This window comes from Nyctereutes procyonoides, unplaced genomic scaffold (assembly GCF_905146905.1).
Source record: "Nyctereutes procyonoides isolate TBG_1078 unplaced genomic scaffold, NYPRO_anot_genome, whole genome shotgun sequence".
NCBI lineage: Eukaryota > Metazoa > Chordata > Mammalia > Carnivora > Canidae > Nyctereutes > Nyctereutes procyonoides.
The window spans coordinates 26,331,030-26,403,118 of NW_026575035.1; the positions used below are offsets into that span (position 1 = coordinate 26,331,030).

Genomic DNA, 72,089 nt, shown 5'->3' on the forward strand with positions numbered 1-72,089 from the left:
TTTGAGCTATCCCAGGACATTCAGCTGATATGTCCTACAGGTGATTTGAGAGTAAAAAGCTAAATATCTGTAGCTATAATCTGGCTAATCCCGCTTGAGGAAACCTCATCCATCGGAGAATTTGTATCATGTGAAAAAAGGGAACTGAGGATTGGCCTCTTTCCCTCTCTCTTTATGTGGCAACATGAGAAAGACTTCTTTTTTAGGAGCATGGAAAATAAGGAGAGCTAGGGTAAGTTTCACAAAAGAGTGATATTCATGAAGCTGGTAAGGCACACAGCTTCAAAGCAGTTTAACTCTGTGGAAGAAGAGTAGTGTAAGGGTTGAGAAATGACCCTTGAAGTCCATCACACTGGGTCCAGATCTCAGGTCGGTCGTGAATTGTTGTCATTATTGAAAAAGTTACTGGGTTTTGTGGGCATTATTTTATTAAAGATTTTATTTATTTATTTATTTGAGAGAGAGAGAGAGAGAGAATGAATGAGCAAGGTGGAAGGAACAGAGAAAGAGGGAGAGAGGGAGAAGCAGATTTCCTGCTGAGCTGGGATCCAGATGTGAACGATCCCAGGACCCTTCACCGACTGAGGCACCCAGACACCCTGGGCATTATTATTTTTTTTAAATATAAACTTTATTTTTAAAAGAACTTTTAGGTTGACAGCAAAACTGAAGGAAAAGTACAGAGATTTTCACATACTCTCTACCTCTATATATGCATGATCGCCCCCAGTATCAACATCCTTCACCAGAGTATACATTAGTTACAAGTGATGAAATCTACACAGACACATGATAATCATCCAAGTCCATAGTTTACATTACCCTTCACTCCTGGTGTTGTACATTCTATAGTTTTTGGATGAATTTATAATGACATGTACCTACCATCATATTATACAGAAACTCCCTGCCCTAAGAATTCTCTGTGAGCATTATTTCTTCATAAATAAAATGTTTAAGACCATGTATCTTATAGTGATGCTGTGAAAATCAAATAGTGTAACGAGTATGAAATATTTAACCTAGTATAGAATTCAAAATAGATATAGTAAACTGTGACAGTTATAAAAATAGTAACATCTCTGAATATTTCCATTGCATTTGATATTCATAGTATCATTGAACATTTTTGAAAGATATGTTTCAGGAGAGTGGTAGGTATACATGAAGGCTGATGGGCCTGTGGTGTGAAGGCATGAAGACACTGGATAGACTATACTTCTGAGAAGAAGAAATGCACTAGGAGAAGAGCAACTGGAAGTAGAGAAAAGTCAAAAATCAAGAAATGAGGTTATATCTTCTATTTGCTTCAGAGTAGACAGACTTGATTATAGGCTTCTAGGAAAATACTAAGACAGCAGAAGTTGATGACATAGGACAGAAGAGGTCAAGTGGGCTGGTTATACTAAGAAGAGTCCCTGACCAGCCTCTTGATGTGTGTTTTGGTGTTAATCAATGAATTGAATTTATTTTTTTTAAATATTTTTACGAGGCCAGGTAATGTTAAGTCATTTAGCTGGTCTTTATTTTACTTTATTTTTTATTCATGAGAGACACAGAGATTTAATGAATTAGGGCACCAGTAGAGTGTTGGCCCTGAGCTGGTTGCAGAACTTAATTTTGCTGAATGTTGTCTTTTATAAGTAATTTTTATTCGCTTCTTTAGAATACAAACAGAATTGATGCTGTGTTCAAATACCGTCTAAATGTAAAATACTGTAAAAAATGATATCAAACAAGGAAATTCATTTCTGGGGCTCCTGGGTGGCTCAGTCGTTGAGCATCTGCCTTTGGCTCGGGGCATGGTCCTGGGGTCCTGAGATCGAGTCCTGCATCAGCTCCCTACAGGGAGCTTGCTTCTCCCTCTGCCTATTTCTCTGCCTCTCTCTGTGTCTCTTGTGAATAAATAAATAAAATTTTAAAAAAGAAAACATTTCGCATGGTCCTCTTTGTAGTAGCCATTTCTGGAAGAAAACTTCCACATGAAAGATAATTGTAGCAAGCCTCAGTTAGCAAGAGAGCCCTTCTGTGAAAATATTCACTACCTGGTGTAATTCTGTTTAGAAATATGACATATTTATATAATATAAAATTAATGTTTCTGGTAGCCAAGAAATGTTTATAGTAAATTCAAGATTTCATATAAAAGGAAAACTGCTGGGCAGCCCAGGTGGCTCAGCGGTTTAGTGCTGCCTTCAGCCCAGGGCCTGACCCTGGAGACCCGGGATCGAATCCCACATCTGGCTCCCTACAAGGAGCCTGTTTCTCTCTCTGCTTGTGTCTCTGCCTCTCTTTCTCTCTGTGCCTCATTGAGTAAATAAAATCTTTAAAAAAAAGAAAAAAAGGAAAACTGCTTGTGATTGACTATAAAATTGATTGTCATGTGATATTTTAACTTAAATCACTCACAGATTAAATGTTACTTCAAACATTTTTTAATTTGTCTTAAAGTATTTCTCCTGATATTATAGTTGTGACAAGAAGTGAATACCAAGAGAAATAGTATATTGTATTTTATATACTTGCATAATCATTGTACACATCTTGGATCACCTCAGAATTTCTCTTTATATTTGCTATTCTCTTATTCCTTAGTGAATTACTGTTATCTTTTCTAGTTTGATTTCTATGAACCATACCCCATACCCCAGGCTCTTTCTTAAAAATAGTGAGTGAGATAAATGGTACCACTTTCTACCATAATCAAAACTGAAAGAGGCTATAGTGAAAACAAGCCTTTCCTTGTTCCCTGCTGTCCTGCACATTACCCAGTTGGTACCACAATAAGTAATTGTTTCTGTAATTGTCAACTGCAGCAGCTTTCACCTGGAATACATTACATTAAGAAATTACCATACTGTATCCTGCAGAGCTGGGAAATTTCTTTTGTCACCTCTACATCTGAAAAAGTAGTAGCTGCAGCCTTTTTATCTTTTACTTTCTTGGAGGATTTCAAATGAGGGGCTGCTTTATTATTTTCCCAGGGACTGTTAGCCAAGTTGGCTTTTAAACATTTTTAGGGCAAAGCAATGTCTTTTCATTCACAAATTTTGTGTTGGCACTGCACCTGGCTTCAAAGAGTTAGTCTGCTTGCTTAGTCCTGGCCACAGCAATTTCCATCTGAAGTGCTTGCAAACACACACACACACACACACACACACACACACACACACGAAGACATACACACACACAACAGGCAGAGATAGAGACAGAGAGAGCTGGAGCTAGGCAAATAGGCTTTAGAAAAAAAAAAACAAAACAAAACCTTGTTTTATTTTCTTTTCCATATTATTCCCTCCCTTATATTTGATCCAGATTGTTTTTGGTTTATTTTGCAGGCATGCTTTCTTATTTTGATGAACAATTTTGGATTTTGGATGAGGAACTATTTATGCTTTTTGTCTTTGATTTAATTAGAAGTAATTGAGATGTTTGTACAAGAGAGGTAGGAATTCGAGGTGTAGTACAGGGAAAATGACCTTTGTTTTGAAAAAATTTTGGAGTTAACTAAATCAAGATATAAAGCCGTAGTTATTTGGTTCACCTAATTGCCTGTGGGAGCATCTTTTATAGTTAACCATTTTTTAAGTAATGTCTTGGTGACATGGAAATCCAAACATTTGCCATTATGTTTGCCTACCCACATCACCTGTTTTGGCATCCTAGGAGGGTGTGCAGCTGGCCTTGAGCTCTTAGAACAAGAGGGATCCTGTTGGAGGTAGAGAAAGAGATACTTCTTACCACAGGACCTCACCATCCCAGACAAATATATCCTAACAACATTTATGAGAGATGTTTTCAAATATCAGGCTATACAAATTGTAAACCAAATTCAGCAACAGAAAGGGGGAAATTAGTCACTGAGGAGGAAAAAGGAAAGCTCTTGCTCAAAAATCTTACTTCTAGTTTCCCAGTGAACCAGAAAACACATTTCCCACTAAGATCACTAAAAGATTTTTTGAATTATGGAAATGTATTTTATAAGTTCCAAGGAAAACTATTTGTATTTTGCCATGCTTTCATCATTTTTTTCCCATTATTAGGATTTGTTTTTAAACAATTTAAAGCAAATCATATCTTGCTTTTTCCGTATAATCGAATCAAATATGTTTGAATCAGGTTTAAAAATGTCCTAATAAATAACTAATATTTGAAAAAAAATTAAATGTATCTTACTTTTCCTAATGTTTATACATATAAAAAGATTCGATTTTTTTACTATTATAATTTATCTTTATGAATTTTTTTAAGTTAAACTCTTTTCTCTAGCACAAATTCCTCATATTTGGGTTATTAGTTTTTAAGTATTATTACTAGTTAGTATATACTTATTTTTAATATATTTTTACATTTCTTGACAACTTTTGGAATGAAGAGAAAATGAATTTAGAATTTAATAATTCCATATATTTTACATTAACAATAATCCAAAATGTTGAATATTTATCATAGAAAATCATAGCACAATTAATAAAGAAAATTTAACATTGGCAAAATACTATTACTTAACTTTTAGTCTATATAAAATTTTAGTGACATCACAATATGTATTAGAAATCACCTCATATCAGTTCATAGAGGACTTCTACATCTTTTCTTATTTTTATGTTTTTTTCCATTTGTCAGTTTACACAAGCAATTTTTTATACATAGGTATTTGAAAAACTTGAAATAACAATTTCAGAATAAAAGTCATCATGTTAAATATATTTAGCTCTGTTATAAATTTACTTTAACCTTTTTAAATTAAGCTAAATTAAATAAAAATTTTCATTTTACTATGGGCTATAAATATCCTTTCAAATATGTGTTCTAACAGGTAGGTGGGCCAGCACTTGTAAATGAATATATCTGTATACTGTCTCTTTGCCTTTGAAATGTTTGTGTGATCAAAAGTGAATGTACCTATCATACACACACACGATGAAATATGCACATGACAAATCACTTAAATTAATATACTTAATGAAAATCATTATTCTTTTGTAAAGTTTTTAAATTTAATAAGTAACATTGACTAAGTAGGGCTTTTGCAAACATTTTGAATTGGGGCCCAGAATTAAGGTTATTTCAAGGTTAACAGCCTATTTGTTCAGCTTTTAAACAATGACAGTCTTCCAGGCTTGCTTTTTCTCTAAATTGAATATTAGGCGATGTATTTATTCTGGGCACATGTTTCTTTCAGTACAGTAACACAGAGGCTTCTTAACTCTTCTTAATAAATGAACAAATCATGTTCTTCCTTTCCATTGCATGTCATACAATGTCTGTAAGCTGAGCACCTAGAACCTCGTGAAATTCCTTCATTTCCTGTGTAAGGATTTAGATAGAATGGTTACATGGCAACACTGTGCATAGGCACCTGGGGTCAGCTCTCACTGACTTCTATACATACACATATTGCTTTTTTTTTAATTTTTACTTATTTATGATAGTCACACACACACAGAGAGAGAGGCAGAGACAGAGGCAGAGGGAGAAGCAGGCTCCATGCACCGGGAGCCCGACGTGGGATTCGATCCCGGGTCTCCAGGATCGCGCCCCGGGCCAATGGCAGGTGCCAAACCACTGCGCCACCCAGGGATCCCCATACACATATTTCTATCCCACTGGGAGTTCTCATGATCCACTCTTCTCCAAGCACACTACTTTCACCAGGGGATAGGTTATAAATAATATTTGATCATAATTTGCTCCTCTCCCATCACCCAACTTTTGCCTCAAAAAAACAAGTTGTCTGGCTTCATAAAAATTTGACAAGCAATCTTTTCCTTACAGTTACAGTTTCCACAGTTGACACAAGTGAAGTTTACTTTGCATTTTTTTTTAAATGGCCCTTGAAGGCTCTATAAAAGAGAGATATGGGTCTTTTGCCCTAGGGTTGTGTTATATATTTTTGGCTCCGACCTCATGCCACTGTGATCATGTAACTATAAATAAAATACCTTCATTGAACTCTGAATGTGAAGAGAGAACAGCTGTTCACCTGGCACAAACAGAAAACTATACTTACTTAAGTATTAAAAAAATTAAAAATAAAACTTCTGATTGCTACTATTTGTCCTCTTGTGAAAATAAAGAAAGTGATCCCATTTACAATAGCATGAAAAAAATGGTTAGGAGTAAGAAGGTGAAAGATCTCAACTCTGAAAAATACAAGACACTGAAAAAAGAAATCAAAGAAGATGCAAATAATTGGAAAGGTATCTTATTAATGGATTGTAAGAATTAATATTGTTAAAATGTCTAAAGAGTAAAAAAATCTATAGATTCAATATAATCCTTACCAAGATTGCAGTTGCATTTTTTACAGAAGGAGAAAAAACAGTCCTAAAATTTACATGGAATCACAGAAAAACTCAAAAAGCCAAAGAAATCTCAAGAAAGACTAACGCAGGAGGCATCAAACTTTCTGATTTCCAGCTATATTATAAAGCTGTAATCATTAACATCAACATATAGTATGATACTGACATATACAAAGACAAATAGGTCACAGAACAAAATTGAGAGGCCAGAAACAAATCCAAGCATATAGGGGCAACTAACATTTGATGAGAGAGCCAAGAATACTCAATGAAGAAAAGACAGTCTTTTCAATAAATGATGCTGAGATAATTTGGTATTCACATAAAAGAATAAAAGAAGACTCATATCTTATATGACTCACAAAATTAACTCAACATGGATTAAAGACTTAAATGTAAGACCTGAAACCATGAAACTCCTGGAAGAAAACATGAGAATGAAGCTCCTTGCTATGGGTCTTAGCAATGATTTTTCTGGATATGACATTTTTAACACAAACAACATAATAAAAAAAAAAGTGGGACAACAGATTGATGACATATTTATTTTTATTCTGAAGATAAGGCAGTAAGTAAGCTTTTCTATTATTTAATACAAAGATTGGCCTGGTATCTTCACATGTGAAAAGGAATGCACTGGCCATAAGAACAAGCAAGGTACCAGTGTTACATTAAGTTTAATTTAATGAAATTATCTACACTAAAATTTCATAATATGTTGAAGTGAGTATAAAAGTATTTTGCAAAGTAATCTTGAATTGACTATATATGAATAAAATAAGTACAAATGAACAAAAATTCTGACACCTCTTCTACTTGTACTAAGAGCTTTTTTTTTTTTTACTATCTGCATGGGAACAAAAATATTAATCTAATTATATCTTGCAAAATAAGAGAAAAAAGCATAATTATTAAAGTGAAAATCTGACAATATGAATGTATCTACTGTATAGTGAATGTTGAAATAGCTAATGGGCCCAGAGTTATTCTCTATTGGTGATTTGAAATCATACATATAGAGAAAGAATATTTAAAATTATTTTATTGATGCAATGTGCAATCAGAAAGTGTGGAGGTAGTGTAACATTTGCAGAAGTCTAATCTTTTGTTTATCATCTTCACCAGTTTTTGTTTGGGAGGAACCACATTCAATCCATATCTCCTCCTATGTAGCAGTAATAACTGATTTTACTTAACCGGTAATGGAGTAGTATTTTCCTTGGCATTAATGATTCTAAAACCTTCACTAAACTGCACGATTGTAGCCTGATCCTTTCCATCACTCTCTTGTAGAAATCAATGAAAAGTTTCTCTCAAGCAAAATAAGCTTTAAAGCAAATAATCGCACTATAACCACTGACTGGATTATAGCTCCCTGTTTTAAGTAGGTTTTTCCATTTTCATACTGTCAGACAAATTAATTAAATGTACACACAGGTCTGGTGCATTAGTCTGGGATTTTTATATGATTATTTCGTACTGTATCCTATTTTGGGGTTATGATTTAGAATGATTAGAAAATACATGGTTCTTGCTTAGCAGTGGAGGGAGACATACAAAAGCAGACATTTTTCATAGAGTAGAGTAGATTCTGTGACAAAGATAACTAAGGGGTTCTATAAAAACCTAAAAGATGTGGTAAGCTTTAATATGTATACTTCCTCATTTTTAAACTCTACACAGATCTATTTTTAAAGGTAATCTTGAGAATATTTTTAACCAAAACTGTGTATTTACCTGCCAAATGTCAGTAGGATGTCTATGGAGTAACCATCACCCTGAAAATAGCTATATAACATAAGCCAATTTCAAAATAGCTTCAGATCACCTCAAGCTTGGCAGCCCAAAAAGGCTCCCAAGAGAAATGTGAATCCTAGTGTTCCTTTTTATTCCCTTTCCCCCAGCAAAACAATGGTATTAACAGGATTTTTTGAGATTACCTTCTCTGGTTGTTTTCCTTCACATGTTTCTTTACACTGGTTTTCTACTTTACATATTTAGTAGATTTTGGTTACTATTTTCACTCAGGTCAGGAATGTTCCACTTACAAACCTCATATCTTAGAACCACACTGACTGAGCCACCTTTAGCAAAAGTCTCATAAAAGGAAAAGTATTGGGTATAAACACATTTGAATGACAACAATAAAACAATAAAATAGTATAAAGCACATTTGCAACTACAGAAAAAAAGAAAGAACATGGGAATTGAAGCAACAATTTAGATTAGTTGATTAGGTGTTTAAGGTTGAAGGCTATCTATGATCCAAACTACTCTTATTTTGCAAATAAAGCAAAAGGATTCTTTTGAGATGATAGCATGAATGGTGGTATAGCTTGGATGATAGCAGTAGTGGTGGTATAAACACTTTCTAAATTTCCCTGAATTTCTGGTTCAGGACTTCCATTATGTAAAAATTAGGTGACAAGATATCCTCACAAACCTTGAAGTATAAGTGGATGGAGAAAATCCACCAACAACACTGCATGCTGTCAGTGTCTGTGCAGAAAGAATCAAAAGGAATACATGAGGTAGCTGATAAACCTGAGAACAAAACAGACCACCAGTAACTAAATAAAAGAGGAATAGTATAGCAGCTAAAACTAGGATGACTTTTACTGTCTTAAAGCTCTTTTAGCATAATGGGTCCAACAGGATTGAAAAGCCCAAGCTCTGTAATTTCTGTGATCTCTGACAATTGATCACCCAGGACTAAGTTTTATGGCCCCACACTGAGGAGGAAGTACTCAAGGTGGAAACAAAAGTGAATAAGACAAGCACGTTAAAAGAAAGGAAAGCAAAATCACAGTTGAAACTATTGGAGGTCCAGGAAACCTCAAAAACAACTAAACAACAGAAGTTAAAAAAGTCTGAGAAGTTAAAAAAGTTACACTGAATATTCCCTCATGTTGACTCCAGGTAAATTAATTTTACATAGAATTTCAAGCCACAGAAAAGTGTCAATAACTAATTCCACACAGACTCATCCAGAATGACTGAAGTGCAGCACAACATCCCCACTGTTAATGAAAGAATACCAGAAGACTTATGCATAAAACAGATTAAAATGTCACCCTACTGTTTCGAATGTAGCAAAATGCACTTAGCAAATGATAGAAGAAATAATGCAAAGCAAAATTAGAAAAACTCAGGAGTAAAATGATATATTTCATACAGAGTTGGAAATTTAAAAACAACATTTCAGCATAAAGAAAAAAACTAAAAGGAACACACACACAAGAATAAATATAATGGATAATGGCTAAAAAGAAAAATAGGGCAGCCTCAGTGGCTCAGCAGTTTAGCGCTGCTGTTGGCCTGGGGTGTAATCCTGGAGACCTGGGATCGAGTCCCCTGTCAGGTTCCCTGCATGGAGCCTGCTTCTCCCTCTGCCTGTGTCTCTACCTCTCTCTCTCTCTCTCTCTCTCTCTCTCTCTCTCTCATCTCTCTCTGTCTGTCATAAATAAATAAATAAATAAATAAATAAATTTAAAAAAGAAAAAAGAAAAAGAAAATGAAGAAAACAACTATTGTAAATATTTCAGAAAGAAATTAAAGACCTTCAGTTCTGAACAATGTGTAATAATTCATTAAACAACTAGAAACTTGACAAAATATGTGGAATATAGTTTTCAGTACTAGACAAAAGATCATATAACTCTATATTCTGAAGAAAAGGAAGAAACAAAGTCAACCCAATGTTAGCTTCCAATTTATGGTAGAAACAATTTTTATTCTGCAGGGTAGGGAGGGAAAACCCTAACAGCTGCAGATCTCACTGAGTTAGAGATGAAGATCAGATTTCAGGAAAGACAAGGCAGCTAGAATGGTTTTTGGAGTTTCACAGGAAGACAGATCTTCAGAGATTGGCAAAGGCTTCCCTATGATTTTTCAACTGAGTACTCATCTGTTTATACATAAGAGAAAAATTATTGACTCTAGGCAAAGAGCTGCCATAAATCAATAGAAAATTTCTAGTGTCCTAATAGGACTGGAAATAGTTTGTTTCCACACAAGGAAGAGTGGATAAAACCTCTAAAGCTATGTTACCTATATGTACATTACCAAACATTGAAAGCAAACCTCAGAGAGATCCAATTGATTCAAAGCAACTTAACTATTTGTCAAAACAAAGTCAAACTTTATTTAAAAAAATACAAGATACAATCACCAACATCCAATTCTAATGTGTAGCATCCAATAAAAATGTTGACATTAAAAAAATGAGGAAAATAAGACTTATAAGCAGATGAAAAAGCAATCAATAGAAACTTATACAGAGATGATGAAGATAAAACTACCAAATAAGAATATCAAAAAATGAGTTATAAATACACTATATACATTTAAGAAGGTTGAAGAAACCATAACAATCATAAGATGACTAATGGAAGATTTAACTATTCAAAACTCTAAAGATGAAAAATATATGACACTAAAAATTAAAAAAATAAAACCCTGGGTGTGCAGATTAGTTGATGCAAAATCAAAGAGCAGCATACTTGAATTCACAGCAATAGAAATGATCCAAAAATTTTCCCAAAAAGAAAAAGAATTTAAAAATTGAATAGAGTATCAGTGACCCATGGGACAGTATTAGAAGTGTAATGGAAACATAATTGAAATTCTTGGAAAAGGTCTATATGCAAGAAACTCAGTATGAAAGTAGAATAAACAGAAGTATAACTATATTAAAATACGATGAAATTTCTGAAAGAGACAAACATAAAGGAAACCAGTGGAAAAAGTGCCCATTAAAATGGAAGAATAAGAATAGCAACTGATCTCTCCTATCAGAACAAAATGGAGATACATACTTTTTAAAGTACTGAAAGAAAAAATATACATATAAACTAAAATTCTTTACCTGCCGAAGATTTTTATTCAAAATTAAAGGGAAAATAAGAACTTTTTTTCAGGCTTAAAAAAAGCTGAGAGATTTCATTGTCAGGAAACTTACACTAAAAGAAATGTTAAGGAAGTCTTTCAGGGAAAAGAGAAAATATTAAAAGGGAAATTTAAATCTTCACAAGGTAATGGAATTGGTAAAAGTTTAAGTAAATTTAAAAACTTTTATCATTTATTAATCTCTTTAAAAGTGATTTTTTGAATAAAAAAATAGCACTCAGTGTAGTATGGAGCTTACAGTAAATAGAAGTAAAATATCTCAAAATAATTGCACAAAGAATGGTTGGCATAATTCAAGTATATTATAAGTTTCTTGTATAATAAATGGAGTAGTATGACATTAATACATTCATTAGAGATAGGTTTTATTTAGTTAACTTAGAGTAACCACTACATGAAAGGGAAGAACAATAGCAGAGATAAAATAAAAATATCAAAAAAATCTTACTCCAAGAGATGATTAAGATATAAGAAAAATGGGACAAAGTACTTATAAGGCAAATAGAAAAAAAATAAGATGACAGATTTAAGCTACCTATATATTCACATTAAATATAGATGGCTTAAACAGGCAAACAAAGACAGAGTTTTTGAGTTGGATAGACTAAACACTCAACTATGTGTAGTCTGAAAAAAAAACTAATTTAGATAACAATTCAAGTATAGATAAAAAGTGAAGGGCTAATGTGAAAAAAGATATACCACACAAACATTAAGCCAAAAATAAAAAAAAATAAAATAATTGAATGAATATACTACCACAAGGAGAATTAGACTTTAGAGAAATGATTATTACCATGGGTTAAAGGGTCATTCCATAATGAAGAAAGGACTAATTGGTCCAGAAAACATGACCATCCTAAAGCATATGGCCTTAAAACCCATCTTAAAACAGTTTAAACAAAATATGGAAATGAAAGGGATAAATCCTCAAATATATTTGGCGATTTCAACATTTTACTGTTGATAATTGATAGAACAAGTATATAGTAAATTAGTAGAAATACATGAGACTGGAACAACATTGTCAACCAACTTGACCTAATTGACAATTATAAAACATCTAACTAAAAGAGATGAATACATTCATCTAAGTGAACATGTAATAACCACCAAGAGAACATATGCTGAGCCATAAAACAAATCCTAATATCTTCCTGAAGATTTGAGTAATACTAAGTATCTTCTCAGATCAAAAATGCTATTAAACTGAACATGGATTGGAGAAAGAGAGACACCTGGGTGGCTCAGCAGTTGGGCATCTGCCTTCAGCTAAGGACATGATCCCGGAATCCTGGGATTGAGTCCCACATCAGGCCCCTGCAAGGAGTCTGCTTCTCCTCCCTCTTCCTGTGTTTCTGCCTATTTCTTGTCCCTCATGAATAAATGAATAAAATCTTTAAAACACAAAACACCAAAAAAAAAAAAATGAATTAGAGAAACATACTTGGAAAACCCCAATATGTGAAAACTTTGAATACACTTTTAAATATCTTCTGATGACATAAAAAAAAATCATAAGAAAAACTAGGAAATATTTTGAACTAAGCAAAAATTAAAACACACATACACCTACATACACACACACATATACAGCTAAAGACAATGTTTTAATAGAATTAGATACTTACATAAGAAGAAAATAGTAGAATCTAAATAAATAAATCAAATAACAATGATAACAACATAGACCATTGAGAAAAAACAGCAAATCAATGCAACTCAAATTTAATTAACTGAGATCAAATTTATAAGCTCATGGTGAAACTGTTCAGGAAACCAGGAAAAAAAATTTTTTTTTAAAGATTTATTTTTATTTATTGGATTGCCTGGGTGGCTCAGTTGGTTAAGTGTTTGACTTTTGATTTTGACTCAGGTGTGATCTTGGGGTCCTGGGATGGAGCCCTGCATCAAGCTCCATGCTCAGTGGGAAGTCTGCTTAAGGATTCTCTTTCTCTCCTTTTGCCCCTTCCCCTACTTGCAAACTCTCTCTTTCTCTCAAAATAAATAAATAAAATCTTAAAAAAAAAAGACACTATCATTATAAATTCTACAGAAAATAAAAGCATAATGTATACTGTGGGAATATTATAAACACATTTATATCAATACATTTGAAAACATAAGAAATAAATGAATTCCTTGAAAGACAAAAGTTATCACAGGTATTTAAAGAAAAAATAATCTGAATAATCCTATGTTTATAAAGTGATTTAATTTATAAATAAAAACTTTTCCACAAAATAAACTCCATGCCCCAAAAATTTCAGCAACGAATTCTACCAAACTTTAAGAATATTGATAATTCAAATTCTTTCAGAAAAGTAGAAGAGGAGAGACAGCCTCCCAAACAATTTAATGAGGCCTTTATAAATCCAATATTACCTGATATCACAACCAGTAAAGGCCATTGCAAGATGAAACTGAAGACTAATATCATAAAAAGCATTTTAAACCATTTTTTTTAGCGAATTAAATCAAACAACATATACAAAGAATAATGTACCATGATGAAGTTGAATTCATACCAGGAAGGCAAAGTTTATCATTTAGAAATCAGTCACAATAATCACTATAGTAATTCACTAATCACATATGTTTTGAGTAAATATAGTAAAATACATTTGACAAAACTCAGTTTCCATTCCTAGTAAATTTTCAGTAAACTAGTACATTGGCAGAAAACTCTTTTTTTTTTTTTTTGGCAGAAAACTTTCTTAACTTGATGAAGAGCATCTATAAAATGTCTATAACTTACTTCATACTATCCTTTATACTTTATATATTTCTTTATAATCATGACTATCCCGGTAAAATCAGAAAGAAGTAGCAATATGAATATTCATTACTTTTATTTAGTTTTGTATTAGTGGAAAAGCCCATACAACAGACTAAGAAAAGGAAGTAAAAGCTATCAGATTGGTAAGGAAAAAAATAAAAATGTATTTATTGGTGGACGACATGATCATCTCTGTAGAAATCTCTACAGAATTTAAAGAAAAAAACTACTAAACTACTAAACTAATAAACTAATAAAGTGAATTTAGCAGGATAGCAGCATGGAAAGTCAGTATACAACAATTAGTTGTATTTCTATATTTTACCAAATTAGTAATAGAGTGTTGATATGTATATAGCCAGCGTACCATGCACTTATAGTAATAATAAAATATAAAATGTTGAAATAAAGGAAAAAATGATAAATTGGGCTTGATTAAAATTTTAAAAAATTATATTCAAAATATAAGAATATGGCATGTTTTACTTAGCTATGCATTTTGAGTTCTTTTTAAATTATTTTCTAGAGAATATATCTTTTCCTATTTTCTCATCCCTAAAAATCATTCCTTCCCCATTAAATATACTCCCTTCACTTTTATATCTTCCAGTTATCTGTTGTTCATCTAGATCAGGGATCAGTAGACCTTTTCCATAAGGACCCAGATATGAATCTTTTAGGCTTCATAAATCTTTTAGGACTGTATAGCTTTTATCACTACTATTTGACTCTACTATTATAGTACAAAAATGTCCTTAGATTATAGATAATATAATGGGTCGATATAGATTCGACCCATAGTCGAATAGTTTGCCAATCCCTCCTCTAGACCAGTACAGTCCAGTAGGAAATAGCATATAAGCCATAAATGCAATCCACATATATAATTTTAAGTCTCCCACTTGCACAAAAAACTTTTTAAAGTCAGATTAATTTTGATTATTTTATTTTACCTAAATATACAATTGTATCATCTTAACATATAATCAACACAAAACATTACCAATAAGGTACTTTATATTCTTGGTTTCATTCTAAGACTTTCACCTTCCAGTGTATAACTTCCATTACAGTATATCTCAATTCCGACTAGCCACATTCAAGTGCTTAGTAGTCACATGCAGCTATTGGCTACTTTATCTGATAGCACAGCTCTCAACATTTGAGTTTGCTACTTGAATCTTTAGAGGCATCTGCAGGTGTTCCAAGGAGAGGTCAGGTACGATTATTTGAATTTTGGCTCATGCTTTTCTTTCCTGGAATTACTGTATTGCAGCATATCTGAGGAACACCATTATTTTATTGGTGTGTATTTGGTTGGTTGATTTTACAAAACTTTTTGGATTCAATGTCGATATTCTTGTTAAAGATTTCTTCTAGTCTGTTAGTCACTAGATGATAGTCTGTTTTTCCATCTACAGCTATTTTGATCAGAATAAGTTCTCTTCTTTCTTTTCTCTATACTTTGAAAATATCTACACATATAGTGTATGCTATATTTTGGGAAAATGAACAGAAATTTCAGTACTCAAAAAACTAAAAATGAGAAAGTAATGGAATGCTAATTTTTACAATACAAATATATTTGGATACAGTTTTATACAGATATATGTAGAGTAGCAACAGAATAAAAATAATTTAAAGTTATGCTTCTTCTATATAGGATTTGTGATGTCCATGACTTGTAGTTTGGGACACTTCATTCTCAGATTTATAAGGGTGACAAAAAGCTGTTAATAAGCTTTATGGAAAAAGGTTAATGAAACAGCTTATATGGAATAGAGGAGAATGAAGGTAAATTAAATTATATTCAAAGCCACTGCATTTGGGGGAAAATTGCCCTCTATTTTCACTAAGGATAGAACTGAAGAAAATTAGCTTCAACTGTAATAGAAGCAATTTAGCCTAGGTATTACAAAGAAATTTCTTTCAGCATGAGGGTTGCAAAAGAAAGTGTTGCCATGGGAGTCCTTGGCATTTCATTTTCTTTAATATGTATGTTTTAAAGGATAGGGTAAACAGATAATAATTTGAGGGTTCTCCTGGAGTATAACTTTTCCCTAACATACAGGGAGTAATAGAGAAATAATAGTGGTTCTTTTCATTCTGTAATCTTCTGTTCCTTTAGATATACAAACATTAGTCTCAAATAAAAGACAAGACAAAGAGATTTTCTCGAAAAGATGAAGACCCTATGTTGAGGTATGCAGACCAAAGGCTTATATTATTATCTTTAAGGCTCTTTTATTTTAATACCAAATAGTAAGAATTACCAAAAGACTCTGTCTACATTTCTTACCTTGAAAGAACACAAAACTTCTTTTCAACTCTAATGGGAATTTTATATTTTTCCTCTAAGCATTAGTTTCTAGTGTTTATTTAAAAATTTAATGAACAGGGATCCCTGGGTGGCGCAGCGGTTTGGCGCCTGCCTTTGGCCCAGGGCGCGATTCTGGAGACCCGGGATCGAATCCCACGTCGGGCTCTCGGTGCATGGAGCCTGCTTCTCCCTCTGCCTGTGTCTCTGCCTCTCTTTCTCTCTCTGTGTGACTATCATAAATAAATAAAAATTAAAAAAAATTAAAAAAAATTTAATGAACACATCTATTGATTAGTTCTTTTATTTTCCTATATATGTTTTCTCATTTTTCTACAAAAATGTCAGAGTAATCAATTTAAATTTTTTTTAAATTTTATTTATTTATTCATGAGAGACACATAGAGAGAGGCGGAGACATAAGCAGAGGGAGAGGCAGGCTTCCTTCATGGACTTGATCCTGGGACTTGATCCCGGGACCCCAGGATCACGCCCTGGGGTGAAGGCAGTCCAAAATTTAAATCTTAAGTGAGTTCAACATTATTTCTCTTATGTGGAAAGTTTTTTGGTATACACATGGTGACAGCCACATAGTGTGTTCATTGGTGGCTGTAATTGGGAGTGAGGCTGGATAGTATAAGAGTAAGGTGATGGTTTTAAGCCACACATATGTTATCATTGCTACACTCTTGGTTTTCTGTTCTCCCCTCAATTAATTATCCTTCTTAGTCCCAAAGTTTCTGTTTGAACGATGTGTTATGATATAGTAATGAGATTATACTTCATAATATGCACTTTGTGAAAACTTAAAAATAGTGAGAGCTACTGCTATATATTACCTTACTCTCAATCTCTCAGCATCTAATTATAGCAATTTTTTCCCACCACTAAAAATGCTCATTTGAACGTGTTACCCTCTACCATCCTATGGTCCTTCATGGTACCGCCCAGATTTACATATTATGTACAATTCATATATACATTTATAATGCTTTTAAGTTTGCAAAACAATAAGCAGAGGGTACAGAGAGTTCCCATATTTTACAACCCACCCTGTCTACCTACCAGTTTCTCCTATTACTAATATCTTGTATTAGTATGGTGCATTTGTTATAATTGATAAACCAATACTGACACATGACTATTAACTAATGTCCATAGTTGACATTAGGATTCACCTTTTGTGTTGTAACAAATGCATAATATCATGTATCTACCATTACAGTGTAATACTGAATAGCTTCGGTGCCCTACATACTCACTTCTTTTTCTACTTTTAGGATAGTCTTTTTGTTTTTGACTTTCAATAATTTGACTATGTTTCTCACTTATAGATTAATATATAAGGAAATTATGGCCATTACTTCTTCAAATACTCTTTTTACCTATTTCTTCAAAAATGCTTTTGCCCCTTTATTTCTCTCATCTTCTTTTGGGATTCCCATTGGGTGCATATTGATTGGTATGCTCAGCAGTGTCATATAAGTCTCCTAGAACCTTTACATTTTTTTCTTTCTGTTTCTCAGTATGGGTAATTTCAATTGTTTTGTTATAAAGTATTCTCATTCTTTCTTCTGCTTTTGACTCTCTCTAGTGCAATTTTCATTTCAATTATTATACTTTTCAATCTCAGAATTTGCATTTTGTTCCTTTTTGTGAATCCCGTCTCTTTATTCTTATTCTCAATTTGTTAAGACACCATTCTTAGTTTTCTTTGGTTCTTTGGTCATGCTTTGTTTTATTTTATAGTTTTATTTTTGGTCATCTATAAAACAGTTGCTTTAAAGTCTTTGTTAGTAAGCCTATGCTTGTGCCTCCTAAGAGATAATTTTGGTTGATATTTTTCCCTCTAAATGGGCTATACTTTTACATCTCCTTGAATTTCTCATATTTTTTTTGTCAAGCTTGACATTTTGAATATTACCAAGTGATATTACCAAATTATTCAACCTTCCTAAGTTTTGCTGTTGTTCTTTGTTATGTGTTGTATTTTCTTGTTGTTTAAAATCTTTTCCATACTATCTGTGACAGATTGTATTCTTTATCATGTGTGGTTTCTGAAGTCTGTTCCTTTAGCTTATGGTAAGTTACTAGCTTGACAGAATTCCTTAAATGTCTACAGTCATGGAAAGAAGAAAAAAAAAAGAAAGGAAAAGAAAGAAAAGAAGAGAGAAGGGAAGAGAAGAAAAAAGAAAAGAAAAGTAAAATACAATCTTTCAGTGTTTGTTCAAGGAATGTTGTGGCATTCCTTCAGAGTTTGGCCAGTCTGTTTATTTCTCTTCCTTAGCATCCATTCTATTTACATTGAGCCTACACATCAGCTGGAGATGAAAGTTTAGGACCATCTCCATTCCTTCCTGAGCATGACTTTAATTCCAAATATTTGGATAGCTTTCTAGATATCCTGTTATATTCAGGAGGCTTTTAAAATCCTTACATACCAGATTAACTCTGCCCATAGCTGTGGCCCCAAAACCCTTTGGCATGCTTATTATTTGTCACAACTGTAATCTTTTGTCCCAAGCAGCAGCAGTTTGTTAATCTCCTTTTCTATGTTGTCAAGCAATGCCATCCACTTAGATACTTTTATACACTGGACAAACTTGAATTAGGCTAAACAAAGGCAAAAGCCTTGCACAATCAATCAGGGCACTCCCAAACAGGTCAATAAAAACACAATGCTTTGAGAAAAAAGTCCTCTCTGTTCTTTTTATTACCAGATTACCAGTCTGGGAACATGTGCTACCACCCTCAAGCACCACCAAGCCAGGCAAGAGGAGCTGAAACACAACTAAGTGAAAATGTTGTTCCTACTAGGATTGAGAGGTAGTGTCAAAACTGTGAGGATCTGAGTCCCGCAGATTGGAGGCAATTTAGGGGTGTGTGTGTGTGTGTGTGTGTGTGTGTGTTGGGGTTGGGGGGTTGTTCTCTACCAGCGCCTGCATCCTGGTGCACTTGCTGGGCAAAGAAGATCCCTGGAATTCCATCACCAGCGGAGCATTACCTGGGGCTGTGCTGGCTGCCTGCACATCCCAGTTCCTGGAGGATTCCAGCCAGCTGCCCAATATTTTTTTTTTTTTTAAAGGAGGAAAAAAAAGTCTCTTTTAAATAGCAATTTAAGACTTTCTGTTCACCATCTTGAGGTGCTTGTAAAGACCACGGCCTTGTCGTCCCCCCATCCCCCCGCCGGTGGTGACTTGTAACCTGCCCTCCCGGGCCTCGCGCCACCTATGCACCTTCGGGAAATCCTGCATCATCGCTAAGAGCAGGGTTTCTCCAAGCAGCGTGGCTTTGGGTTAAAAGAACAAAATACACAAAGCAACAATCAAGGATTTCCATTGGGGAACTTGGGCGCTGAGCGGCGAGCCAACCCCATACTCAGGCCCGAGTAATGATGACTGATGACAGCGGGAACATGTGGCTGCGTGTCTCTGGCCCTAGGCACCCAGTACCCGGCACCCACGCGGGCCTCACACTCGCACGAGGAGTCCAGCGCCCTCGCCTCTACTCGGAGGCATCTCTGCACAAGCTGGTGAGACTGGCCGCCCTGCTGCCCACCCAGCGGGGTCTATCCCAGCCCCAGTCTATCTAGCCCCAGTCTATCCCAGCTATCAGCAGTATCATTAAGGCAGTGACTGTGTGTCATCACCGTTGGAGCTCCACCTCTGTTCCCTCCCTAATAATCTACCTCACAGAAAGGGCTGGCTCCCAGTTGGCCCTGGGACTCTCCAGAAAGGGCCTCTACACTGCTCCCTTGTCCCAGGGTGGGAGGTGGGGCACCCCAGCTGCCTTTACAGATGGGTCCCCTTCTCTATCACAGCACCTCAACCGCAAATTCACATGTGAAAAGTTCTCACTGCACCCCCCTTTCCTGGTGCCCTGATAAGTATTTAAAGCCAGTTAAAAAAACTTTTTTTTTCTGTTATTCACTTAGTTGTTATTAATAAATTTCATTTTTACAAATTTTGCTTGTTTTTTTTTTTTTTTTTCCTCTAATGTTGCTATAGAGAGACAGGCCCTTGAAGCTCCCTACTGGACCATTGTAACTGAAATGACAATTCTTGCCTAGTTCCTGACTTCAGTGGAACATTAAGTAAATAAGTATGATTTTGGCTTTTAAGCTGACAGATGCATATTAAAAAAGATGCATGAATATTTATTTCATATAGATTTTGGTTATTTGTTTAGGTTGTGTTGTATCAAATATTTTTGTGCAAGTATATACATTATCACATTATTTTCATCTTTTTAAATTTTTCAATTAAGATTTAGTAATATAATAATAATAATAATTTAGTAATATAAATAATGTTTATCTTATGTTCATTTCTAGGATCAATTTAATTTGGTTGTTATGTATTACTATTTTAATGTGCAATTTGCTTCTGTTTGTTTCTATTTTATTTGGTATTTGCATACTGATATTTCAAATGAGATTAGCTTAGAGTTGTCTATCATATGCAATTTCTATAAGGTTTAATTAAATCCCTATTTTTAGGAAGAAGTTGAAATTTTCTCTAACTTTTCAGTGCTGTGGGACAATTTATGATGCCCTGGCAGTATGTGTCACATTCAGTGTTTTAATCACTATTAAACTCAATATTATGGAGAAAATAGTAAAATTAGGTTAATATATTAAAATGTTTTCTTTTGAGGTTTACTTTTTTAGGCCACTGGAATAGAATGAGGCAGAGTGAATCAAACATGTTATTCAATACCTTAATGTCAAAGATAGATTAATCATCTATCAAAGTAAAATTAAAAATTATTACTAAAACTACTTGTACGTATCCTCATCTTAGCCTGCAACATGCCTGACATTTATAAATAGACATATATTATAAGCTAACCTTCCCCCTCCAGGATGAAAATGGATCAAATGTGTCAGGTGTGTAATTTCATTATTTGATTTAAAACTCTCTTCATTTTCAAAGTGTCAACATAAATGTTAATCTTCCTTTTAATCTTCAATAAAACTGTTAATTAAATATTTCACACATTTTTGGCTGCTTTTATCAAAACTTCATAGGATAAATTTCCTGAGGCAGTCTTCTAGGCAGTAAGCAAATTATTAGGGAAAATACTGTGTTTGTATCACAAAGTTGAGGAGAGAGCAGGCCAAAAATACATATTTGGGGAGTGGAAAATTCTTAATATTATTTAGTGGAAGAAGAGATATATGTGAATTATGAATTATTTAAAAAAATAAAGATTTATTTTTGATTATTTTTTATTTTTTAAGACAAAGCTTTGAAGTAGAAATGGTATGCACACTTTTAAAAGAAAGAATATCAGACAGACTAAAAGTAAGTCGCTTTAACAAGACTAAACATTTAAAATATTTAATTTTTCTAGTAAAATTTTCTTCCAGGTAATAATGGACAAATATTCTTTGAGTAACTGTATTTTATGCACTTTACTTAGAAACAAACTTCTTTTATTAGAAAAAGCCAGAAGCTCCTGATGTATTTACATCCCTGAAATAATCTTTTCCTGAGAATGTGATATCTTTAAAAAAGCACCTAGAAAATTTTTGATCCAACATCTTAAACAGGGCAAATCATCACCACAAAGTATGGAGACAAGTGAATACAGAGATAAAAATTTGTTTAATTGGAGCCACAGTCAAAGGAGATAAAACTGATAGGAACACTTGAATGGTAACTGTGATGAATAGCTGGAGGCTAAGTGTGAACTAGTTTAATAGTAACTCCCAGAGATCCCAATATTGGTGAGTGGCACACTTCCCTGGGCTTTATCTCCAGAACCACTTTAGACTTTTCATGGGAAGCTCTCCTCCTGGCTCTGGCACAGGAAAAGAAAAGTAAATATTTTGAAAAATGTCAAGTATTCTCCAATAAAATGTCTACATTATAGGGGAAAAGAAGCCAGAGCCTAACTCTAACTTCATCACAGATTGGAGAAGGGACTTTATCCACACTCCTGGCCCCCAGCCTTCTTGTATCACCTGGAAGAAGGGTAATTCTTAACCAACAAAAGTTAATGATTTAAGGAAATGCATTGGGAATGTGCCAGGCAGGGAAGGGAGTAGCAGCCAGGAGGCAGAAAAATAAATGATTCACTAGAGAAGCACTCAAGAAGATCAGGGACTGACACATAGGTTAAATAAAACGCTGAGATTTAGTTGGAACATTATAGAAAGTCACCTTCCACACTTTACCACCACACCAACAAAATTCCAGTACAGTATAAGGGGATTACAACTGAGTGTAAGATACAACTTCTGTCCAAAAAGAAGTACCTATGTATGATGTTTACTTTTGTGAGTCAACTTGGTTAGGCCATAGTGCCCAGATATTTTGTCAAATATTATTCTGGATGCTTCTGTGGGAATGATTTTGGATGAAATTCACATTTAAATCATAAGCAGATTGCATCTATAATGTGGGTGGGGGTCATTCAGTCAGCTGAAGTCAAATAAAACAAAAGAATGACTTCCCCTGAAGAGGTTCTGCTAGCAAACTGCCTTCTGACTTCATTGGCTCTCCCTGAGTCTTTAACTTGCTGGCCCTTTCTGCTGATTTTGCACTTGCCAGCCTCCATAATTGTGATAGATAGATAGATAGATGATAGATAGATAAATGACAGATAGATGATAGATAGATAGATAGATATATAGATAGATGATAGATAGATAGATAGATAGATAGATAGATAGATAGATAGATAGATAGATGATAGATAGATAGATGATACATGATAGATGGACAGACAGACATATTATTGGTTCTCTTTCTCTGGAGAACCCTGGCTAATACATGACTACCACCTAGAAGAAAGACAAAAAGAACATTAAAGAAATTTGAAAATTGTAGTACCACCAATACCTAAAACAAAAGTAAATATAGTCCAACTTGTAGCCACATTAATGTAAATACTGACACTTGAGTTCTGTTTTTCCTTAATCTTATTACCTGATACAAGATGTCCAATTTATAATAAAAAGTTATTAAAAGTGCTAATGGAAATGTGAACAACATAAAAGAATGGATGGATAATGTAAGAAGAGAGATGGAAATGATAAGGAAGAGTAAATTGGAAATGTTAGAAACTTAAAAGCACACTGTGCTTAATAAAGAATATCTTCAATGGGCTCGTTTATAGCCTACAGAAAGAACTAGAGTTCTTGAGGATATATTATTAGAAACTTCTGAAACTGAATGAAAGGGGCAAAAAGAATATAAAATAAAAAGGAATATCTGGGTACTATGAAATACTATCAAAATGTGTAACATTCAGGTTTATGGAATTTCTTATTTTTTTTCTTTTTAAATATTTTATTTTATTTATTCATGAGAGGCAGAGAGAGAGAGATAGAGGCAGAGACACAGGCAGAGGGAGAAGCAGGCTCCATGCAGGGAGCCCAACGTGGGATTCCATCCCGGGTCTCCAGGATCATGCCCTGGACTGAAGACAGTGCTAAGCTGCTGGGCCACCGAGGCTGCCCTGGAATTGCTTATTGAAACAAAAATCAGAGCAGAGCAGAAGAAATATTTGAAATCATGGCTGAGAAGTGTCCAAAATAAACGAAGAATATTCATATTCATGGATTTGAAGTTTTAATATTTTAAAGATGCCAATGCTTACTGATTAGACATAATGATTTTTTAAAAAATCACTGTAAAAATTCCAGCAAGTTATTGTGTAGATGTTGACAAACTGCTTCTAAAATTTTACACTATCATAAGTAAAGTAAAGGCCCTAGAATAGCCAAGAACAATTCTAAAAAAGAAAAGCTTGGAAGACTCACATTTCCTGAGTTCAATATTACTATTCAGTTACTAAAAATACCTTCTTATTGGTGCAAAAAATACACATAAATTAAGAGCACAGAATGGAGAGCCCAGAAAAGACTCACAAAAATATCTTTTGCAAAGAAATGATCTTTGACAGTGGAGCAAAGACAATACAATGTAGAAAGGGTTGAGAGGGAGTTATAAGAAATTCAGACAATGAGTAGCAAAATGCTAAATGCAAGTCCTTCTTTATCAGTAATTACATTACACATAAATGAATTAAACTTTCGAAGAATCCAGGATTCAGTTCAGATTTACAGATAGGAATAGGCTGGGAATTTCCCAAACAAAAACTAAAGGAACTTGTGATCCCTAAACCTGAACTGCAAGATATATTAAAGGGGATTCTTTGGGTGGGAAAGAAAGACTAAAAAGCAAAAAAACTAGAAAGGAACAGAGAAAATCTCCAAAAACATTGAGTTTTACAGGTAATAAAATGGCACTAAATTCATATCTATCAGTAATCACTCTGAATGTAAATAGACTAACTGCTCCAATCAAAAGACATGGGATATCAGAATGGATAAAAACAAGACACATCAATATGCTGCCTACAAGAGGCTCATTTTAGACCTAGACACCTACAGATTAAAAGTGAGGAGATAGAGGGATCCCTGGGTGGCGCAGCGGTTTGGTGCCTGCCTTTGGCCCAGGGCCCGGTCCTGGAGACCCGGGATCGAATCCCACGTCGGGCTCCTGGTGCATGGAGCCTGCTTCTCCCTCTGCCTGTGTCTCTGCCTCTCTCTCTCTCTCTCTGTGTGTGTGTGTGACTATCATAAATAAATAAAAAAAATTAAAAAAAATTAAAAAAAAGTCTAAAAAAAATAAAAAAATAAAAGTGAGGAGATAGATAACTATTTATTATGCAAATGAATGTCAAAGTAAGCCAGAGTAGCAATATTTATATCAGAGAGACTAGATTTTTAAAACAAAGACTATAACAAGAGATGAAGAAGGTAACTATACCATAATAAAGATGTCTATCCAATAAGAAGATCTAATAATTGTAAATATCAATGCCCCCAACTTGGGAACACACAAATATATAAATCAATTAATAATAACCTAAAGAAATTCATTGATAACAATATAATAATAATAGGGGACTTTAATACTCCACTATGGACAGCTCATCTAATCAGAAGATCAAGGGCTTCAAATGACAGACTGGAGCAGGTGGACTTCACAGATATATTCAGAACATTTCATCCTAAAGCAGCAGAATACACATTCTTTTCAAGTGCATATGGAATATTCTCCAGAATAGATCACATCCTGGATCACAAATCAGGCCTCCACAAGTACAAAATGATTGAGATCATGCCATGCATATTTCCAGACCACAATGCCATGAAATTTGAAGTCAGCTACAAGAAAGAAAATTAAAAAGCCGTAAATACATGGAGGTTAAAGAACATCCTACTGAAAATGAATAGGTTAACTAGGAATTAAAGAAGAAATTAAGAAAATACCTGGAAGCAAAAGAAAGTAAAAACACAATAGTCCAAAACCTTTGGGATGTAGCAAAAGCAGTTGTAAGAGGAAAGTATATAGCAACATAGGCCTACCTCAAGAAGCAAGAAAAGTTAAAATTTACAACCTAACCTTACACCTAAAGGAGATAGAAAAGGAACAGCAAATAAATCCTAAAACCAGGAGAAGAGAGGGAAATAATAAAGATTAGAGTGGAAATAAATGGTATAGACACAAACAAAAAAGCAGTACAACAGATAATTGAAAGAGTTGGTTCTTTGAAAGGATTAATAAAATTAATAATCCCTTAACAGACTTATCAAAAAGAAAAAAAAGACATCAAAAAGAAATGAGAAAAGACACAAATAAATAAAACCACAAATGAAAGATAAGGGATCACAACCAGGGATCCCTGGGTGGCGCAGCGGTTTGGCGCCTGACTTTGGCCCAGGGCGCGATCCTGGAGACCCGGGATCGAATCCCACGTCGGGCTCCCGGTGCATGGAGCCTGCTTCTCCCTCTGCCTATGTCTCTGCCTCTCTCTCTCTCTCTCTCTAGGTGACTATCATAAATAAATAAAAAATAAAAAAAAATAAATAAACGTTTTAAAAAAAAAGGGATCACAACCAGCACCACAGAAATAAAAACAATGATAAATGAATTTTATGAAAAATTATATGCCAACAAACTAGGCAATCTGGAAGAAATGGACAAATGCCTAGAAACATACAAGCTACCAAAACTGAAACAGGAAGAAATAGAAAATTTGAACAGACTCCTAAGTAGCAAAGAAATTACATCAGTAATCAAAAATCTCCCAACAAAAAAAGTACAGGGTCAGATGGCTTCCCAGGAGAATTCTACTGTACATTTAGAGAACACTTAATACCTATTCTTCTCAAACAATTCCAAAAAATCAAATAAAATAAAAGAAAGAAAGAAAGCTTCCAGACTCATTCTATGCAGCTAGCATTACCTTGAATCCAAAACCAAAGGCCTCCACTAAAAAGGAGAATTACCAGCCAATATCCCTGATGAACATGGATGTAAAAATTATCAAGACATTATTAGCAAATCAAATTCAACAGTACATATGAAGCATTATTCACCACAATCAATTGGGATTTTTTCTTGGACTGCAAGTTTGGTTCAATATTTGCAAATCAATCAACAGGATACACTATATTAATAAAAGAAAGGATAAGAAACACATGAACTTCTCCATAGATGCATAAAAAGCATTTGACAAAATACAGCATTCTTTCTTGATAAAAACTATCAATAAAGAAAAGATAGAGGCAACAAATTACAACATCATAAAAGCCATATGCAGAAAATCCAACGTTAATATCATCCTCAGTGGGGAAAAACCGAGAGCTTTTTCTGTAAGGTTAGGAAGAAGACGGGGATGTCCACTCTCACCATTACTCTTTTACATAATACTGGAAGTCCTAGTCTAGCAATCAGACAACAAAAAAGAAATAAAAGGCATCCAAATTGGCAAGGAGGAGTCAAACTTTCACTATTCACAGGCTCTATGTAGAAAACCCAAAAGTTCTCTCCCCAAAATTACTAGAACTCATGCATAGATTCAGTAAAGTTGCAGGATACATAATCAACATACAGAAGTCTGTTGCATTTCTATACATCAATAGCAGCAGAAAGAGATAATCAAGGACTTGAACCCATTTACAATTGCACCAAACCATAAGTTACCTAGGAATAAACTTAACCAAAGATTTAAAAGATCTGTACCCTGAAAACTCTAGAAAACTTATGGAAGAAATTAAAGAAGACACAAAGAAATGGAAAAATATTGCATGGTCATGGTTTGCAAGAATGAATATTGTTAAAATGTCTATACTACCTAAAGCAATCTACACATTTAATGCAATCCCTAATAAAATACCACCAGCATTTTTCACAGAGCTAGAAAAAACAATTTTTAAATTTGTATTGAACCACAAAAGACCTTGAATAGCCAAAGAAATCTTCAAAAAGGAAAGCAAAAATGAAGACAGAACAATTCCATACTTCAAACTATATTACAAAAGCTATAGTCATCAAGTCAGTATGGTACTGCCACATAAACAGACACATAGATTAGTGGACCAGAATAAAAAACCCAAAATGAACTAAAAACTGTCTGGTCAACTAATATTCAACAAAGCAGGAAAGAAGATCCATACTTCTTGATTTCTTAGTATAAAGAAGTATATACCTTAGTATAAAATCACAAGAACCAAAAAATTGTGATATTGGCATAATTATACACATATATACCAATGGAATAGAACTGAGTATCCAGCAATAAACCCATACATCTATGGTCAATTGATTTTTTGAGAAGGGTGCTAACATTTTTTGTTTGTTTGTTTGTTTTAGATTTACTTTTAATTTTTAAATTTAATTTAATTTTTAAGTTTTTTTTTTAATTTTTAAATTTTTGTTTTAGGTTCAATTCAATTAACATATACTGTACTATTAGTTTCAGAGATATAATCCAATAATTCATCAGCTGCATACAACACCCAGTGCTCACTACTTCATGTGCCCTCTTTAATACTCATCACCCAATTACCCCATCCTCCCTCATAGATCCCCTCTAGCAACTCTCAATTTGTCTTGCATAGTTAAGAGTCTTTTATGGTTTTCCTCCCTCTCTGTTTTCATCTTATTTTATTTTTCTTTCCCTTCTCTATGTTCATCTGTTTTGTTTCTTAAATTCCATACATGAGTGAATCATATTGTATTTCTTTCTCTAATTTTTTGGCTTAGCATAATACCCTCGAGTTCCATCCACATCATTACGAATGGCAAGAATTCATTCTTTTTTGATGGTTGAGTAACATTCCTTTATATATATATCATACCTTCTTTATCCATTCATCTGTTGATGGACATCTGGGCCTTTTCCATATTTTGGCTATTGCGGATATTGCTGCTATAAACATTGTGGGGCATGTGCCCCTCCAAATCTCTATTTGTATCCTTTGGATAAACACCTGGTAGTGCAATTGCTGGGTCACAGCGTAGCTCTATTTTTAACTTTTAGAAGAACCTGCATACTGTTTTCCATTATTTATTTATTTATTTGAGAGAGAGTGTGTGTGTATGTTTGTGTGCAAGTGTGGGGGAAGGATAGAGGGAGAAGAAGAGGGAGACAATCCTTAAGCTGACTCCCTGGTGAATACAGAGAGCCTGATGTGAGGCTCAATCCCAGGATCCTGAGATCATGACCTGAGCCAAAATCAAGAGTCAGATGCTTAGCCAACTGAGCCATCCAGATACTCCAACACTACTGAATGGATAAAGAAATTAAATGTATATTTGTAAAGAAATGAAGTTGGACACTTACATCATGCCATATACAAAAACAAAAATGGATCCACCACCTAAATATAAGAGTTAATAATATAAAACTCTTTGAAGAAAACACAAGGATAAATCTTCATAACCTTCGATTTGTCAAAGGATTCTTATACATGACTTTAAAAATATCAGCACAAAAGAAAAACGTAGATAAATCTGACCTAATCAGTTCTAAACTGATACTGATCAGTTATAAACTTATATACTGATACTTTGTGCATCAGAGGACATTAGGAAGAGGTAAAAGGACAATCTACAAATGAAAGAAAATATTTGCAGTACATATGTCTGATAAGGACTAGAATCAAGATTATAAAGAATTCTTATAACTAATAAAAAGAAAAGACAAAAAGTCTAATTAGGAAAAATGTACAAATGACTTGAATAGACATTACATTACTCCAAAGAATATATGCAAATGGCCAACATGCACACAAAAAGATGCTCAACATCATTAGTCCTTAGAAAAATGTGACTCAAAACAACGAGATACCATTTCTACCCCCATTAGGATGAGTATAATAAGTGATAATTTAAAACAAGAACAGGAAACAAATTTTGGTGTGTTAAAAGGAAATTGGAATTCTCACAAATAGTTGGGGTAGGGTTATTTACAATGTTCTAGCCTATGTGGAAATGGTGATTCCTTAAAAAGTATAGACATATCATATGCTTCCATAATTCCACTCTTAAATATATAACCAAACAGTTGGAAAGAGATATTCAAGCCAGTACATATGCATGCATTCATAGGAGGATGATTCATAATTGTCAAAAGGCAGAAACAGCCCAAATGTCTATCAACTGATGAATGGATAAACAAAATATAGTATAGGAATACAATGAAATATTATTAAATATTGAAATATCAATAATGAAATATTATTAGCCATGTGAAACATGCCACAATATGAATATATGCAGATGTAAAATTCACATATTTCATTAATTCCATTTATATCAAATAACCAAATTAAATAGAAGACAGAATGCTTGACTCTCGGGGCAAGATGGCGGAAGAGCAGGGTCCCCAAATCACCTGTCCCCACCAAGTTACCTAGATAACCTTCAAACCATCCTGAAAATTTACGAATTCGGCCTGAGATGTAAAGAGAGACCAGCTGGAATGCTACAGTGAGAAAAGTTCGCGCTTCTATCAAGGTAGGAAGACGGGGAAAAAGAAATAAAGAAACAAAAGGCCTCCGAGGGGGAGGGGCCCCGCGAGGAGCCGGGCTGAGGCCGGGGCGAGTGTCCCCAGGACAGGAGAGCCCCGTCCCGGAGGAGCAGGAGCTGCACCAACCTTCCCGGGGGAAAGGGGCTCGCAGGGAGTTGGAGCAGGACCCAGGAGGGCGGGGATGCCCTCGGGCTCCCGGGGACACTAACAGACACCTGCGCCCCGGAGAGTGCGCCGAGCTCCCTAAGGGCTGCAGCGCGCACGGCGGGGCCGGAGCAGCTCGGAGGGGCTCGGGAGCGGCTCCGCGGAGGGGGCTGCGGGCGGGAGCGCGAATCCACCAGCGCAGGCCCCGGAGCACAGGGCGCCGGGACACAGCCCAGGATCCGGCCTCCCCCGGGACAGGCAGAGGCCGGGAGGGCCCAGGACAGCGAGGACGCTCCTGCCCCGAGCTGAGCAGATCAGCGGCCCCGCCCCGGAGCCTCCAGGCCCTGCGGACGGAGAGCCGAGAGCCCCGAGCCCGAGCCCCGTAGTTCCTGCGGAGGCTGAATCCAGGCTTCCAGAGTTGCCGTAGCAACTGCTGCTGTTCCTCCTGGGGCCTGGCGGGGTAAACAACCCCCGCAGAGCCCTGCAGCAGGCAGGGGCAGAGCAGCTCCCCCAAGTGCTAACACCTGAGAATCAGCACAGCAGGCCCCTCCCCCAGAAGACCAGCTGGACGGACCAGTGATACTCCCCCGTGTTCCAATACAACTTGTTTTTGGCCACTCTGCACTGAGCAAAATGACTAGAAGGAAAACCTCACCTCAAAAGAAAGAATCAGAAACAGCCCTCGCTCCCACAGAGTTACAAAATCTGGATTACACTTCAATGTCAGAAAGCCAATTCAGAAGCACTATTCTACAGCTACTGGTGGCTCTAGAAAAAAGCATTAAGGCCTCACGAGACTTCATGACTGCAGAATTTAGATCCAATCAGGCAGAAATTAAAAATCAACTGAATGAGATGCAATCCAAACTAGAAGTCCTAACGACGAGGGTTAACGAGGTGGAAGAACGAGTGAGTGACATAGAAGACAAGTTAATGGCAAAGAAGGAAACTGAGGAAAAAAGAGATAAACAATTAAAGAACCACGAAGACAGATTAAGGCAAATAAATGACACTCTAAGGAAGAAAAACCTACGTTTAATTGGGGTTCCCGAGGGCGCCGAAAGGGACAGAGGGCCAGAATATGTATTTGAACAAATCCTAGCTGAAAACTTTCCCAATCTGGGAAGGGAAACAGGCATTCAGATCCAGGAAATAGAGAGATCCCCCCCTAAAATCAATAAAAACCGTTCAACACCTCGACATCTACTAGTGAAGCTTGCAAATTCCAAAGATAAAGAGAAGATCCTTAAAGCAGCAAGAGACAAGAAGTCCCTGACTTTCATGGGGAGGAATATTAGGGTAACAGCAGACCTCTCCACAGAGACCTGGCAGGCCAGAAAGGGCTGGCAGGATATATTCAGGGTCCTAAATGAGAAGAACATGCAACCAAGAATACTTTATCCAGCAAGGCTCTCATTCAAAATGGAAGGAGAGATAAAGAGCTTCCAAGACAGGCAGGAACTGAAAGAATATGTGACCTCCAAACCAGCTCTGCAAGAAATTTTAAGGGGGACTCTTAAAACTCCCCTTTAAGAAGAAGGTCAGTGGAACAATCCACAAAAACAAGGACTAAATAGATATCATGATGACACTAAACTCATATCTGTCAATAGTAACTCTGAACGTGAATGGGCTTAATGACCCCATCAAAAGGCGCAGAGTACCATGGACTTTCTTCAGAGACTTAGAACAAATTATTTTAAGATTCGTGTGGAATCAGAAAAGACCCCAAACAGCCAGGGGAATTTTAAAAAAAAGAAAACCATATCTGGGGGCATCACAATGCCAGATTTCAGGTTGTACTACAAAGCTGTGTTCATCAAGACAGTGTGGTACTGGCACAAAAACAGACATATAGATCAATGGAACAGAACAGAGAACCCAGAAGTGGACCCTGAACTTTATGCTCAACTAATATACGATAAAGGAGGAAAGACGATCCACTAGAAGAAAGACAGTCTCTTCAATAAATGGTGCTGGGAAAATTGGACATCCACATGCAGAAGAATGAAACTGGACCACTCTCTTGCACCATACACAAAGATAAACTCAAAATAGATGAAAGATCTAAATGTGAGACAAGATTCCATCAAAATCCCAGAGAAGAACTCAGGCAACACCCTTTTTGAACTTGGCCACAGTAACCGGAGAAGGACAAACAGTGTATGTTCTCATTCATTTGGGGAATAGGAATAATAGCGAAAGGGAATATAAGGGAAGGGAGAAGAAATGTGTGAGAAATATCAGAAAGGGAGACAGAACATAAAGACTTCTAACTCTGGGAAATGAACTAGGGGTGGTGGAGGGGGAGGAGGGCGGGGGGTGGGGGTGAATGGGTGACGGGCACTGAGGGGGACACTTGATGGGATGAGCACTGGGTGTTATTCTGTATGTTGGTAAATTGAACACCAATAAAAATTAATTTATAAAAAAATAAAAAAAAAAAAAAAAAAAGACAGAATGCTGATGGTTGGATCTATGTTGTCAAGGGCAGATGTTGGAAAGAGTGGTAAGAATTGAGAAAAATTTGCTAATGGATAAAGGTTTTACTTTGGATTGACAGAATTATTTTCAAACTAGACAGAGGCAGTGATTGCACAACATTCTGAATGTACTGATGCCACTGAATTGTTCATATTAATTTTTAAAATTCAAATTAGAAAATGTAAAAAAATCCATAGAGTATTCTGAGCAGTGTTTATACTTGTTAATAGTACTAGGGATATTGGGAAGACAGTATCAAAATACAGATCCTTAAAGAAGAAATGTATTTAGTGCCTAACTAGTTTTTGGGTGTTTTAAGCATGTTAGGTCGATGGGACATAACAGATACTGACAGTTGGTAACACTCCTGAGTGGCACGATGATTTAAGCTGGAGGTTGAAATCAGTTTTGTTACATCAATGTTGTTGTGTCTTTTGAAATTACTTTTCTATAAGAATATTTTAAGTTAAATAATTTAAATTAAATAAAAATTTAAATTAAAAAAGAATATTTTGAAAATTGTAATTAAAATTGTCTAATGAGATGTAATACTTGAAGCTGCTTTTGAAGCACTTAAAATCAGATGCATAAACAAGAACTTAAATTGAATATACAATTGGACTTTTAAAAAAAAGGTAGGCTTTACTAATATAAAAATAAATTCCCTATGCTATTTCACCAGTCTAGGTGGTGTGTTCTGAATCCTTTATTACCTTTTCTTCACTATTATCAGAAAAGAAAAAAAATTGAAATAGAAGACATAAAACTACTTTCAGGACATAAAACTATTTTCCTGTTTTACATTTTGAAATTAAAGTGCTATTGGATACTATAGAAAGTATAATTAGAATGCAAATAAGAAAGAAGTTAAATCTGAATATAGAGATATAAGAAATATGTGCATAGGTGTGGTTTTGGGGTTACTAAAGTAGAAAAAACAAAAAGAGTAGCAATTCAGAGTCCAAGGAATACAGCACATCTATATGTAGAGGGAAGGAAAATAACAGTATCCAGTGTCTGAATCATCAGAAAAATATTTTTGATACTAAAGTAATATGATAACTAATTTGTCCATCTTTCTCCACTTATGATGAAAATTTTCTTCTTATCTCTACTCACCTTCACTTTTGCAATCCTTTTGCCATCCATAAAATCTATGACTACCCTAGTGTTCCTTTTCTTTACTTGATTTATGTATTTAATCCATTATTGACCAAGTAAATATGGTTATTTTTTCTTTATTACCGCCTGTATTTTAAATTTTCATTTAAAAGTTATTTGCTTAGTGTAACATTCCCTCCTAAAAGGTCTGATTTAGATTTCATCTTTTCTGACAACTACTAATCTCTTTATTTTTTATGGTATCTGATCAATCTGTGGACAGGTAGGAAAATGTTAAATCCTAAAGAGATAAGTGCTTTGAATGGATATTGAGAAAATGATGTAGAGATGAAGATTTTCCCACAGAAGAATTTGAAATATTAGCATTGATTGTAAAAAAAAAAAAGTTGTGATAAATCTCAGTTGTCTTAAGATTGTTTTCCTGAGACACAAAGATAAGCAAAGATGAAATCCAAAACTGTGTAGGTTTTGTACCAAATAGAAGACATTGGGTAATCACTGGCTCCAAAAAGAATGTAGTGGGAAGGAAGTCAGATTCAATACCTGTGTCAGTTGGGGCAAATATCAAAAATTATATATAAAAACACAAGCAACAAAAGCAAAAGTCAACAAAAGGTACTGTATCAAAAGTTTCTTTACAGCAAAAGAATAATTAACAAATGAAAAGGCAACCTAGTGAATGGGAGAAAATTTTTGCAAATCATATATTGAATAAAGGGTTGATAATCAAAATATAGAGAGAACTCAGATAACAATAACAACAAAAAATCTAATTTTAAAAAGGAACCGAGTAACTAAATAAACATCTTTACAAAGAAGACATCCAAAGGGCCAATAAGTACATGAAAAGATGTTCACCGTCAGTAATTATGAGGGAAATGCAAATGAACATCACAATATCACCTCATACCTGTTAAAATGACTTACAAGAAATAACAAGGGTTGGCAAGGATGTGTAGAAAAGGGAACCCTTGTGAACTGTTGGTAGGAATTTAAGTTGGTGAAATAACAGTGGAAAACAGTATGATGTTTTCTCAAAAACTTAAAAATAGATCTACTATGTAATCTAGCAATTCTATTTTTGGATATATATCCAAAGGGAATGAAAATAGGATTTCAAAGAGATATATGCACTTCTATGTTTACAGAAGCATTATTCACAATAGCCAAGATATGGGAAGAACTATCTATCTATCTATCTATCTATCTATCTATCTATCTATCTATCTATCTATATAAAATGGAAATATTATACTATCAATAAATGGATGAATGGATAAAGATATATATATATGTGTATATACATGTATATATATACATGAAATATTATTCAGTCATGGAAAGGTAGGACATCCTGCTACTTGCAACAACATTGATGGAACCTGAGCACATTATGCTAAGTATGATAAGTCAGACAGAGGAAGACAAATACTGTATGATCTCAATTTTATGTGGAATCTGAAAAAGCCAAACAAATAAATACAGAGAGTTGATGGAGTCACCAGGGGTTGTGTGAAGGAAAAATAAAACATGTTAATGGTACCTATAATGCAGTGAGTAGTAAATAAGTCCTAGACATCTAATGCACAGTTTAGTGAATAAAAATAATAATATTGTATTCTAATCAACAATTCTTGCTAAGAAACCAGTACTTCATCATCCCTATCTCTAAAGAGAAGTGATAATTTTGTAACATGATAGAGTTCTTAATCATTGCTATAGGGCAATTATATTACATTATATAAATTTATCAAAATAACATGTTCAACACCTTACATTTACACAATGGTTTATGTCAAACATATTTCAAAAAAGAAAGACACTGCAGAAGAAAAAAATATATTTTCAGAATAAAAAAAATGAGGTTAAGATACTAAAAAAATGAGACAAGAGACAAATATAAATAGCTAAATTTACATGGAATGGGTATTCTTGATCGTGTAGAGGAGTAACAAAAATCGAGGAAATAATGACTGAAATTTTTCAAAATTGACCAAAATTGTCCAAGATCAAGAATCCCAAGCACACAACATTTAAAGAAAATTATATTCCAAGGCACACCACAAACAAATTGCTTAACACTAGCCACAGAAAGGTAATATTACACATAACAGAAACAAAGATAAGTATGATAGCATATATAAGAAATAATGCAAATGATAAGATAGTTGGAACAACATACTTAAAGAAAGTAATACATCTTTTAATGTAAACATTTACAACTAATGACAATTCTTTCAAAATAAAGGTGAACTAAAGACTTAATAAAATATATAAAAGCTAAAAAAATTATTACCATGGATTTCCAACAAGATAAATTAAAGGAAGTCCTTCACATAGAAGGAAAATTATACCAAATAGAAATTTGGATCTCCACAAAAGATTGAAGAGCACCAGATGATGACCATGTGGGTAAATATGGACATTTTGTATAGGACATTTTGGGTCTTAATATGTTAAACTCTTCAAAAGAAAAATAACTATTGATATCAAAATTGATAACATATTTTGAGATTTATAACAAATGTGAAGCAAAATATATGACAATAGTAGCATAAAGCCCAGGAGGAAAGAAATGGAAATATATTCTTGTACGGTTCTTGCAGTATATATGATTTGGTACAGTATATTTTAAGGTTTGATTATGATAAATTAAAGATGTATACTATCAACCCAAAAGCAATTTCTAAAACTAAAATAATCACAAGGTTAAATAAGCCACTAATTGGCATCATAATAAACATGCAATAATAAAAATGAAAAAGGGATAAATAGTATAAAAAGATGGAAAAAGGAAAAATAGAAGAGAAATAGCAATATTATAAATGAAATCTCAATCATGTCAATAATTGCATTAAATGTAAATTTTATGAATATTTAAGCTCCCCACTCTGTGTAAGCCTCATGAAAGCAGAGACTAGTCTTTTTCTAGCTTCCGTGACACATGGCATACAGAACATTATAGCTTTTTCCCAATTCTCTTTTTAAAGCTTTGAACATATTAATTTTCATAATGAACTTTAAGTGGGAGATTATTTTGTGGCAGTTTAAAAATATATTTGACCTTGGAAACCTTTCTCTAACATGTATCCTCCTCTTTGTTATTATTCATGGTAAATTCTGGTATATTTGAGTGCTATTCGTGTTCCTTAGAGCACAGTTAAAGAAACATTAGCTTAATTAATTATTTCTTAATCAAAACAACATTATCATGTCACATTTTTAGAAATATATTAAACATGAAAATATATTTCATGCTTCATAGTTATTCATAGTTTTTATAATACTGAGGAAAATATAACATTTACATTCTTAATTTATAAATGGTCTCATTATCATTTTTAAATATTTATAGAAAATAGCATTTCATTAATATTAAGTTATGCAATTTTATATATCTGTTGGGTTTCTCTATAAACAAATTTGTGATAATTAGCACCTGAGCTAGTCATTAAAAGTCAAAAACTAATATAATCAAAGGAAATGTTAATGTTAGCTATCCTTGGAATACTAAGCAGTGTACCTCCTCACATTTTTTTTCTTTTTCTTTTTTTTTTTTAAGATTGATTTATTTATTCATGAGAGACATAGAGATAGAGGGGCAGAGACACAGGCAGAGGGAGAAGCAGACTCCATGCAGGGAGCCTGATGCGGGACTCGATCTCCGGTCTCCAGGATCAGGCCCTGGGCTGGAGGCAGATGCGCAATCCCTGAGCCACCCGGGCGTCCCTCACATTTTTTTCCTACCATGGTTTTCCCATAAATGTTCCACTAGGAGAGGTTATGAATAGATTGGCCTAAATTTGAAGATTAATAAAAATAAATGTCATTTTAATTGAATTTTTAAATGTGTTATGCATTATGATTAGTGTATTATACATATTTCTTAAAATATTGAAGTGTTTTCTGTATCAGCCCCACCCTACTTAAAAGATAATAAAACTCAAAGAGAATTTAAGAAATTTGCCCAACATCACTTATAGGCTTGTAAGTGTTTAAGTCTCAGTAAGAACCTTATCAGCTACTCCTGGAGACTGTATCCTTAACCTTTTCTCAAAACTGACGTGCATATGAATCACTGATTATTTCTGAGCTAGAGCCTGAGATTCCATGTTTCTAATGAGTCCCAAGTGATGATGATGCTATTAATCCAAGAACCATACTTTGAATAACAACATTCTCTTCTAGATTTCCTCTATTCAAAAATGGCAATTATTATATTTGTGAGTCCATGGAGTATCTTAACTAATTCATTTTAGGTCTTAAAATAATATTAAAGAGGAAAATGAAATTATCTAAAGCAAAACCATTTACTATTTTTCCTTTAAGCGGATGCTCATATTTTCTCAGACATAGTTTCTGTGTTTTTGTTCTGTATTTGTACTCTTATTGTTTAGAGACCTTTCAAGATTGCACTTATCACCAAGATAATTGTGTAACTTGGGTACCACACTGCTGTATGTGGCAGCACATTCCAAATTTCCTTCGGGAAAATTCCTTCTTACCTTCTCTGGTTCTGACAGGGCTTCCAATGATCACATCTCATTAGCTGTTTAGTTATTTATTCATGGATGTGCTTGTGATTCGTACAGAGAGAATAAAACTATTTTTGATAAGGGATCACCCATCATTAATGACATAATCCTGGGTAAGTCTGTAGCCATTTCCTACTTCTAGACTTCCCAGCCCCTGCTTCGAGGAAGCGTTTATGTAACAGGGAAAGTGAGACTAACAAAGAAAAAAAGGTAAAAATTGGAGGGTTTAAGGGTTTAAGGTAAGGGGAAATACAGATTAAGAGAGTTAGCTGATATCCTTCAAATGTCTGGATTCTCTGAAGAGGCCATATTCCTAGATTATAGGGACCAAAGAATTATTTTGTCTGCTTAATTAAGAATTATTTGATGTTCCACTGTGTGCAACTTTAAAGTACACTAGAATCATTATGTCCATTTTTGTGTTCGTTTTATTGTTTACCGGCTTTTTTAGACATGAGAAAGTTGCTTTACTACAAATAGCCAGTATTCTTAATAGCTTTGAGGATTAAAAGACATGACACATACACAAAATGAGTGTCGGTAGACAATACACGTATTTATAAAACCATATCATGCAATTCAAAAGAAAAGCCTGTTTAGTATTAACATTAGTAGAAGAAATATGTGAAAAATGAAGATAAGACAAATACTGCTTCCTCCCCCCCTTAATGTGCCCTACTTTATCCTTTCTTCAGTCGCACTTATCATCTTCTACATACTATATAATTTATTTATTTACCTATTACTTTATATATGTCACGTAGGATAAAAATTCCACAGGGGCAGGGAAATTTCTCCATGTTGTCTACTAATGCATCAAGGTACTTACAACAGTACTCAATAGGTTCTAAGAGACTGAGAACAAGTGCTCAATAAATACTTGTTGATTAAATTCATAAATTTAAAAAGTTTTGTCCTGCTATTAAGGGATTGCAAAGAAATGTTCATGGCTTTCACTTGGCGCTGATAGAAGAAATAGAAAATATGCCCTTGGGAATTTATAATCAAAATCCAGGCTTTACATGAGTTTGGAGGCTGAATTTAAACTATCTGTGTTTCTGGAAACCTCAGCAGAATTTATTTAAAGTAGGTTCAGGTCTATAGTGCCAAGGGTACCTAGCAGAAAGAAATGCTAATTTTTTCCTAAGGAAATGAACTGCAGCTCAGGACTCAAGGGTTCCAAATATTCCCCCAAAATAGGAGCTCAAATTAAGTAAAGCAAAACAAAATTTAAAATAACAATAATAAGATATCATTAAAGTCAGAAAAAATGCTAGACATCAGAATCACAGATGCAAAACCTTTGAGTCATGGAAATTTCACACTGAGAAATCAAAAGAAATGCTAAAAAGGAGAGAGAGGGAAAATTAGAGAGAAACCTAGACAGAAGTTCCCTAAATAAGGTAGAGATAAAGCCGAATATATTACCAATCATAAGTAATGTTAGGGATTAGCTATTCATTGAAAAATTATATATTGGCAAATTAGCTTTTTTAAAAAATAGCATAACCCACTTGTAAAGCAGAAAATAAAATGCAGACTATAATAAACCAGGCTAATAGAAGCTAAATAAAGTTGTATAACCATATTAATTTGAAAAGAAAATGAACTTAAAAAAATAAAAATAAAAAATAAAAAGAAAATAAACTTTAAAGATAAAATAGCTTTACTAAAGATAAAGGTGGCTGCTACATAAGAACCAAAGAATCAATTAATGAAAACGACATAATTTGCAACTTATATCCAGTGAATACCAACGTTTTAAAATATGTAATTTGCACTCTACCAGACCTAGAATGAGTTATTGACAAATCTATGATAATACAGAGGGATTTTTTTCACTATTTCCCAATTACTGATAATACATAAATGTTTATGAGATAGTTCACTAGAAAAATGAGTTAAAAAGTATTCAAAGGAGGATATGGAGAAAGGGGAACCCTCTTACACTGTTGGTGCAAATGCAAACTGGTACAGCCACTTTGGAAAACAGTTCCTCAAAAAGTTAAAAGTAGAGCTACCCTATGACCCAGCAATTGAATTACTAAGTATTTACCCAAAGGATACAAAAACACTGATTTGAAGGATTACATGCAGCCTGATGTTTATAGCAGTATTATCAACAATAGAAAAATTACAGAAAAGGCCCAAATGTCCATTAACTAATGAATGGATAAAAAGAAGTGGTACACACAAACACACACGCGCACACATGCACACGCGCGCGCACACATACACAATGGCATATTACTCAACCATCAAAAGAATGAAATCTTGCCATTTGCAATGGTATGAATGGAACTAGATGGTATTATGGTAAGTGAAATAAGTCAAAGAAAGACAAATGCCATATGATTTCACTCATATGTAGAATTTAAGAAAACAAAACAAATGAACATACGGGAACAGACTCAAGAACAGAGAATAAACTGATGTTTACTGGAGGGGAGGTGGGCAGGGGATAGACTAAATGAGTGAAGGGTATTAAGGAGGGCAGTTGTGATGAGCACCAGATGTTGCATATTAAGTGATGAATCACCAAATTCTATACCAGAAACTCATACTGCACTGTATAGAAAACATCTGGAATTTAAATAAAAACTTGGAAAAAAAAAACAAAGTTAGAAGCCTAAAAAAATGTTCAAAGGAAAAAAAATTGCAATAGCAACAAACTGTAAGCAACACAAATATCTGTTACCAAAAGAAAGAATAATTTACTGTGATGTACTTATATATTGACATTTTGGGTATTTATCCAGGAGAAATAAAAACATATACCTAAATGTTCATAACAGCTTTAGTTAAGATAGTCAAAAACAGGAAACAAGCCAAATGTCTATTAACAAATAAATGGTCAAATAGATATGGAACATCAATACCATGGGATACTATGCAGCAATGAGAAAACAAAATACTGATACATGTAACAACCGGCAGAATCTCAAGGGGATATTGCTAATGAAAAAGGCCAATCTCAAAAGTTTCAATGATATTTAATTCCATTTACATCGCATTCTTGCAAGAGCAAAATATAAATATGGAAACAGGTTAGTGATTGCCTGCAGTAAGGAGAGGGGTGGAGGTGGCTCTATCAATGGGTAGCACAAGGAACCCTCGTTATGAAACTGTTAGGTGTGTTCGCTGTTCAGTATGTGTGTGGTGGTGGGTGCACAGATCTACACATACAGTATTTACTGGGACTAATCACACATACACGCATGCGCACACTAAAATAAGTGCAGGTAAAAATGACAAAATTTGAATATACTGGTAAATTGCAACAATGCTGATTTCCTGGTTGTGTTATTTATGTTATTATAAATATGCAGTATGTTACCATTTTGGAGAACTTGGTGAAGAATATATGAGACCTATATTATTTTTTTCCACTGTAGATGAATCTATAATTATCTCAAAAAAATAAAATGGAATCATTGCACAGAGTACATTTCTTTAAACTTAAATTTCTACATTTGTCTGTATGTGTATATGTGTATATCTGTATGTGCAGTTTGCCTCTGAGTAAGTGTAATTTCAACATTCACCTTTTGAATGTTTTAAATTAGTTGTGGTTAGGATCTCAGTAAGACTGTAAGGTATGTACAAGGCATTCAGCAACTATTACTTAGGCTGTAACTCTCCTACTCTTTACATACTTTCATCTTTTCTACCACTCTTTGAGTCTTTGTTATGAAATAAGGCCCTTTTTATTCCACATGAAGTAGGAAATAGGTAAAAGGTATGTGCATAAAATATGAAAAAAATGGGGAAAGGAAGAAACATTTTGAATGAGTAATAAATACTAATAAATTATCTAAGCAAATTGAAAACACAACTGATTTTGGAACACTGGCAATTCCAGACTTTCACTGAAACAAAGTTGGTATAGTGTAGATCAACATCTTGAAGATTTTTATATCAACCATTGTCGGAATCTTATATTTAGAAATAATCCAAGAATACTATTAATTGTGTAAACATAATACCTGATATTAAGTTTATTTGAATGACCTTATGGCTCCAGTAATAGCTGATTGGCTATGACTTCAGTATTTTGTCTTATAACAATAGAACTGTGTTTTTCTGACTTCACAGTGTTTGGCTTTTAAAATCTTATCAATATTCTATCAATTCCAAAGGCAACAAACTAAATAATCATCAATATGCACTACTTTTTTGCAATTTGTAACATGACTTCTTGTTTCTCACAATGAATTATATAATGGTTTAGAATTTAGGAGAATATCACAGTGCTTAATTCAATATATATTGAATCATCATTTTGTAAAATTACTACATTTACCAATATGAAATCAGTGTGCCTTAAAAAAAAGTTTTACAGTTGTATTTCCTTCCAGTTTACATTTTCTGTTAATCTTTTCTTCTTTCTGTTTAGTCAATATTATCAGTTGAAATGTGTCCATCCCAAATCCATATAAAGTCATGGGGCATCCACTGAAGTCCTAACTCTTAACACCTTGCATGTGACTATATATGGAGAGAGGCTCATTAAAGAAGTATGAAGTTGAAATAAGATCATTAGAATAGGACCTAATTGAAAATACTGGTGTTACCATTTCTACCACCATCTGGTTTAGTCATCCAACATGAAGAAGTGAAGATGAAATTCCAGCAATAAGAAATGAACAAAAGATTGGAGCTGAAGACCTTAAGTGCTTGCTTTTTCCCCATTGATCAGATAAATAGAGCTATCTGCATTATCTTTGCAGCATGGGGTTTTTATTATTTTTACCTAAAGACGTCTCTTTTTGGTAATGATAAATGTGTGTGTGTGTTTTTTTAAAGCCTGATTTTTCTCAATACACCTTTAAAAGTTTTTAAATTGTTTCATATCTGGTCAAGTTGAGATTTTTAAGAACCTCATTTTTAATTTGTAATAAAAGTTTACAACTTGATTTTTTCAAAAAAGTCAACAAACAGCAAGCACCCATTAATAAAGGTCTTAATAATAATAATAATAATAATTATAATAATAATAAAGAAAATGGTGTCCTTATAATAAGAAGATATTAGACCCACAGGACACAGACACATACCCAGAAAGGCAAGATCATGTGAAGACTCAGGAAGAAATTAAACACCTAAAAGTCTTCAGAAGAAACCAATCCTGCTGACACCTTGATCTAAGACTTCTAGACCCCAAATTGTAAGAAAATGAATTTTTATTAAGTCTCCTACTCTGTGGTACTTTGGTTATGTCAGCCTTAGCAGGCTAATGCAGTCAGTGACATAGGAAATACACATGTGGGAAGCTTATGAATGAACAGCCTTAGTTTCGCATTCAGTGTCATCTCATGGTGGGAAGGGGGCTAACAACTGAATATTTTGAAGTGACTGAACAGATCATTGGCATTTGAAAAGATGGACTAGTAGAGTTAAGCTGTCAGATGAGTTTGACAGATAAAACTTTTGATTCACGTAGTTTGAGTGTAGAAAGGTGGAATGGTGGAAGCTGTGTTCCAAATAAAGGTGAACTTCCAGAATTTGTAGTCAAAGATCAGAAAAATAAAGCTATACAATAAGTTGTATATTACTAACTTAGTGTCTGTGATGGCTTCCAGTGAGCCCCAACTACTGATATGCAAGCCCCTTTGAATTCTCTCCTCCTTGAGTATAGGCTAGACCTCATGAGTCAGTTTTAATGAATAGACTATAGCAAAGTGAGAGGATGTCACTTTTAAGATTGAGTTTGCAAAAAGGCTGTGGCTTCAGTGTTATGTACTGCGTATCGCTCTCTTGCTTATTCTCACTGATGGAAGCTACCTTTCACATCACAAGGTGTGCTATAAAGAGATCCATGAGTCAAAGAACTGAGGGAGGCCTCTGGCCAACTGGCCAAGTATGGACAAACCTAGTCATCAACCATATGAATGAGCTTTGAAGTGAATCTCTCTCAGTAAGACTTCTAAGGATACAGCTACTCTGGGCAGGAATGTACATAACATCATGCCCATGCATGGAATAAGATATCCCTGTTGTATAAAAGTAGTGTAAAAGGTCGTTTTGCACATGAGTTTTTTGAGCAAGTACTGGAGTATATGGGTCATCTTGCCCATCTAAATTTGCCTTCCTCTAGTGTGGATGCCTTCTCATTAATAATATAAAATGCAAATATCTTTATACTCTGTGCTAGTTCCAAGTGGTCCATTCATATATTTCTCTTAATTTTTCTTGTCACCAATTTTCTAATCTGTTGCTTTCCAACCCATTAACCTCTACCTATATTTATCAATATATAACCAACTGCAAGCCATCTCTCCTTATCAAGGTCAGTAAATACTGACCATATTGGTATGATTTTCTTTCTCCATATTGTTTGGGGTCACCACTGGGTATAGATATAATTCAGTGACCATCCTTTTGTGGCCAATGTCATTGCATGATGTGAATTCATCCCTTAATCAGTCTCATGTGTTTTCCTCCTCTATTAAGTAGAATTCTCCATAAGCTATAAGCATGAATTGAAGGAAAGTGGATGGAGAATTAAAAACAGATGCCATTATATGCCATCATGAGAAGTCTGATTCACCTGCTCTTATAGGATACTTTACTTTTTAGGACTGTTCAGGACCAGTCTCTACCTGGACCTGGGGAGACTGGAGAAGTACTCAGCTACTAGAAATAGAGCATACTGGGATCTTTATAAGGGAACTACCTAATAGAATTATAGTATTCCATTGAGGGACACAGCCAAATGGACCAAATCAGCAGTTGAAGTACCTGGGATAGAAGACATTTTAACCTCTTTCCTTCTATACTTCATACCCTATATCCTAGTATAATCCCATGGGATAAATCCAACAGGAAGCCAGAAAGCAGTTGAAACTGATAATGAAGTCTATAAAGGTCAGCCTCCTATGGCACAGAGCCACATGGTGAATAGAGAGCAAATCCAAAGGAATAAGCAAAAATATCCAGAACACTTAGCATGGTATAATTTTTCATACATTCATTTTCAGCAGTTTTTGGTCCTTAAATCTTTGGGTATGTTTCTTTTCATCAGAATATGGATTGGTTTTGTTTGATTTCAATTAATTTGTTGATTTGCTAGTTTTAAAAAATCTAGTTCTATTACCTCTATATTTTAAAAGTATATTTAATATGTTTTCAGCCATATAAGATGAACTATTTTATCATTTTGTCCTGTATTTGAATGCATACAACAGGAAACTGTTTAGAATGGCTTAATCAAATGGGGCATTGGCTTTTCCTATGTAATAAGACTGTCAAGGATAGACATTCTAAGGCAAGTATAGTTGCCTGAGTAGGTCATGAAGGGAATGATCCTTGGGATTCCTCATTCACCTTTCTTCATGTGACTCATCCTCACAGATGCAAAATATCTGCTTTATCTGCAGGTATCATTTCATTAGGCAACCAGAAAATGGTGACTGAGTTAGAAATGGAAGACAAGAAGTAATTGCCAATGGAAGACTATGTATATTTTTATGAAACAACATATCCAGAAACTATTTCTCACTTACCTTTTACAGCACCGGACCTATCATCACAAGTTGGTAAAAAAAAAATGTCAGTAAGCATTTCATACTGTGTACATTGCCCCTGGGGGATTAAAAAACATACAGATTCTCTTGTGGATTTTGAGTTAACACATAGCAGTATTAACTACATGTGATACTTGGATATTTTCCCTTTTTTATATTTTGAACTCTCTATATAACATGTGCCTCTTTTGCTTTTGTTTTTGTTTTTTCTCTTCTTTTCTGTCTTCTGGTAGATTGTTTGCATTCCTTTATTCTCATTTTCCTGTACAAGTGTGAAAACTCAGAATTCAATTTCTGTTTTTTTAAAACTACTCCTAAATGTCTAACATGCATACTTTATTTGAGAGGTCCTTAAATAATCATTATCTCTATTTTTCTTATGAATTATATTTCAAATATTTTCACTCTGGTAACCTGAAATTTGAAGTATAGCTTTTCAAATTTTTTTTGTAAGGATCTTTCACTTTAGTGGCTCACAGGAAGAACTCTGTGGGCACAAGCTTGTTGGCTTGGTCAAAGTAGGAGTGCTTTCAACTTCTATAGTGACTAGAGATTGGACTAAGGAAAATTTCCCATGCAGGAGATTTGAATTTCTCACTGGTGTCAAAGGACTAGTTGCATGTGCATGGCTTTCTTATCAGCCTGTCCATATATAGGCCAGGGAGGAAAGAAGTCAATAGTCAAACACCAAAAATGGAGGTAGACCCTTTATCACTAATATTTACATTCTAGTGATTTATTTCTTATTCATTCCTGAATAACAATCAACTGATTATGGCTTACTAAAGAGAAAGTTATTTTTCTTGAATATTTTAGATAGCATTCCAATATTTTGTAGTTTGTATTATTACTATTGAGAATTCTGCAGCTTTTAAGGTACTCGCTGTTGTTGTTTTTTCCAGTTACTTTTAATCATTCTTTTTATATTTGGTGTTGTGTATGTAATTTGACAATACTGTGTCAATGAAAAGATTACTTTTATTCATTTATGGGCTCAGAATGCATTCTCCAACAATTCTGATCATTTCTAAGCTTGTATCACATTGACTATCCTACTCTGTATTCTGTCCTTTCCATCCTTCAGGAATCAAATAAAATATATGCTATACCTTATTAGTTTTTAATAACATAATTTATAATAAAATCATAATTCTTTAGTTTTTAATAAATTCATCTAGTATAAATTCTTTCCCAGAACTAAAAAATGTCAGAAAGTAAAAATTAAATTTTTGAGTCAAAATTACCAAATAATCCTGGACCAAGACTAGAAGAGTAAATTGTAAATCTCAGAAACCCAGAGAAAATACATTATTATGATCAAATTTATAGTGGAAAATAGACATTAAATTTCATGTCCTCCCTAATCAGGGAAATTCAATCTTTGTATCTTGTATTTAAATAGCATGAATCTCATCATACTGGGTATTAAAAGATTTGTTTTTAGTAAAGATGTTTAAGTGTCATCACATATTCTTGAAAGGTCACTGAAGTTGGAGCAGTGCTGTGAGGATGAGTCTCTGACTTGTGAACTTAAGGCATATTTTATGAAAATCTGTGACTCCCACGCATTTCTTCAGGTTCAGAGAGTTCAGTGAGAATGTGGTCAACTAAAAACAGTGGTGCACAACCAATTCTATGTCTCATCATACCTGGGGTATATTGCCCAGTCTTACTGTTATTAATGACTCACCAGTATTGGATATGACTTAGAGGAATAGAATGAGGGAATAAAAAGAAAAGATAAGAGGAAGGTTATCATAGCAGTAGGGGGCAAGTGGAGAAACAAAGGTAATATGGAGGCATCTCACTGTCACTAAAGAGTAACCCATCCTTTACTCATACTTTCTCTGCCACATCACAATCACTGACCAAGAGGTGACATGCTCTGGGAATTTTCTTTTTGAATTTGCCTTTTAATAAATATATTAAAAGGATGCTCTTCATTTGGCAATAGCATTCAGAGCATAGAGCAAATGATTATGCCAGATAAACATCTCAACTAAATAAATTCAATATCCAACATCCAGGAATTAACTGAATATATACCTGGAAATAAAATAATCAACATTTATTTCCTAGGTCCAATGGACCCTTTTTAATTCTTTATACCTTATTTTACTAATTTTATATGAGTAAGAATAGAGAAATAATGAAGAGCAACTTATTAGAAATTGTAATAAAAATTTAACTATAGCAAACTCAAAATATATTTCCCTGGTTTGCAATTTGTATGTAACCAAAATGGGCAATGTCTTCTGAATGTAAATAACTCTCATCAATTGTCACATATGAATCTGGAATATATCCATCTTGTAAATACTAGTATGAGATTCCAAATATGTCAATTCCACCTTATCACTGCTAGTGATTCTTCTTGAAACTGCACAATCAAAATACAATACCTAAATAACTTTTGAAACCTGTGATGACTAATAATAATCTTGAAAAGAAGTTTGCCATCTTTTTTTTGCTATATTACTACCTTCCAGTTTTTAAATTATAAACATCATTTAGAATGACTTATCCCATAACTTTTTAATACCTACATCATTTATTTCCTTCCAATTACCTTTATTTATTCCCTTATCTTTATCATTTGTCCATTTCCAAAGAATGTCAAGTAAATTTTAGCACATAAACATAATGAAGAATACAGGATTTCTCTGACATACATTTCTAACAAACCTGAGCCAGGATCTTGTCAGAAAATATTTCATAATGAAGTTCTTCTTTTTGAATAAATTGATATGAACATCATATTTCCTTTCTTATTTCAATATACATTGTCTATTTATAAATTCATGAGTTTGAGAAATTCGTGTAGGATTCTGTCGTCTGAAAATGTATCTGATATTTCATTTATGTAATCAAATTTATCATCCTCATTGTAGTCTCAAGTGCTATTTGCTTTCAACTTCCATTTTTTTCTGATAAATGTGACCTGTCTTTCTCTGCCCTTTTCTTTCTCTTTAGCATTTTTTTCTAAGATTCTATTTGTTTATTCATGAGGGACACAGAAAGAGAGGCAGAGACCTAGGCAGAGGAGAAGCAGTCACCCTGCAGGGAGCCTGATGTAGGACTCTATTCCGGGACCCCATGATCATGACCTGAGCAAAGACAGACATACAACCACTAAACCACCCAGGCTTCCCTCTGTTTGCCATTATTGGTGAAGCATGAAAAATTCAATCTCAGTTTTGTTCAATAAAAGTTAAAAATAGTCTATAAAGATGGTGTCTCTTGTCTTTTATTCATTTTTAAAAATGCAAAACTCTGGGAAATGCAATAACAAAACTGAACTATAATGCAATTGTTATAGTTTATTGTACTTTTGAATCATCTTTTAAACCAAGAATAGACAAATTTTTGCTGTAAAGGGTCAAATGGTAAATATTTTAGCTTTCTGAGCTATACAGTCTATGTAATCTTGTCTCAGCTCTGCCTTTGTAGTATAAAAGCAGATATAGACAATACATATGCTTGGAGGTGACCCCATAAATCTTTATTTATAAAATGAGGAGACAGGCTGGATTCGGCCCATAGCTGCAGTATGCCACACCTATTTAAAGATTCCATGATTCTTCTGTTTCCCTGTTCTTCCAGTATATTTTACGCTAGTTGGGAATAATTTCTATGCAGCAACAAATATCTAACATGATTAGGAGGCAAAATAGCAAAAATAGGAATACAGTGAATAGGCTATAGAAAAATAAGATCACTAAGATTCCTTATTTTGAGATTTATAAAATGGCCCAATGATTCAACATAAGAATTGCAAAACTGAATTATCATATTGGAAATTAGTAAATTTTATTTTTAGTATTTGAATAATATACTGTAAGAACAAAATGATAAAAAAACAATTCTTACAATAGCTTTTAATAGTACAAAAAAAATCTCCTACACTAAAAGAATAGTGGCTCATGGTAGACTGAATATCTTTTTACATAGAAAAAAATGAAGGTCTTGAATTGAGGTAAAAACATACTTATCATCTTCTTCTTCCACATTGTTACCTGATAACAAGTATCAGTGACAGTTAACCATAACAGTTGAAAAGGATTACCCAGAGGTGAATATCAATAGGAGCATGATGATCCAACAATTAAGTTTTGCATAAACAGCCATGAGAAAAAAGGAACTTTTATAAACCTAGGATACATTATGAGAAAAAGGCTTTAGATTAGTAAATCTAAGAATTGTGAGAGTACTCAAAAGTTCTAGTTTTGGTAGTGATCTCCACTTCCCATAAAAAAGAATATACATTCTCTCTCAAGAAAGCATGGCCAGTTTAAGTTGTCAGGGCATGTACCAACTAAGACCGAGCACATTTAAGCATATGAGCAAAATCTAGCATACAAGGAAGTAAGCCAAAATGGAAGAGGGTCAGCAGAAATGAAAAATAGTAATGTCATCCCAGCAACTTTAGATTATTGAGTACTTTAGATGGCATGTTTATCATATATCAATTCTTGAACAACACTGATTTAAATGCATGAGTCTACTTACAGGGGGATTTCTTTTTTCAATAAATTCAGTACAATGCTGTAAATGTATTTTCTCTTCCTTATGATTTTCTTAATAACACTTTTTTTATCTAGCTTACTTTACTGTAGTAATACAGTAAATAATATACAAAATATGTGTTAATTAGCTGTTCATGTTATCAGTGAGGCTTTCAGTCAACAGTAGGCTATTATTAGCTAAGTTTGGGGGGAGTCAAAAGTTACAGATAGAATTTAGACTGCTGGGGGGGTTGGTGGCCCTCAAACCCCTGTTGTTCAAGGGTTGACTATATAAAAATATAAAATGCTTATAAAATAAAAAGCATCACAAAGGCACAGAAATCGTTAATAGAACATCAAAATGATCAGTAAGATTTGAAAAAGATCTCTATACATGTCTTTATATGTATATATATCCTTTAATCTTTGTATATTATCTATATAATCTGATCTTTATAAATATATATTTTATAATTTGTAAATTTATATATATATACCTCTATATCTATCTATCTATCTATCTATCTATCTATCTATCTATCATCTATCCACCTCTATATCTATATCTATCTATATATACCTCTAATCTAAATAACCAAAACTAGTTAATTTTTCATCCTAAATTCTTCTCTCTCAAAATGCATCTCTTTTTCTCCATTGTACATCATACCTGCTCCTAGGTGGCCATCATCTCTTATCTGGGCTTCTGTAATATCTTCCAAACTGACCTCCTTATATCAGATCTTATTTTTTCACTCTCATTCACTATAACTAGAGGAATTTTATTTTTAAATGCATATTTATCTATGTCATGCACTTCTTTATATAACAATTGCCTACCACCACCTACTAGGTTTTGCCTCCCCACCACAATGTTCTTCTGTTATCTGTTCTCCCTCTTTCTCCAGGTAAATCTACTCTTTCTTCCTATGTCAGCTTATCATCATGTCCTCATGGAAGAATCCTATACTTTCCTCAAAGGGATTTTCGCCACTCACTATAAAATTAAATTATTTTTTAAAGATTTATTTGTTTATTCATGAGAGACACAGACTGAGAGAGAGAGAGAGAGAGAGGCAGAAATATAGGCAGAGGGAGAAGCAGGCTCCCTGCAGGGAGCCCAATGTGGGACTGGATCCCAGATCCCAGTCAGGATCATGGCCTGAGCCGAAGGCAGATGCTCAACCACTGAGCCACCCAGACGTCTCTATAATATAAAATTATAGCACTTTGTATTCCTACTTGATAGTACTTTCTTTTTTCTTTCTTTCTTTGTTCTTTCTTTCTTTCTTTCTTTCTTTCTTTCTTTCTTTCTTTCTTTCTTCTTCTTTCTTTTCTTTCAGATTTATTTACTTATTTGAGATAGAGACTGTAAGCTTGGAGAGGAGCAGAGGGAAAGGAACAAGCAGAATCTGCACTCGAGCCTGGAACCAGATACAGGGCTTGACTCCAGGCTCCTGAGATCATGACCTGAGATGATACTGAGTCAGACTCTTAATCAACTGAGCGCCTGGGTGGCTCACTTAGTACATTTAATTCCCATGCATCTGGCTATAAGAGGGAAAAAAACATTAATTCAATCTTGAAGAATTTATACTAAGAAAATTATCTCAACTTTCCTTAAGGTGACTTTGACCCTGTCTATTTGTACTCAGCTATCACACAGCTCCCAGCCACTCCTACAGTTATAATTGTATGTCATGTATTTAAGTTCATTATAACCTCTCTCTTGCCTATAAATCTGATTTCATAGCTGCTTTTTAAAAAAAGATTTTATTTTTTAGGAGTTTCAGATTTATAATAAAATTGGGATACAGGTACTGAAGTTTCCCAAATATCCCCTGTCTCTATTCATCCATAGCCTCCCCCCATGATCAATATCACATACCAGAGTGGTACATTTTTACCAAGGATGAACCTGCACTGACACATCATAATCACTCAAAATCCATACCCAAGTACTAATGTACTTGGCATTGTACATTTTACAGGGTGGACAAATTTGAAATGATGTGTGTCCATCATGATACTATCATACAGGATGTTTCCTCTTCCCTAAAATCCTCTGTGCTGTGCTGATATATCTCTCTCCACTGCCATGCTCCTTGTAACCACTAATTTCTTTTATTGGTCTCCATAGTTTTGCCTTTTCCAGAGTGCTATGTTGTAAGAATCACACAATATGTAGTCCTTTCAGATTGGCTTCTTTCACTTGATCATGTGCACTTAAGGTCCCTCCATGCCTTTTTGTGGTGTGATAGCTCATTTCTTTTTCATTTGGAATGATAACAGCTTTTTTTAGCTGCCTGAAATATCACTATTCCCTTTCTCTCCACCTTCTTTCTCCTTGTAACCTAATGAACACCTAATCTACTCATTCTTCAGTACTTATGACTTGTATTTTTCTTTATTTTATTATTATTATTATTTTTAAATTTTTATTTATTTATGATAGTCACATAGAATGAGAGAGAGAGAGAGAGAGGCAGAGACACAGGCAGAGGGAGAAGCAGGCTCCATGCACCGGGAGCCCGACGTAGGATTCGATCCCGGATCTCCAGGATCGCGCCCTGGGCCAAAGGCAGGCGCCAAACCGCTGCGCCACCCAGGGATCCCGTATTTTTCTTTATTTTAAATGATCTATCTGCTTTTCTAAACTGTAAATTCCACGGGGGGACTAATGGTGTCTACCCCTCCACCATAGCACTTCAGTGCTTATCACAGAGCTAGATAAACAATAACAACTTAGTAAATATGTAAAAACAAAGGTTTCAAAAGTATAGCATGCTTCATTTTTTTTTGTAATTACAAAATATGGAGATAAGTGTCCAGTACATAAATGTTGGTACATATATTTAGAATACTATGATATTATTGAAAATAGTCACTGTATAATGGGCCTCAAATGATAGTAAAATGGTATAATAATGCTAATTAGTGTGAAACCTACAATGTATAAAAGTTATTAGAAATCACATGAAAGCACTACATTTAAACTTTGCAAGAAGATTGGGAAAGTTTGCATGATTTTAAACATTGATAATTTCTTAAATATGTATATGCTACTTGCTTAAGATCAGTAAATAAAGCAAAAATTGTGGATAATAAAGAGCCTTCTAGTGAATTTCTGGTTTAGACTGTTTAAAGTAAAGAAAAATTGTCTTTGTTTTTTGTACACAGTATCAAAACATTTGTTAATTGAATAAAAATATTATTCAAAATGCAAATACGTACATTGATAGGACATTTGGTTTTAGTGGCAAGTATTTAATTCAGTAACTTTTTCTCCTTCAAATGATCATGCTGACACCATAAATATAACCTAAGTGGATTTTTTTCTTGGAATATATATACTTGTATTCAATACTTACCTATGTAATAGTATGTCATAGTGAGAATCTTTTTACCTTGTAGACTGTAGAAATAATGGCAGATATGATTTGATTATAATATATAAATATATGTGAACCTATGCACATGCAAATATATATGGACACTAATATGCACATATACATAGAAATGCAAGTAATGTGTATTTGATGTATTTTAATACATTCTCTGACATCAGGATAACATGACAGTCAGGGCATACTTCCACCTTAAATTCTTAAAAATGATGTGTGTATTTGAAGAAAATTAATCTCTAAGAGTAATAATACTGGGTAAAAAAAAGAGTGCTATCAAAAGAAAAGATTTAAATTTTTTGTTATGGTTTAATACAAAAAATATTGCATCGTCTGAGAAAAATCACATGCAAAGGCTCCTATAATCAAAGAAATGCTGCAAAGCTTGAAGTAGTTCTAGGGTGAGGAATAGTTCTAGGATGAGGTATATAGAAGGTGGCAATCTCAGAATAAGTGGGTCTGGGTCAGTATAAGGATGATTAACTGAGGAAATATACTTTTTCACAGCATTTCTTACTTCTGCTGTACAGAACTGACAGCAACAGAAGCATTTATCCAGTATGTAAGGTATTGAAAAGAAATCTTGGTCATTCAGTGAAAGCAGAGCCCCCCGCCCCCACCCGGCCCCTGCCATCCCAGATAACTTGTAAGTACCCAGAAGGAGAAAAGAGCCCCATGCCCAAAATAAATAAGGCATATATTGACATTCTGTTGTTAGGTCTCTAGAATAATTGCTTTTGTAGAACAGGTAAACATAAATTTTAAACAGAAAGGCGAGATGGTAAATAGACATTGCTAAATACTAGCCACACACACACACAAAAAAAAAAAATCACAAAATTAGGTGAACTTTTCCAGCACATAAGGTTATCAAGAGCAAACAGAATATATATTTAAATTAAATATAACCTGTGAACATTTGAGAGGCTAGTATATTTATTATCATAAAATAATAATACCTGGAATTCTGCCTCTGGTTAAGATGTAGACCACAGCCCCAAATCTGTCCTGATGACAACTAGATAAAATGAGTAACTTTAAAACATCATTATATATATATATATATATATATATTTTTTTTTTTTTTGAACACTTCAGATATCTGGGGGAATCAAAAGATTCTTAAAAAACTTAATTTCATAGAGTGAAATGTTCTTTTAGCTGAGCAGAAATCAACTTTCTTCCCTAAGGCATGTGTTGAGTATAAAAATGAGCAAAGGAAAGCACTAGGCTTGTCATAGACAAAGTGATTCTTCATGGAGGAGGAAAAAACAATTGAGACCTTAAGGACCACGTAAACTTTTGGGATTGGGGTTTCTGATAAGTCCCAAGCATTCAGGTGCTAAATGATTCAAAGGATTTTCACTAAGTAGTGGTCAGTGCAAGAAATGAGCGTCTTGGAGGCAAAAGTAGAGAGCGAAAGTCCACGTTCTTTCGGTGCCTAAGGAAAAATCTAGCATAGAGGGCAAGCCTGCAATTAATGTAGGATAGGTCTTCCATCCCTGAACACAGCCTAGCCCTAAGCCAGATAATTTAATCAAAAATGATCATCCCCTCATCTTACTGATTCTGATAAGCAACATTATTACTATGCCACAATGACCAGTATACTGTCAGGAGAAGAGAAAAAGAAATAAAGCAGCCAATACAAGCAAAGTGACATAGATATTTAAAAAGCAGAAAAAAAATAAGGGCATGCTACATTTAACAGAAAAACAGAAAGAATAACAGCTGGCTATTTATATAAAGCCATGAAAGCCAGAAGACAATGAAATGCACATGAACTAGATTTACCCTGACACTTTAACAAACAAACAAACAAACAAACAATTAAAATAACTAACTGAAGAAACCTGCTGAGTTGAGGAAAGGGAGCTGAGATTCTGAGTGTACCAAAGCAGTGTTAATTTAGAGGACATATTAACAAAGAGGATAAAGATGCACAGAGTGAGAAATTGAGAAATCTATTAGCCTTGAGTATTCAGCAAAGCATCAATCAGGGTGCGTGTGTTCTGGAGGAAAGTTCTGGAAGCCACAGCATCACAAGAGAGGATCAGAGGCAGCGGTACCTTGAGGCCATATAGCCGGGCAATGACTCTCACCACGGGAACACTCATGATTCCTGGGTATTGAGTGGGAGCCCACAGAAGGATCTTGCTTTAGGAAAAAGTTAGAGCTAAACCAAATTGAGTTCTAGTCTCACCTAAAAAATCTTAAAATCAAGATGTAAAAGAATCAACCCATCTCTCTGCCCAAAGTCTCTATGGCCTTGTCACTTTCAGGGCCAGTAGCCTAACCAGAGAGAGAGATTAAAAAAAAAAAAAAAAAAGAAAAAGAAAAAGAAAAGAAAGAAAAAGAAAAAGAAAGAGGAGGGGCATCTGGGTGGCTCAGTCAGTTAAGTGCCTGCCTTTGGCTCGGGTCCTGATCCCAGAGTCCTGGGATGGAGCCCCACTTCAGGCTCCTTGCTTATCAGGGAGTCTACTTCTCACTCCCGCTCCCCACTCCCGCTCTCTCTCTCATACTCTCTCTCTCAGATAAATAAAAAATAAAATCTTTAAAAAGTATAAATAAAAAGAAGGCAAAAGAGGAGGAGAAGGAGGAAGAGTATAAAAGAAAGGAAAAAATACTTTAAATATATATATAATCAAGAAAATTAGAATAAAATAAATAGAATAGAATACAAAGGAAATGTGAAAGAGAGTGAGACTCCTTATTGGACACCAGTGAGGGGGACGCCTGGGTGGCTCAGTGGTTGAGCATCTGTCTTCAGCCCAGGACGTGATCCCAGAGTCCCAGCATCGAGTCCCACATCGGGCTCCTTGCATGGAGCCTGCTTCTCCCTCTGCCTGTGTCTCTGCCTCTGTGTGTGTGTGTGTGTGTCTGTCTCATGAATAAACAAAAGCTTTAAAAAAACTAAAAAATAAATAAACACCAGTGAGGGAAGCTATCTGGCCAGGTCCACTGTGGAGTGGCTAGTGAGCCAGCAGCAACCGCACCTGGCCTCACTCTCAATCTACGAGCTGCCCATGCCAGGTGACGGGGGTGACCGCCTGCTTGACCCACTCAGGACTTGCACAGTGGCACTAAAATTTTTTGTTTCCCCCTTCCACTGGCTGCTGTAATCTTAAACTGCCAAGAGCCCTAACGCCTGTATATACAGAGCAATCCATGTGCTGCAGGACCCTGTGAACAACAGTTGGCAGCCTCCTGAGGGGCAGCTGAAAATTGCAAACTCTCAAGAGAGTCCTATTAGTTCATTGGTTTTGAGAGCCTCTTGACTGTGGTGCTGCTGTCCTGCCAAGCTGTCCCTGAACCCTCTGCAGTCCTGTCTTTCTGGGCTACAGCTTCTTTTAGCTTCACTCTGTGTCAACTATGGATGCAGCCTGGGCCACAGTTCTGAGAAGAACCCCCTTTGACCTGTGGAATCATTACAGGACATCCTCCAGTGGGGCTTGGCGTGGCAGGGGCAGGAGAGACGAATGTTACAGCCCCTAGCTGCCCCTGTATGAGAATGATAGGCTCCCTGAAGGCAGGGAGGTCTTGCTGGATGAAAAGTTTAGTCCTGTGGTACTTCTGCTGTCCATCCACATTTGTGTGACATGATCACTGTGCTCCCTGGGTTATAATTCTATTAACTTCTAGCAGCCTGTTGACGCTGGTTGTGCCTTGGACACCACAAAATCTGATGTGATAGAGGGAAAGCCACCTTGTATCATGCATTCTCCCTCTTTGAGAAAATCTGATATGTGAAATAGCTTCATCCAGAATGCGGACACATCTCTAGGAAACAAGGCAGTTTACAATACTTTTTCTGCTTTTGGGAACACTTTCTTTTAAGGTAGTATGTGATGAGAACAGCTCTAAGGGTTATGTGTTTGTCCACTTGGAGACCCAAGAGGATGCTGACAAGGTCTTTGGAAGAAAAATGGCATGTTCCTCAATGACTTTGCAGTGTTTGTGAGCAGATTCAAGTCTCTAAAGAGTGGGAAGCTGAGCTTGGAGGCCAACCCAAGGAATTCACCAATGTTAATACCAAAAACTTTAAGGAAGAGGTGAATGATGAGAATCTGAAAGCAATTCAGGCAATTTTGCAAGACCCTAAGTGTCAAGGTGATGAGAAATCCCAGTGGGTAATCCAAATGTTTTGACTTTATGAACTACAAAAAGCATGAGGATGCCAATAGAGGCCCAGAAGAGGTGAATGGAAAAGAAATCATTGGAGAAGTCATATTTATAGGCCTTTCACAGAAACAAGTGAATGATGGGTTGAGATAAAGTAGAAATATGAACAGTAGAAAGGAGAGGTCATTACTATCAAGAGGTGAATTTCTACAGAAAGAACTTGCATAATACCAATGATGATGAGAAGTTAAGGGAAGAGTTTTCTTCTTTCAGATCACTACCTGTGCTAAAGTATGGGATGCTAGAGGATGGGAAAAGTAGAGGGTTTGGCTTCATGAGTTTCTCCTCTCCCAAAGAGGCAATCAAAGTAGTCACTGAAATGAACAGAGGCATGGTGACTCTAAGCTACTGTATGTTGCATAGGCTCCTAGTTAGGAAGAGGAAAAAAGCTCACCTGATCAATAAGTATATGCAGTGAATGGCCAATGCCATCTTAGATCAGTTCCAGCCTGCAACTGGGAGCTACTTTGTGCCAGCAGTTCCACAGGCTCAGGGAAGACTTTCACATTATACACCTTACCAGTTAGCACAGATGAGGCCTAATCTATGTTGGCAGCAAGGTGGGACCTCAAGGCTTCCAAGGAATACCACACGCTATAGGCCAGTCTGGGCCTTGTCCAACTCTTCACCATCTGGCTCCAACTGGTAATACTCCACCCTCTCATGGCCTTAACTACTTGCCAATCAGAGTGAGTGTTCCCACAGCCAAAGTACAGAATTTAGCACCTCATGTTGCTGTTGCTTCTACTACCTTACAGATATGTTCCCAGTGTCTATAGCTCTCATCCTGTCATACCGCCTCTGCAGACACCCCAGCCTACATTCCATGTAAAGGTGCTAGAGCTCCTGACAACTTCCATGCTGAACACCTTCCAGGAATAAAAGCACAAGAGGGGAGAATAGTTGTTTCATTCATCCAAACAATGCATTCAAACTGGCTGGAAAGACCATGGGACTGGTAAGTCTGAGCTACTATACACATACACTGGTAAGTCTGAGCTACTATACACAAGACCATGGGACTGGTAAGTCTGAGCTACTATACACATTTCTACTGAAACCTTATAATCTAAGGTGGAGCTCGCTGTGGCTGTTCTACCCTTCCTGGTGCTAAAAAAGAAACTGCCCAGAAGATAGTTTGTTGCCATTACTACTTCCTAGACAAGAAAAACAACAACAACAACAACAAAAGAATTCAATTGCCAGATAATTGTTTATGGAATTCAACTCCAGGTCTAAAGATTTCCTGGTTTAACCTGTGGATCTCAACACCAAGAACCACACATTACAAATTTAGTAAGTATTTTGTATCAAAAGGTCAATTATGAAGCACCTAGCATCTTTCAATTAAAGGAATATATTTTCCAGGTTCTGCTATTGCCCCAAAAATGTTAACTATATATATTTTTTCCTATTGGGGGCTTTGATTTTTCCCTCTAGAAATGTGTTTTATTTAATGCACGTAAGTCTTAAATTTTTCAATACAAAAAAATCTTCATAAAAAAGATCAAAACAATTCCAAGTAATTTAAACATATCCCAAATAAAACTAAAAGGCTATGATAGTAATTACAAGAGTGAGTACCATGAGAAAAAAATTCATAATATCTAGAATTCTATCAATGATTATCAGAGAGGCAAAAAAGCATATTATGTCTCACAATGAGGAGAAAAACTCATTACTCATCCAGAATTAAGACATTTAAGCAGTTACAATAACTACTGAATGTGTTCAAAAATTGAAGTAGAGTTGTGGTATAAAAAAAGACCCAAAGAAAGCTTCTATAGCTAACACTACAATATTTCTGGATGGATTAAAGCAGATTGGATACACACAAGGTGAAATTAATGAAAACAAAGCAATAAAAATGATTAAATAGATATGTGGAAAGAAAAAAATTAACAGAGCATTATTGAATATAGGTCCAATTTCAACCATCCAATATATAGTATTCAGAGTCACAAAAAAAGATTTTTAAAAAGTACTTTAAAATATAATTGACTGAAAAGCTCTAATTTTATGAGAACTATAAACTTCACAGATCCGAGACGCTCAATGAAGCTTTTAATCAGACTGACTAAAATCAGTGATAAATAGAAATTTTTATAAACAGCTAAGGAACAAAGACAAGTTACAAATTATGTACAGTAGGTTGGGGGCAAGATGGGAGAAGAGTAGGGTCCCCAAGGCACCTGTCCCCACCAAATTACCTAGATAACCTTCGAATCATCCTGAAAATCTACGAATCCGGCCTGAGATTTAAAGAGAGACCAGCTGGAATGCTACAGTGAGAAGAGTTCGCGCTTCTATCAAGGTAGGAAGACGGGGAAAAAGAAATAAAGGAACAAAAGGCCTCCGAGGGGGAGGGGCCCCGCGAGGAGCCGGGCTGAGGCCGGGGCGAGTGTCCCCAGGACAGGAGAGCCCCGTCCCGGAGGAGCAGGAGCTGCACCAACCTTCCCGGCGGAAAGGGGCCCGCAGGGAGTTGGAGCAGGACCCAGGAGGGCGGGGATGCCCTCGGGCTCCCTGGGACACTAACAGACACCTGCGCCCCGGGAGAGTGCGCCGAGCTCCCTAAGGGCTGCAGCGCGCACGGCGGGACCGGAGCAGCTCGGAGGGGCTCGGGCGGCGGCTCCGCGGAGGGGGCTGCGGGGCGGGAGCGCGAATCCCACAGCGCAGGCCCCGGAGCACAGGGCGCCGGGACACAGCCCAGGATCCGGCCTCCCCCGGGACAGGCAGAGGCCGGGAGGGCCCAGGACAGCGAGGACGCTCCTGCCCCGAGCTGAGCAGATCAGCGGCCCCGCCCCGGAGCCTCCAGGCCCTGCAGACGGAGAGCTCTGTGGTGACTGCGGGAGCTGACTCCAGGGCTGCAGAGCTGGCCCCAGCCACTGCGGCTGTTCCTCCTGGGGCCTCACAGGGTAAACAACCCCCGCTGAGCCCTGCACCGGGCAGGGGCAGAGCAGCTCCCCCAAGGGCTAACACCTGAAAATCAGCACAACAGGGCCCTCCCCCAGAAGACCAGCTAGACGGACAGGGGAGAAACAAATTACTGACCAAGCAGCACTAGAAACTTCCAGGGGAAGTCAAGAGACTTACAGTATAGGGAATCAGAGGATACTCCCCCATGTTTTTGTTTTTTGTTTTGCTTTTTGATTTCTGTTTGCTTCCCCCACCCCTTTTTTCTTCCTTCCTTTCTTTTTCTTTCTCTTTTTCTTCTCTCTTTTTTCTTTTTGTCTTCCTTTTTTCTTTTTCTCTTTTCTTCTTTCTCTCCTCTCTTTTTCTCCTTTTTGCCAATACAACTTGTTTTTGGCCACTCTGCACTGAGAAAAATGACTAGAAGGAAAACCTCACCTCAAAAGAAAGAATCAGAAACAGTCCTCTCTCCCACAGAGTTACAAAATCTGGATTACAATTCAATGTCAGAAAGCCAATTCAGAAGCACTATTATACAGCTACTGGTGGCTCTAGAAAAAAGCATAAAGGACTCAAGAGACTTCATGACTGCAGAATTTAGATCTAATCAGGCAGAAATTAAAAATCAATAGAATGAGATGCAATCCAAACTAGAAGTCCTAATGACGAGGGTTAACAAGGTGGAACAATGAGTGAGTGACATAGGAGACAAGTTGATGGCAAAGAGGGAAACTGAGGAAAAAAGAGACAAACAATTAAAAGAGCATGAGGATAGATTAAGGGAAATAAATGACAGCCTGAAGAAGAAAAATCTACATTTAATAGGGGTTCCCGAGGGTGCCGAAAGGGACAGAAACCAGAATATGTATTTGAACAAATCACAGCTGGAAACTTTCCTCATCTGGGAAGGGAAACTGGCATTCAGATCCAGGAAATAGAGAGACCCCCCCTAAAATCAATAAAAATCGTTCAACTCCTCAACATTTAATAGTTAAGCTTGCAAATTCCAAACATAAAGAGAAGATCCTTAAAGCAGCAAGAGACAAGAAGTCCCTGACTTTCGTGGGGAGGAATATTAGGGTAACAGCAGACCTCTCCACAGAGACGTGGCAGGCCAGAAAGGGCTGGCAGGATATATTCAGGGTCCTAAATGAGAGGAACATGCAACCAAGAATACTTTATCCAGCAAGGCTCTCATTCAGAATGGAAGGAGAGATAAAGAGCTTCCAAGACAGGCAGGAACTGAAAGAATATGTGACCTCCAAACCAGCTCTGCAAGAAATTTTAAGGGGGACTCTCAAAATTCCCCTTTAAGAAGAAGTCCAATGGATCAATCCATAAAAACAAGGACTGAATAGATATCATGATGACACTAAACTCATATCTTTCAATAGTAACTCTGAATGTGAATGGGCTTAATGACCTCATAAAAAGGTGCAGGGTGTCAGACTGGATAAAAAAAGCAGGACCCATCTATTTGCTGTCTACAAGAGACTCATTTTAGACAGAAGGACACCTACAGCCTGAAAATAAAAGGTTGGAGAACCATTTACCATTGAAATGGTCCTCAAAAGAAAGCAGGGGTAGCCATCCTTATATCAGATAAACTAAAATTTACCCCAAAGACTGTAGTGAGAGATGAAGAGGGACACTATATCATACTTAAAGGATCTATCCAACTAGAAGACTTAACAATCCTCAATATATATGCACCAAATATGGGAGCTGCCAAATATATCAATCAATTAATAACCAAAGTCAAGACATACTTAGATAATAATACACTTATACTTGGTGACTTCAATCTAGCGCTTTCTACACTCGATAGGTCTTCTAAACACAACATCTCCAAAGAAACCAGAGCTTTTAATGATACACTGGACCAGATGGATTTCACAGATATCTACAGAACTTTACATCCAAATTCAACTGATTACACATTCTTCTCAAGTGCACATGGAACTTTCTCCAGAATAAACCACATACTGGGTCACAAATCAGGTCTTAACCGATACCAAAAGATTGGGATCGTCTCCTGCATATTCTCAGACTGTAATGCCTTGAAATTAGTACTAACTCACAACATGAAGTTTGGAAGGACCTCAAACACGTGGAGGTTAAGGACCATCCTGCTAAAAGATGAAAGGGTCAACCAGGAAGTTAAGGAAGAATTAAAAAGATTCATGGAAACTAATGAGAATGAAGATACGACCGTTCAAAATCCTTGGGATACAGCAAAAGCAGCCCTGAGGGGGAAATATATCACAATACAAACATCCCTCCAGCACCTGGAAAGAACTGAAATACAAAAGCTAAACTTACACCTAAAGGAGCTAGTGAAAAAACAGCAAATAGATCCTACACCCAGCAGAAGAAGAGAGTTAATAAAGATTCGAGCAGAACCAAATGAAATCGAGACCAGAAAACTGTGGAACAGATCAACAAAACCAGGAGTTGGTTCTTTGAAAGAATTAATAAGATAGATAAACCATTAGCCAGCCTTACTAAAAAGAAGAGAGAGAAGACTCAAATTAATAAAATCATGAATGAAAAAGGAGAGATCACTACCAACACCAAGGAAATACAAACGATTTTAAAAACATATTATGAACAGCTCTACGCCAATAAATTAGGCAATCTAGAAGAAATGGACGTATTCCTGGAAAGCCAGAAACTACCAAAAGTAGAACAGGAAGAAATAGAAAACCTGAACAGGCCAATAACCAGGGAAGAAATTGAAGGAGTCATCAAAAACCTCCCAAGACACAAAAGTCCAGGGCCAGATGGCTTCCCTGGGGAATTCTATCAAACGTTTAAAGAAGAAACCATACCTATTCTACTAAAGCTATTCGGAAAGATAGAAAGAGATGGAATACTTCCAAATTCATTCTATGAGGCCAGCATCACCTTAATTCCAAAACCAGACAAAGACCCCACCAAAGAGGAGAATTATACACCAATATCCCTGATGAACATGGATGCGAATTCTCAACAAGATACTAGCCAATAGGATCCAACAATACATTAAGAAAATTATTCACCATGACCAAGTGGGATTTATCCCAGTGAAGCAAGGGTGGTTCAACACTTGCAAAACAGTTACTGTGATTCATCATATCAGCAAGAGAAAAACCAAGAACCACATGATCCTCTCATTAGATGCAAAGAAAGCATTTGACAAAATACAGCATCCATTCCTGATCAAAACTCTTCAGAGTGTAGGGATAGAGGGAACTTTCCTAGACATCTTAAAAGCCATCTACGAAAAGCCCACAGCAAATATCATTCTCAATGGGGAAACACTGGGAGCCTTTCCCCTAAGATCAGGAACAAGACAGGGATGTCCACTCTCACCACTGCTATTCAACATAGTACTGGAAATCCTAGCCTCAGCAATCAGGCAACAAAAAGACATTAAAGGCATTCAAATTGGCAAAGAAGAAGTCAAACTCTCCCTCTTTGCCGATGACATGATACTCTACATAGAAAACCCAAAAGCCTCCACCCCAAGATTGCTAGAAGTCATACAGCAATTTGGCAGCGTGGCAGGATACAAAATCAATGCCCAGAAATCAGTGGCATTTCTATACACTAACATCGAGACTGAAGAAAGAGAAATTCAGGAGTCAATCCCATTTACAATTGCACCCAGAAGCATAAGACACCTATGAATAAACCTAACTAAAGTGGTAAAGGATCTATACCCTAAAAACTATAGAACACTTCTGAAAGAAATTGAGGAAGACTCAAAGAGATGGAAAAATATTCCATGCTCATGGATTGGCAGAATTAATATTGTGAAAATGTCAATGTTACCCAGGGCAATTTACACGTTTAATGCAATCCCTGTCAAAATACCATGGACTTTCTTCAGAGAGTTGGAACAAATTATTTTAAGATTTGTGTGGAATCAGAAAAGACCTCAAATAGCCGGGGAATTTTAAAAAAGAAAACCATAGCTGGGGGCATCACAATGTCAGATTTCAGGTTGTACTACAAAGCTGTGGTCATCAAGACAGTGTGGTACTGGCACAAAAACAGACACATAGATCAATGGAACAGAATAGAGAACCCAGAAGTGGACCCTGAACTTTACGGTCAACTAATATTCAATAAAGGAGGAAAGACTATCCACTAGAAGAAAGACAGTCTCTTCAATAAATGGTGCTGGGAAAATTGGACATCCACATGCAGAAGAATGAAACTAGACCACTCTCTTTCACCAGACACAAAGATAAACTCAAAATGGATGAAAGATCTAAATGTGAGACAAGATTCCATCAAAATCCTAGAGGAGAACACAGGCAACACCCTTTTTGAACTTGGCCACAGTAACTTCTTGCAAGATACATCCACGAAGGCAAAAGAAACAAAAGCAAAAATGAACTATTGGTACTTCATCAAGATCAGAAGCTTTTGCACAGCAAAGGATACAGTCAACAAAACTAAAAGACAACCTACAGAATGGGAGAAGATATTTGCAAATGGCATATCAGATAAAGGGCTAGTTTCCAAGATCTATAAAGAAGTTATTAAACTCAACACCAAAGAAACAAACCATCCAGTCAATAAATGGGCAAAAGACATGAAGAGAAATCTCACAGAGGAAGACATAGACATGGCCAACACACACATGAGAAAATGCTCTGCATCACTTGCCATCAGGGAAATACAAATCAAAACCACAATGAGATCCCACCTCACACCAGTGAGAATGGGGAAAATTAACAAGGCAGGAAACAACAAATGTTGGAGAGGATGCGGAGAAAGGGGAACCCTCTTACACTGTTGGTGGGAATGTGAACTGGTGCAGCCACTCTGGAAAACTGTGTGGAGGTTCCTCAAAGAGTTAAAAATAGACCTGCCCTACGACCCAGCAATTGCACTGTTGGGGATTTACCCTGTAGATGCAGATGCAATGAAACGCTGGGACACCTGCACCCGGATGTTTATAGCAGCCATGTCCACAATAGTCAAACTGTGGAAGGAGCCTCGGTGTCCATGGAAAGATGAATGGATAAAGAAGATGTGGTTTATGTATACAATGGAATATTCCTCAGCCATTAGAAATGACAAATACCCACCATTTGCTTCAAGTGGATGGAACTGGAGGGTATTATGCTGAGTGAAGTAAGTCAATCGGAGAAGGACAAACATTATATGTTCTCTATCATTTGGGAAATATAAATAATAGTGAAAGGGAATAGAAGGGAAGGGAGAAGAAATGGGTAAGAAATATCAGAAAGGGAGACAGAGCATGAAGACTCCTAACTCTGGGAAACAAACTAGGGGTGGTGGATGGGGAGGAAGGCGGGGGGTGCGGGTGAATGGGTGATGGGCACTGAAGGGGGCACTTGACGGGATGAGCACTGGGTGTTATTTTGTATGTTGGCAAATTGAACACCAATAAAAAATAAATTTATTTTAAAAAATAAAAAAGAAGAAGGTAGATGTTTAGAGCCAGAGAAAATAGTAGGCTGACAATGTGCTCTGAGTCTTTGGGAGAAAGAAAAATACTAAGGACAAATCTAATAAGGACAAAAAGAGCTCAGTCACATCCCATACCCAACATGTCACCTTAATGCTCGATAGTTTAATACTACAAATCTTGTACATCATCTGATGTTGGAACTATGTAAAATAATAATGCTCTCCCTTAAAATATCTTTGTGTAGATGGGAAAATCCTCAGCTTCAAAGACTCTGATCTCATCAGAGGTAGCATTCTGTATAATGTTTTGTCTTCTCTCTTAAGTGATGCTGAATCAAATCTCCGTCACTGAATTTCTCCTCCTGGGAGTAACAGACATCCAGGCACTGCAGCCTTATCTATTTGTCGTTTTGCTTGCAATCTATGCTGTCATTGTGGTTGGAAATGGAGCTGTCCTGATGGCTGTCATCTCTGACCCAAGACTCCATTCACCCATGTACTTCTTCTGGGAAATCTGTCATGTTTAAGAACATGAGAGACTGTTAACTCTGGGACAGGAACAAGGGGTGGTGGAAAGGGAGGTGGGCGGGGGGTGGGGTGATTGGGTGATGGGCACTGAGGGGAGCACTTGATGGGATGAGCACTGGGTGTTATGCTATATGTTGACAAATGGTATTCTAATAAAAAGAAATTAAACAAAACAAAAACAAATTATGCACAGTAGAACAAAAACAAGGATGTTTGAAAATTAATAAAGGAAATCTTTACAGTGAATGCAGGAGGCCAGCAGGAGGAGCTCTAATGCCCTACCGCTTCTTTCTTATAGACCCAAAAGGAAGATGTGCTTTCCAAGTCAGTACTATAGTTACTGCTTTATACCCAGCAAAAGGACGATAGGCTGAAACATACTCTAAATCATAAAATAAATCTCAACACATTTTAAAAGGAATCATCTTACACAGTTTTTTCTCCAAATTCTGAAAAATATAGTTAAACTAAAAATAAAAAATGAAAAGACATCTGGAAAATCCCCAATTATTAAACAAAAAACAATAAAAAAACAAAAAAATATATTTTCAATATAATGAAAATGAAAAAAATTATCAAAGTTTATGGGATGCTGAAAATAGTGCTTAGGGGAATACGATAGCAGTAAACACATATATTAAAAAGAGGAAAGCTTTAAAATCAGTGATCCCCAACTGCCATCATAAGTCACTAGAAAAAGAACAACAAATATAATAAAACAAGTGACTGAAAGGAAATATAAAAAAAACACAGCATAAGTCAGTGAAATAGAAAATAAATATCAGTAAACCCAAAAGCTAGTTCTTTGAGAATACAAAAGAAATTGATAAGACTTTAGCAGAATGGTTATGAAAAAAAGAAGAAATGACAAGGAGTGCATAATCTATGTAGTTCAAACATTATTACAGAAACTGAAGTTGTAGTTCATTTTTTTTTTCTATAAGGAAATTCCAGATTCATTTGGCTTTACTGGTGAACTCTAACAATAATTTAAAGAAGAAATAATGACGATTCTCCATAAATATCTTACAGAGAACAGGAAGGAATACTTTCCAATTCATTCTATGGCCAGGATACCCTCATCACAATGCCTGTCAGTTATCACAAGAAAAGAAAATTCACCAATATCCCTCGATAACCTAGGTGCAGGGATGCCTTGGTGGTTCAGTGGTTGAGTGTGTATCTTCAGCTCAGGTCATGATCCTGGGGTCCCAGGATCAAGTCCCACATCAGGTTCCTTGCGAGGAGCCTGCTTCTCTCTCTGCCTGTGTCTCTGCCTCTCTTTCTGTGTCTCTCATGAATAAATAAATAACAAAGCTTAAAAAAATAGGTGCCAAAATTCTAAATTAAATTTTATAAAGGAAAATTCAGGAGTAATATATCAAATAAATATAAACAAACATGATCAAGTGAGATTTACCCTAGGACTGCAAGGTAGGCTTTACATTTTAAAAAATCAATCAGTATAAGTAAAATATTAACAAATTAGTAAAAAGATGCTGAATGGTCTCAATAGAAGCAAAACAAACAAACAAAAAGAATATTGATAAAACCCAACATCGACTGATGATAAAAGTCTTAGCATATTAGGAATAGAAGGTTGAAATTCCTCAACCTTAAAAGTGAGAGAGGGAAATGTAGGGAATAAGAGTTAACAGCATACTTAATGGTAAAAGATCAAATGCTTGCCTACGTAGATCAGAAATGAGACAAGGATATCTTGACTCATTAAATGGAAACAACATTATATTGATGGTTCTAACGTATACAATGAAGCAAGGAAGAAAAATGTATCAGCGTTGTCTGTGTTTACAGATGACATGATTGCCAATGGAAAGTCACATGTAATCTACCAAAATTTTATTAGAACTAATAATAAGTTCAGCAATATTGCAAGATATAATATCACTAGAAAACTAGTTTTATTTACATATCCTAGCAACAAACAATAAAGCATTTAAATTAAAGAGAATGATAGTTTTGGAATAGTACAACATAATTAAGGTTATAAAATGGTGATAAAACTGATAAAAGATATACAGGACCTATATTAAAACTGTGAAACAGTGATGAGATAAATTAAAATCTATATAAATAGAAAGAAAGAAATTTTATGGATTAGAAAATTAGATACTGTTAAGATTTCAATTCATTCCAAATTCCTTTATAGATTCAATGCAATACTAATAAAAATCTCAATGTGGACAATGCTGATGATATGGGAGAGCTTGGCTCTTGTCTCATGGAGTTAAAGAATGAATCTCAAGGACACAGGAAAGTGAGCAAAGGGACAGAAGTTTATTAAGTAAAGATATATAGAGAGCTCTCAGAAGTAAGAGGGGTCCCAACAGGGTTGCCACTGAGGGCTTGTAGAGTTGGTCTTTTATTTAGAGCCTATTCAGGGAACCTAAATTCTTTTAACATTATCTAGTGACATCACCATTGAGTAAGGACTATTGATAACATCTTTAATGGCTTACTTCTTTGAGGTCTGGTTATTCTTTGTTGATTACAAGTAGCTGTTATAACAAGATACCACCCCCCCACACACACACACCTAAAGCAGGGTGGTGTGGCTTGTTCCTTTATCTCTGGTTTCCTTACAGCTCAGCGTTTTTAGGACTTTTGTGAACCTACTCCCAGGGCCCCCTACTTACGCCTGCCTAGCTCTGTTTGTCCCTAACTCATTGAGAGTTAGAGAGCCTAGGGGATCTGGGCATTGTGGGGCTAGCTCACAAAATATTGTTCAAATTACTTTTAGAAGTAAAGCTTACCAAAGTAATTATCAGAGAAAAATGTTCTCAGACTTCTGGCAGGGGCAAGGGAAAAGAAAGTTCTTAATAAAGAACTAAAAAGAAATGCTAAAGATAAAAAAACTAACAGAAATGAAGAACTCCTTTGATGGACTTGTTAGTAGACCGAATGTGGTTGAAGAAAGAATATCTGAGCTAGAAGTTATATCAATAGAATCCTTGTAAAGTGAAAAGGTAAGAAAACAAAAACTAAAAAACAAAACAAAAACAGAATATCAAACACTATGAGACAATTACAAAAATGCAACATATGCAAAATCAGAAAACCTGAAGGGGAAGAAAGAGAAAGGCACAAGAAATATTCAAAACACATAATGACTGAGAATTTTCCCCAAATTAATGTCAGGCGCCAAACCACAAACCCAGAAATTTCAGATAACACTAAGTAAATATGGTATATATTAATCCAACTGTATCAATAATCATTTTGAATGTCACTAGTCTAAATGTATCAATTAAAAAACAAACATTTACAGAGTAGATCAAAACACAAGACACAACTATATGTTGTCTACAAGAAACCCACTTTAAATATAAAGACACATATAGACTAAAGTATATGGATGAAGAAAAATATGCCATGCTAGCACTAATGAACAGTAAGCAGGACCAGCTATATTAATTTCAGATAAAGCAGTCTTTGAAGTAAATGAAGTTATCAGGGATAAAGAAATATATTGTATGAAGATAAAAGGATCAATTCTCCAAGATGACATAACAATTCTGAATGTGTGTATGCCTGACATATCTTGTAGAGCATCGAACTACATGATACAAACCTGAATGAACTGCAAGAAGAAATGGATGAATCCACTATTGTAGCTAAAGACTTCAACACCACTCTCTTAGAAATATATTGAGCTGTAAGTAAGTAAATCAGTAAGGACATAGTTGAACTCAACAACTAGATATTGACATCCATAGACTACTCCATCCAACAGAAGAATGCACATTGTTCTCAAGCTCACATGGAACATTCTCCAAAATATACCACATTCTGGGCCATAAAACACACCTGAATAAATTTAAAAGAATAGAAATAAATAAATAAATAAATAAATAAATAAATAAATGGAATATTTCATGTTCATGATTTGGAAGATTTAATATTGTTAAAAATATTCATAATATGCAAAGCAACCTATAGATTCAATACAATTTCTATCAAAATTTCAATTAAAATTTTCATAGAAATAGAACAAACAATCCTAAAATTTGTATGGAACTCCAAATGACCCCAAATAGCCAAAGCATTCTTGAGAAAGAACAAAGTTGGAGACATCATGCTTCTGGATTTTGAACTATATTACAAAGCCATGGTAACTAAAAGTCTATTATATGGGTATAAAAACAGACACAAAGATCAGTGGAACAGAATAGAGAGCCCAGAAATAAACCAATGCGTATAGGGTTAGTTAATTTATAATAAAGAAACCAATATGAAATGGAGAGAGAACAGTCTCTTTAATAAATGGTGTTGGAAAAACTGGACAGCCATGTGCAGAGGTATGAAACTGGACCACTCCATACACCAAAATTAACTCAAAATGGACTAAAACCTTGAATGTAAGACCTGAAACTCCTAGATGAAAACAAAGTCTCCTTGATGTCAGTCTTGGCAATGATTTTATAGATTTGACACCAAAAACAAAAGCAACACAAGTAAAAATAAACAAGTGAGATTATATTAAACTAAAAAGCTTTTGCACAGCCAAGGAAGGCATCAATAAAATGAAAAGAAAACCTATAGAATGGGAGAAGATATTTGCAAGTCATATATCCTTTTAAAAGTTATATCCAAAATATACAAAGAATTCATACAACTCAACAACAACAAAATCCAAACAATCCAATTAAAAAGGCAGAAAGTCTGAATAAACATATTTCTGAAGAAGACCTGCAGATGGCCTGCTAGTACATGAAAAGATGCTCTACTTCAATAATCATCAGGGAAATACAAATCAGAACCATAATAAGTTATAACCTCACATTCTTAGAATTGCTTTTATCAAAAGACTAGGAATAATAATTGTTGGTGAGGATGACAAGAATAGAGAAAATTTGTGCACTGTTGGTGGGAATATAAATTGGTACAGCCACAATGGAAAACAGTATGAAGATTCCTCATATACTAAACTACTATATGATCCAGCAGAAAAGGAAAGAAAGGCAGGGACACAGGCAGAGGGAGAAGCAGGCTCCATGCAGGGAGCCTGACGGACTCAATCCCGGGACTCCAGGATCAGGCCCTGGGCTGAAGGCAGGCACTCAAAACTGAGCCATCCAGGGATCCCAATATGCCTTTTCTTAAAGGGATGTGAATGGGCCTTGATCCTTCATTAAGGCATTCCAGTTCTC

The 72,089-nt window shown here is 35.4% G+C and overlaps 1 pseudogene; it reads left to right on the plus strand.

Annotated features, from left to right (window-relative positions):
• The first annotated feature begins 19,713 nt into the window (after positions 1-19,713).
• Positions 19,714-58,829, plus strand: LOC129505258 (polyadenylate-binding protein 4-like; annotated as a pseudogene).
• Positions 58,830-72,089: the final 13,260 nt, after the last annotated feature.